The sequence below is a fragment of the Nicotiana tabacum genome, chromosome 9, assembly GCF_000715075.1.
Source record: "Nicotiana tabacum cultivar K326 chromosome 9, ASM71507v2, whole genome shotgun sequence".
NCBI classification, from domain to species: domain Eukaryota; kingdom Viridiplantae; phylum Streptophyta; class Magnoliopsida; order Solanales; family Solanaceae; genus Nicotiana; species Nicotiana tabacum.
Window position 1 is genome coordinate 109,379,414 of NC_134088.1, and position 56,750 is coordinate 109,436,163.

Here is a 56,750-nt window from a genome sequence, read left to right on the forward strand (position 1 = left end):
TTGTATGATGATTTTGGACTTGGGCGTATGTCCGGATCGGGTTTTGGATAACCAGGGAGCATTTCAGTGCCGATTATGGAAGTTGGCATTTTAGAAGAATTCCCTAATGTTCGGACTTAGGTGAGCTGCATCCTATACGACGATCTGCAGCCAACAGAGTCTCCTTCAGAGTACTTACATTTTTCCTGTCCAATTTGTATTCCGGACAACTGGTGTATTTTATTTTATATTCCTAGTTAATGCTCTTGCACTTGTGACACCGGATTTTGGGATGATTATGGGTTGTGTTGTATTGGAATTTTTAAAGATATTATTATTTATTTTGTAAACTTCATCTTTTACGATTCAAATTGAAGGAAAATATGATTTCAAAAGTAACAAAACTAGAACCCAATTAAGTATTTATTGTTAGCTTGCCTGACAGTGGCGTCCGGTGCCATCATGACCTTTATGGATTTTGGGTCGTGACAACATGGTATCAGAGCGCTAGGTTCACTTAGGTCTCACGAGTCATGAGCGAGTCTAGTAGAATCTTGTGGATCGGTACGTAGACGTCTGTACTTATCTTCGAGAGGCTACAGGGCTGTTAGGAGCACTCCCTTCTTGATTCCTCGTCGTGCGATTTGATCCTTGTGAGGCTTATGCCTTCATTTCCTTCCCGTTCAATCTTACGTGGCGTGAGGTGCTTGTTATAAATTGGGAACCGAGGAATTCGAATGGTACTACAGATGTGGTGCGGGATGTTTCTCCCTGCGTATTTGCTTTGGGCTATTGTCGTCACTTTATGGAAGGTCGTTCTGTCGTTTCAGCTCAGTATTAGTATTACCTAAGGTTTTGAGATTTGGCATTGACTGTTACGATGATTCGCGCGTTGCTATCACACAGTGTTGGTGTAATAGTAGGATGCTTGTTTATGCGTCAAAGCAGCGAATGACTTGGAAGGAGGTTTACCCAGTGCACGATTCAGAGATGCAGTGTTTTAGTTCTGGCGAAGGAAAGGAAATCGGGCTATGAATGTTCGGGTTTGGGGTTGATAGAGTAACGAGTCTTGGTATTTCGAGCATGGTCGAATTTTCATCTGTGATGTGGTGTCGTCGCCCTGGATTGAATGTGTTAAGTTTGCCGATGTTATGGTCTTCATCAATTTTCCTTCGGGGCAGGGTAGTGTGAAATATTACCGAGGAAGCGGCTGTCAGAGATCGCAGTGTGCGGTGGTTCAGGACTCAATCGGTGGTCCGGGTGTTGAGGGCTCAAGGAAGATGATCTTTGGAAAGGTTAAAGTTGGTAGCGATCGATTGGTTCAAGTGATACATAGGTAGATTTTTATTTAAGGCAACAACTGTGTAGCGAAGGATGAGGAAGAACATATGGTAAGTGTCTTGTCGCGGTTAAATTTCTAGAAGGCCAAGTGTGAGAAGCAGAGATCGAGTAGTTGCTTAAAGGAGAGGGTTTGACCAATGTGGGAGAGTGGCAGAGTGACATATGGGCTCTGTGGTAGGATGACTACACGCCTTGAGAAAGTTTAGAGTGATTTGGAACTCATGGTGGACAGTGACTAAGTCTACGAACCTAATTTGGAATATTGGCTGCTATACGGAGAAGGGTTGGATACAACATGACCTTGGATTGAAATATATTGTCACACCTTTAGTTGATGTCCATGGGGAGTGAACGGACTTTTACAGCTGGTGAATGAGCACGGGCCCATGGTGGTTTATTGATTTCGTAGTAATTGTACTCGGTGCAGCGCTGTTGGAATATGTCGACATATAATTTCCACATATAGGTTATTTCTGGTGAGCAGGTTAACTATTGCGTGGTGTCGATGAAACTTCTACGAAGAATTTTACTGGCTATCTGGTAAGAGGTCGAATATGTAAATGTGGCTAGTGATTCAAGGCGTTCACGAAATGGTTAACAGGAAGATTTCGAGGAATTTGGCGGGTCGATTGCGCAAGGTCATGTCAGTAAGGAAAAAGGAACCTTGGTAGGTTCTAGAGTTATGAAATGGTACCTTTAAGCTAAGTGGGAGAGCCCCACCGCCTACAATTGGACTGTATGGTTGTCTACTTGTGAGATTTCTGGTTATCGGTATATTGGTGGGTTATTACGACTAAGGAAAGAGAACATCGATGGTAATTTGAGCAAAGGATTGAGGAATATATGCTATATGTGCGGTAATTTGAGCAAAGAATTATGGTCATGTGAATAATGCGGTGCATGGTGTGAATTTAGTGAGAGTATACAATCATGTATTGGTACATCGTATAGTGATTGAAACGGTATTCATATGTTGGAAGCAGACCTAGCAGAGAATTTCGGATGTTGGAATTTGAATCTAAGGCTTATTTGCCTAAATAAAGGGGAGAATCTTCAGATTTGCTCGAGCTAACGTGCTCAATTGAGTTGTGGTAGCAGGGGTAGGTGCACTAGGTATTAATAGTGATTCCAGACAACTCCAGACCAGTTCTTAGCACGTTCGAGGATGAACGTATGTTTAAGTAGGAGAGAATGTAACGACCCGACCGGTCGTTTTGAGCTCCAGCGCATCGTTCGGCGGTTTGAGGCCTTGAGTAGCTTCACTCTAGGTATTATGACTTGTGCGTGTGGTCGGAATTGAATTTCGGGAAGTTCGAAGTTGATTTGGAAAGAAAATTCTAATTTCGGAATCCTTAAATTGGAAAAATTGACTAAGGTTTGATTTTTGAGTAAACGAACTCGAAATCGGGATTGGAAGGTTCCAACAGGTTCGTATGATGATTTTGGACTTGGTCGTATGTCCGTGTCGGGTTTTGGATGACCAGGGAGCGTTTCGGCGCCGATTATGGAAGTTGGCATTTTGGAAGAATTCCTTAAATTTAAGTTGAAGTGCATTTCAATGCTATCGATGTCCGTTTGGGATTCTGAGTCTGGGAATAGCTCCGAATGGTGATTCTGGTATTGGGAGTGCATACGGATGAGGATTTGGAGGCCCGTAGGTCATTTCGGGGTCATTTGGCGAAAGTTGGAAATTTGGTTAATTTTGAGAAGTTTGACCGGGGGTGAACTTTTTGATATCGGGGTCGGAATCTAATTCTGAGAGTTGGAGTAGGTCCATAATGTCGAATGTGACTTGTGTACAAAATTTGAGGTCAATCGGACGTGATTTGATAAGTTTCGGCATCGAATATAGAAGTTTATAGTTTTAAAGTTCATTAAGGTCGAATTGGGGTGTGATTCATGATTTCGATGTTGTTTGGTGTGATTTGAGGTCTCTAGCAAGTTTGTGTTATGTTATAGGACTGGTTTGGGTGATTGGACGAGGTCTCGGGGGCCTCGGGTGTGTTTCGAGGTGGTTTCAGACCAAAACGGAATGATTTGCAGTTGTTGTTGCTGGTATTTGGTTTTCTTCTTCGCGAACGCGAAGGGAGTCCCGCATTCGCGAAGAGGAACTTTGAGGCTGCTGGGATTTGGCCTTCGCGAACGCGAGGCAGTAGCTGGGCAAGCCTTCGCAAACACGAGGCAGTAGCTGGGCAAGCCTTCGCGAACGCGGCCAAGGCGACGCGAACGCGAAGAAGAAAGGGGGAGATGGGACTAAGGCCATTTGGCCTACGCAAACGTGTAGAAGGGAACGCGAACGCGAACGCGAGGGGTCTGGGCAGCTGGCCTTCGTGAACGCGACCAGGGTGACGCAAACACGAAGAGAAAATTTGGAGGCAGTGTTTCTTTAGCCTTCGCGATCGTAATGGTCTTTCCGCGATCGCGAAGAAGGGCGGACCTGGGCACTGAATTTTTAAAGACGGGATTTGGCCATTTTTCGTCCATATTTCATTTGGTTGGGCGATTTTTGGAGCTCTTGCAAGGGATATTTTCGTCATCTATATCAAGGTAAGTGATTCCTACCTATTGCAAGTTAAATACATGATTTGTATAAGGATTTAAGCATGGAAATTAGTAGAAATATTGGGGGTTTTGGTAGAAAACCTAGAAACTATATTTTTGGATTTTGACCCCGAAATTGGACGTGGAACTTGGAATAAATTATATATTTGAGCTTGTGGTGATATGGGTAAGGTTTATCTTCGAAAAGTTTTGGAATCCGGGCACATGGGCCCGAGGGTGATTTTATCGACTTTTCAAGCGGAGTTAGGAATAGTTGTAAATTGAATTATAATGAGTATTAGAGTATATATTTATTGACTAGTTTTGGAGCGTTGGGCATCGGTTTGAGTTGTTGGAAGGGCTTGGGAGCCGGTTATGGAATTTCGGAGCGAGGTAAGTCTCCTTTCTAACCTTGTAAGAGGGAATTAACCCCATAGGTGAAATAATTCAATATGTGCTTCTATTTTTGGGGGCTACGAACATACGAGGTGACGGGAGTCCGTGCGTAGCTACTAATATATTTATGTTCGGGTAGTCTAGGACCCAGATCATGTTATACTTGCGATATTTGCAACCTTATTGTTAATTTAAATTACTTAAAATCATATTGAACTTGGTAAATGAATTTTTAAAAGGTTAAATTTCATTTTCCTTGATAGTTAAATGAGAATACATTTCCTTGGATAATTGCTCCTTAAAGAATTCTTGATTGACTATTGAATGTGTTTATCTTTTGTGGAGTGAGCCGAACGCCTCGGCAGATTAAATAGATGCATCTATGATTCACGTCGTTCGACCCTCGGCAGTGCACAGTTTAAATATTTATGTTGGAGCGGTCTGTACGACCTCAACATAATTTTCGCATGATTGAATTGATTGCTTTGGAATTTACAATAAATGATATTGCCTCTTTGGCCTGAGATAAATTTTTAAATAATGGGAAATAAATTTGGAGATTTCTTAATTATAAAAGAACTGCTTACTTACTTAAAAATATTGAGCTTGCAACCGTTTTATATAATCCATGCTTAAATTATATCATTGATATCCTATTTATAGCCCATAGTAAGTGTCGAAGTCGACCCCTCGTCACTACTTCTTCGAGGTTAGGCGGGATACTTACTGGGTACGTGTTGATTTACGTACTCATGCTGGGTACATATATGTTTAGTGGCCTTGTGGGAACAGAGGCGCGATTATGGCGGGGACTTAGGTGAGTTGCATTATATACGACGATCCGCAGCCAACAGAGTCTCCTTTAGAGTAATTATATTTTTCCTGTCTAATTTGTATTCCGGACAGCTATTGTATTTTATTTTATATTCCTAGTTAATGCTCATGCACTTGTGACACAGAGTTTTAGGATGATTATGGGTTGTGCTGTATTGGAATTTTTAAAGATATTATTATTTATTTTGTAAACTTCATCTTTTACGATTCAAATTGAAGGAAAATACGATTTCAAAAGTAACAAAATGAGAACCCAATTAAGTATTTATTGTTGGCTTGCCTGACAATGGCGTCCGGCGCCACCACGACCTTTATAGATTTTGGGTCGTGACATGAGGCGCCCTAGAAAACTCATCACATCTTTCTTATTCTTTGGAGGCGGAAAGTCCTGGATAGTTGTGATCTTCGACGAGTCTAACTCAATACCCCAACGACTGACAATGAAACCTAACAACTTTCTAGCAGGGACCTTGAAGGCACATTTTGCAGGATTCAACTTCAAATTGTATTTTCGAAGTCGGTCGGAAAATTTCTTCAGGTTTGCTATGTGATCTGAACTCCTTTTAGACTTGATGATAACATCATCCACGTGCACCTCTATTTCTTTGTGTATCATATCATGGAAGATAGTCATCATGGCCCTCATGTAGGTGGCCCCAGCATTCTTCAAACCAAATGGCATCATTTTGTAACAATATATTCCCCATGGTGTGTTAAAGGCGGTCTTTTCGGCGTCCTCTTCATCCATCCAAATCTGATGGTATCCCGCGAAGCAATCCACAAAGTATTGGAGTTCATGCTTGGCACAGTTGTCAATTAGTATGTGTATGTTGGGCAGCGGGAAATCATCCTTAGGACTTGCTATGTTCAAATTTCGGTAATCGACACATACTCTAACTTTCCCATCTTTCTTCGGAATTGGCACAATGTTGGATAACCAGGCCGGGTATTCAACCACTCAGAGAACCTTGGCTTTGATTTGCTTGGTGACCTCCTCTTTTATCTTCAAACTCATATCTGGCTTGAACTTTCTGAGCTTCTGTTTCACCGGTGGACACATGGGATTAGTGGATAGCTTGTGAGCTACCATGGCTGTGCTTAAACCGGTCATGTCGTCGTAGAACCATGTAAAGATGTCCTCATACTCCTTTAGGAATCTTATATACTCTTCTTTCTCGGACGGTGATAGATGAATGCTTACACGTGTTTCCTTCACCGTTTTAGAATCTCCTAAGTTAACGGCCTTGGTTTACTCCAAATTAGACTTCGGTTTGTTTTCAAAGTTCTCTACTTCTCTGATAATTTCCTCAGGTATTATATCATCTTCTAGATCCTCTAAATCACTGTCTTTATGTTGTGTTGTCTTATTACATGTCACAGTCGTGGGTTCATCAGGATATGTAATAATTATGCTGAAAAAGATGTAGAAGGATAATAATAAATATGAAAAGCAGTAATGTATTAATAAAACTTTAAAAATGTCAACAAGTACGACTCGATGGCTCGAGTAATTATTTCAAAACAAAATACTGAAAAATGTCTTAAATGCTCAAAACTATTTGAAAGTAATTCATGCTAATTACCAGGCTACCCATGAACTCGGTGAGCCCGGGATGGTGCAGCGGTTCAGTTCTTGAGAACAACCCCTTCTTCCATGGTTTGAATGGTAAGGTCTTCCCCCTCCTCCTCCTCAACAATTGCACTGCAGTCCATGTCTTCTTTATCTAGAAACAGCTTTCTTATACCAGCCAAAACCTCATCTTCCTCAGATCCCCACATCATGTCAGCCTGATGGAATGTTTGGTGCAGAGGTGGTACGGGTTGTTCCAGTGGATAATAAGGGGCACGCCATGGCAATGTCCAATATTGATATTCTTGCCATATGTATTCATACCCAAGTCCAAAGGTCGTGTCATGATACTGTGGTTGCACGGGTTTGGTGATCCCCTGAAGCTTTTTACCGAGACCCTTGCTTCGTTCATATCCCATCCACAGCAATATGCTTTCTATCCTCTTGCTCCACCATCGGTCCTTTTCAATTGCATTGACTCGCTCAATACGATGATATGTTTCTCCACCCAATTCCTCTTGTTCTCAATGACTGGAACGGTTTGATTGGTGTATATGGGGTTGCTTCCATCTCTATGAATGATCACCTCCTGATAATTCCACTTGAAATTCACAGCCTAGTGCAGAGTTGAAGCCACTGCCCCAGCTACATGTATCAATGGCCATCCTAGCAATAGATTGTAAGTAACAGATATATCTAGCACCTGGAACTTGACATAAAACCAAGTCGGACCCATCTGTAGATTGAGGTTGATTTCTCCAATGGTGGCTCTCTGATATCCATCGAACGCCTTCACATTCATGCTTCCCATTCGTATCTCGTACAGGCCTTTACCCAGTCTCTTTAGAGTGGTCAGTGGATATATGTTAAGACTCGAACCTCCATCTATCAAGACCTTGGAGATGAACTTATCTTTGAATTGCACCGTGATGTGCAACGCCTTGTTGTGACTCAGTCCTTCTGGTGGTAATTCATATTCGTGGAAAATGATTTTGTGGCTCTCCAATATCTGTACGACAATGTTAGCAATCTCTCCACTAGTGATGTCGGTGGGTACATAAGCTTCGCTTAACACCTTTATCAGAGCATTCATGTGAGCGTCTGAATTTTGCAGCAGTGATAAGATGGATATCTGAGCAAGAGTTTTGTTCAAGTGGTCAAAAATAGAGTACTCCCTTGCTTGTATCCTCCTCCAAAGATTGTCAGGGCCAGTCTCGACAACAGGCGGCTTAGGTGCAACTTCCTTGCTCGTTCCACTCAGATTCTCAGGTGTGTAAACTTTGCTGTTTCTCGTCATACCTTACGCGGCACCTGTTTCTTCTACTTTGGCTTTTCCTTTCTTCTTGCTTCCGCAACATAATTCCATAGGATGGAATCAGACTTGTAAGATGGTGTGGGAGAACTATCACATTGAAAGGTGTAGTTACCTCAACTTCAAATGGTTCCTAGGTTTGTACCACAATTGGCGTGAGGCTGATCGGAGATGTTTTATGGGTGTCTCCCTCTCGAATGAGTCCGATGGACCTTTTATGATCCCATTTATCATCAGTTTCTATCACATTCACTCCCTCACCTCTGTGATCCGGGCGAGGGTTGTTGCGAACATTTGGTGTAGCTTTCTTTGCTTGTATAACCTTAGTGTTGATCAACGTCTGAATCTTGTCTTTCAACTTGCGGCATTCCGCAATAGTATAACCCTTCATGCCTGAATGATAAGCACATGTCTTATTGGGGTTGATCCATTGGGAAGGATTTTCCACAACAATGGAAGGAATAGGGGTGACATAACCAGCGGCCTTTAGTCTCTCATACAGTCGGTCTATAGGTTCAGCAATTGGGGTGTATTGTGTAGGAGGTCTGCGGTCAAAATTTGGGCGTGGATTTGGGTAATTTTGGCGGGCGGGTGGAGGTGAATGGTAATATGCAGGTTGAGTGTTTTAGGTAAGGTATACGGTGGCAGGGTATTGGTATTTTGGGGGTGAAGGTTGATATGTGGGTGGAGTTGTTTGGTATGTGAGGGGAGACTTGGGACCCTGGGTTACCATTATGGCACCCACTTCCTTCTTAATTCCTCGAAATTGGTTACCATCCCATTCTTAATTCCTTATTCTATTCTTTCGCCTAGCTTGATGATGTCGGAGAAATTTTGATTTTCAATAACCATCAGCCTTTTGTAATACTGCGGGTCTTGAGCTCTAACAAAGAACTTATTCATTTTTTCATATTCAAGTGCTGGCCTTACCTTTGCAGCCTCTGATCTCCAATAAGTAGCATACTCGTGGAAGGTTTCTATCGGCTTATTCTTGAGGTTTTGAATGCAGAAAACGTCTGGCGTATTTTTCGTGTTGAACCTGAATCTATCCATGAAATCTGATGCCATACTCACCTAACTAACCCACTAATTTGGGTTTTGACTGATATACCAAGACAAAGCGTCTCCTGTAAGGCTTCGCATTAAGAGTTTCATGCGAATTTTTTCATTCTTGCCCACCCCTACAAGCTTGTCACAGTATGTTCTCAGATGCACCTTCGGATCACTGGTACCATCGAACATTTCAAACTTGGGAGGTTTGAAAGCCTCTGATAGTTCCGCATCCGGCTGAATACATAGTTCCTCATAGTTTAGACCTTTAACGCCCTTGCCACCTTCAACACTCTGGACTCTACCTGTAAGCTTCTTGAGCTCCTCTGCCATGTTTCTAATGAGGAGGTCCTTTTCAGTCGATTCGGGTATGTATAGGGTTTGATGCGGGGTATATGGTAAGGTGTCCACATATATCGGGTTTCTTTGATGAGTTCCCGGAACTTGGGTATATGGATGGTCGTTGGTCGAGTTTTGGGGATCAGGAGTGGGTTGCAGTGCATTTTGAGGGGTGTGATAAGTACTGGTTTGCGGGTATTGAGTTGGATAATGGTGGTGTTGAGGGGTCGGCATTGGTGGCGGGTTAAGGTTCTGGGGAGGTATGTGATACTGGTGTGGTGCAAGAGGATTTGGTGGAGGATTTTCGTTTTGTGGGTTTTGTGGGGGTGTTTGGTTCTGGGTAGTCGGGTTTTGTTGGTTCATGTCTGGAACATTGAAAGTGAGGGAGAGGTTTACCAGATTTCAGACCTGCTCAAGCTCGCCTTGTAGTTCCAAGATTTTTTGGTCCAAATGTAAGACCAGCTCGTTCTGCCCCGGAGTACTTCTGCCATCTGAAGTTTCAATATTTTCTGCCATGGTAGCATTGTCTTTCTTTATACTTAAATCATCCATATTCCCGTTTCCCTTGCTTTTTCCTTTCGGGTGCTAGGTGGAGGACCTCTTGATCTAGTGTGGTATGCTGCCGATGCCAGTATGCACGAACCAACCTTTGGGAATGAGAATAATCAAAAGAGAAAAGAAAAGGCAAAAGGTAACCAAGTTAGTAAGGTGAAAATAAAAGAATATTTGCAGTATTTAAACATGTTTCACAAAGGCATGCAATAATTCGCGTCCTAATTTTGGGGAGCTCATTGTGCCTGAGGTAGGCCTAAGAGACACATAGACTTGGAGAAAATTGATGCCAACTTTGCTTTATTTCATTAATGCAAAAATAGGCCAAAACAAACCTTTACTAAATCGAAAATAATAATAAAGTCACTAATGGCATCAAGCCTTATTACATCGAAATCTAAGCTAGAAAGCAGTAAAGAACATTATCTCCTAATCTATTGGGTCCTTGAAGGACCTTCTCCATGCTTGGCTCTTTTGACCCCATCAATCAGATTTCCCAGATCGCGCATATCCAACAGTAAGTAAGCTTTTGCTTGATTTCCTCTTTCATCGTCGTTCATGCCTTGACAGTCCGAGAGTCTCTTTCTCATCTTCCCTTCTATCTCCATCAATCCTTATTCCAAGTACTCCAATCTTTCTGTTGACTTAGCGGCAATCTCCTTCCATACCTTTATCGCCTCCATGTTCACTTTGTGCTGCTCCATATGGTTAGCTTCGGACTCGAACACCCTTTTGCATAGCCTCTTGTACTTAACTTGTGCCTCAGCCACTTCATTTATAATCCTATTCTTCAGATTGACTCTCGTCTTAACGTACCCTGCTACATCGTCTTCCAGCCATGATAGATAGTAGTACATATGACCAGCGTGATACCTGTCTGGCTCGATAGTTTCTCCTTCCACAACGATCTTTTGGTTCCACATATGTTGCGCCTCGAACTTGAATGGAATGATGTTTCCCTTGAAATTTGCTTTGTACTGGACCATGTTGGAAACCCGAGGTATGACTTGTTTTCTTCCAACTTGTCTCATTACCCTTATAGGAGCGTAAGGATAGATGCCTCGCAACCCGATTAGTACCAAATTAGTAGTCCCCTTTGACCTAATGATGAACTCACTACTAGAAAACCATTCAAACATCCAATATACCTGCTCGTCTGTCAGATTGTTGAAGAAACGCACCTAACTTACAGCATTTTCAGGCTGTGCAAACTTGTCCAGAATAAATGTCATTTTATTTGGGTGATGGTTGGCTATGTAGTCATTCAATGGCCTTCGCAGAAGCTCTTGACGATACTCTCCTCTCTGAAAGTGTTCTAGCAGCCAGACTTGTAGCAATAGATTACAACCCTCAAAGTGTCCAAATCCATGTTTGCACCGACCTAGAGCACGGTACATCTCAGCTAAGATCATAGGGATGATGGTATAAGTTTGTCCCTCGATGCCATCCATAAAGGTCCTGGAGACCATGTCTAAGTGAGTATGAATCTTTTCTCCTTTCATTGGAAATATCAACAAACCCAAAAAGCAGACGACGAACACATAAACCCGGTAGTGCACCCAACCCAAGGAAGTAATGGCGAGTTTATCATGTTGATGACGATACGATTTGCTATGTACATAACGCTGGTAAAGAAATTCAAACGGGATGTATGATTTCTTTAGCCAGAGCTGTTCATCATTCTTCTTAAAACCCAACATTTTCAGAAAATCACGGGGAGTGCGATTCTATGGTACCAGTAATCTCGGACTATCCCATGGAAACATGGTGAAGCCTCCTATTTCTTCTAAAATAGGAGTCATTTCTATATTGACAAATTGAAAAACAACTCTTTTCTCATCCCAGAACATAGTAGCGGCCTCAATCAATTCTCTATTTGGTCGAACGTTCATCAAAGATAGCAGGTCACCAAGTATTCTCCTCACATGATTTTTGTCACAAGGTGCATGGTCTTTCCACCAATCAATTAGCAAAAGGTGGTATGTTTTGGACCATACCGAACCTGGGGATTTCGTGCTTCATTTTCTGCAAACAAATAAAGGTTAGCCTTTTCCCCTCCAGATTTGGACTACTTACACAATAATGATCAATATTTTGGCACATTTTCTTCAAGTATGCACATAATATGGTAGTTTCCATTGGGATTGTGGAAATTCCATCGGATTTTGGACAAGGTTCATCTTAGCAGGTTGTTACATTAATAACTCTTCAACCCGTACTAGGTTTAGCATGATGCATGTACATTTCAAATTGGAGTAGGGTTTCTAGAAGGGTCTAGAGTGGTACTCCCAAGTGGACAACTTGAGAGAGAAAGGCACAGGACTGTCGACTGCATCGCTGATCGACTAGTCTACAGAAAATAAGCCTTTCCGATTTAAAAAAGGGTGATTTTAGGAAAGCGCGTACATACATCAAGCATCACTATGTTGATAATGGGCACGAGTGGAGTATGATGTGGAGCATGCTTTATGCAGAAATAATAACACATTGCCAAGTATTTGCACGATAAAAGTATGTAAAAGCACCAAATAAAATAGCAAAGTGAATAGGAAAAGAAGAGAAAAGAAAAGAAAGAAGTCAGTTTAGCCCATGAAAATGTGCGAGAACGTAACGAAACAGGTAGGGAAATAGGTATGAGAGAGTCATAATATAGCAGTCTTAGAGAAGATGAAGGAGATGGACAGAGGTCGTACATGTCATAGCAATTTAAAACAAATAAAGGAGAATGAGGGAAGGGACGTGCACGTCATAGCAGTTTAAAGAAAATAAAACTGAATAAGGGAAGGGATGTGTATGTAATAGCAGTTTAAAGCAAATAAGAGAAAGTAATCCATATAAGTCAAGTTCATCATGGTAAAAGCCTAAGTTTCCCCAACAGAGTCGCCATGTTGTTGCACCCCGTTTTCTCTCGAAATCGGGTTTTGACGTGTGACAACTCTTTTAAAAGGAGGTATTAAAAGAGAAGAGTCGCCACCTAACGATTTTTGAGGTGCTTTAGGGCACCTATATGCAAATAACTCTGTTTGACTTAGTAAATACCACCAAAGATCGGGTAAGGGGTTAAATTACCTCAAAGAGAAGGTGTTAGGCACTCTTCGAGACCCACAACTGTGGGTCCCAATCGAATTTTAGACTATGTAGATGATGTAATCAAGCTAGGTGATCAAACAAATAGAAGGGAAATTCAGAAGTTGCGGAGTCTCATAAAAACACGTGAGAGACAGCATAAATCTTGATATCTACGCTGAACAAGTATGCAAAGAGAGGGGGTATAAGGCCCCGATAAAAATTTCCTAATGATTTAACACTTTAAAGTGCGCCAACGGTATTTGAGGATAAAGTATTCGAGTATTAAAGGAGACCTATGGGATATGACCACATCACTTTGAAATGAAAATATATGTTTAAGGTGTGTTGGAACATAATAAGGAGTTTTGTGAATGGTAAGAATTTATGTGGAACAAGTTGGATACATTAAGTGGAAAGGATGTCTCAATTAGCACAAGACTCGACTTCAAACGAATATAAATCCCTCAATATAAAGACTAGGTGGTTATATACATATCCAATTAAAGCCATATGAGTCTAATTTCTAATGCTTCAAACCATTCGTGATTTGGACATTTCTACAAGAAGTTATGACCAAATTATCAAAGGCTAGCAGAGGAGTGAACTGCGGATGTGAAGCATTCGAGGCCGTATCCGAAAGAAGGGCTAGCAGTGAAGTGCTGCCATAGCATCCGGGGCAGCATCCGAAACCCAGAAATCTGGGCCTATAACTACAATTTCAGGGTTCATTTTTCCCACTTCATTTGGACGAATTTTGGAGCTCTTCTCCACTCACTCAAGACCATCAACTCCCCTCTTCTTCAAGGTAAGCAATCCCCATTATCTTGGTGTGAAATTTCATCATTTCTACACTAGTATTGATGAAATCTACACATAAAATACCTAGTTGTTCAAGAAATTTCTTCAAGAACTCAAAGGAGGGTTTTGCAAGATTTCTTCCAAAGGTTAATCCTACACCCTTAGACTTACATGTATGGATATATTATGGGAATATGAGTATGAATTAAGTACTGGAACTTATGGTATGGTGATTAAAAGTCATAAGTTCCCAATTTAAATACATAACCATTGTACAGATTGAAAGATGACTATTTGATTGAAATTTTTTGATTGGATGTATGGTCATTTAAATACATAACCATTGTACATCCAAGTATGGAATTTTGTTGATTTGATGGAATTTAAATACATAACCATTGTACATGTATGGTCATGTATGTGATGTTGGAAGTTATGAATTGTTTAAGAATGATAGTGGGATAAATAGTTGGTAAATGAAAGTAGTTGGATGAACTAATTCTATGGTTAAGAGGTGTAGAGATTCATGCCTGCTAGGTGTTTGATAAAATGTCTAAATGGCCTAAACTATGGAATTTGTTACTAATATTGGTCCCATTGGATGTTGTTATTGTAGATTGAAGTTGCTTAGTGTAGTGGATCATTGTAGTATCAATAAGGGACGAATTTGAGGTATGTTGGCTAAACTACTCTCTTAGAATTAAATTCCATGATGTTCTCGTGAGTTTCAAGTATGGTTGGCTCAAGTTCCTAATTCCTATGTTCCAAGTTATTCCTTATAAACTTGACTATTCCGAATGAGCCTTTTGTCGAAATATATATGTTCAAAGTATGGGTTGTGTATTAAAATATTATGGCTTTAAGTCGTGTTCCAAATGAAAGCTAGTATGCCAAATTGTGTGCGAAAAACTCGATAGGCTTAAGACTCTAAATTTCTCATATGTGTTGTGTACCTAAAGTCTTGATTTGAAATGCCTTGTTGTTGATAATATATAATGATGCTCGAAAGTGAAAGAAGAGAGTTGGTGATATAATGTGTGGTCATCGTGCCAAGAATGAAAGTTATACTTATGGCCAATAGTGCCAATGAAATGAAATGACGTGAGAAAGGTTAATAAAAGAGTCTTGATTCAACTGTTTCAAATTGACTTCAAAAATAGATTTTTCTAAAGGCTTATGTACTCAAGTCGTGCCCAAATGTGGTTGTTTCAATTAATGCTATGCTTTATAAGTATTTTCAATGTGTTATGAACTCCTATATATTCATGAGTTGAAAAAGTATTTCAAGAATAAACGGTGTATTGCTCGTATATGATTTTAACGTATGTTTCTATTGTTGGACAGTTTGCCCTATTCTTTGGGAAAAACCCTATTGTGTTCAAAGTTTCCATTATTAATGAACCTAAAGTTGTAATTTTCAGAATATTCTATTTGATAATATTTTTTATGATGATCCATGAAAGGAATGAAATGAAAGTGTGGAATATCAAATACGGCCATTGTGTCGTGAATGAAGAATCATATGTATGGCCAAGAGATCCAATGAAATAATGATGTTGTAAGTGGTTAAAAGTACCAATGAGGCTATAAATGGTGAGAAAGGTTATGAGGTAAATGCAATTGTATTTCTGTTTCCATTGTATGAAAATCAAAAATATTTTTAGGAGTATCGATAGTCACTAAGGAAGGGTAGGCCCGAAACTGCACGTACCGATGTAGGAGTGCATTGTAATTATTCCCCTTATTTGGGATGTGATTTATGTGATGAGATTATTCCCCTTATTTGGGATGAGACGATTGCAAGCAGAATATGATGTCCACCCGCATACATTGGGGTGAGACGGTAGGGCCGCTTTGTATAGGGATTGTGATTGTGAATACACCTCCACCAGCATACATTGGGGTGAGGCGGCAGGGCCGCTTTGTGTAGGGATTGTGATTGTGAATACACCTTCACCCGCATACATTGGTGTGAGGCGGTAGGGTCTCTTTGTGTAGGGATTGAGATTGTGAATACACCTCTACTCGCATACATTGGGGTGAGGTGGCACGACCGCTTTGTTTAGGGATTGTGGTATTGAAATTACACCTCCACCCGCACACATTGGGGTGAGGTGGCAGGCCCTCTTTGTGTAGAGAATATGGTATTGAAATTACACCTCCACCCACACACTTTAGGGTGAGGCGGCGGGGCTGCTTTGTGTAGATGTTGTTACAAGGGATCTCCCAACAAAAAAAAAAATATTGTCTTGTATTTTGAAAATTATTATGCTTTAACTTGGAATTTGTATATCATTGATTATTGATTGTTGTTTCCATGGTTTTCCTTTCTTACATTGGCATTCTATTTTGAAAGAGGACAATTAGCTTTACATACTAGTACTATTCCATATATACTAACGTCCCTTTTGCCGCGGGCGCTACATCTTCAATGGATGCAGGTGGTTCATCAGTGGGCAGCTTTGATCCTCGTTAGCAGCTACTTCTTTTTTATCAGGTTTTGGTGAGCCTTACTCTATTCCGAGCCTGATGTCATTTGATGTTGTACATTGTGTTTTGAGATATAGCCGAGGCCTTGTTGCCGCACTTCCATACTACTCTTTTGTTGTACTTAGAGGCTCCGTAGACAGGTTGTGGATGGTGTTTGATGTGGGGAATTGAACTAGAAATGTTGATATTTAGCAAACATGTTTTACATTATATCTATAAACTCGCAATATTTTGCAAATTATGAAGGAAGCTGTTAATGGAAATTAAATGGGAGTTGTTAATGAAATCTTTTCAGTGTTTGATTAATGGAGTGCATCTCCTCTTTATTCATCGATGAGAATAGATAGAAGGCAATCTAACAGGCTTGCTCGGCCGGGTTCACTTGGTTGAGCGCCAGTCGCGCTCCCCGAGTTTGGGGCGTGACAGGAGGTCCTAAGTTTTTTAGCCTAAAGGCTCACCCCATGCAACATAAATAATACTTCGACACTCTCTTAAGGTGGGGGTTGCTCATATTATTCACCGGGCACATACTATCGTCTCTTGCTACCCGATTATTATGTTAAAGTTGTTTACCTAAAGGCGTTCTAATTCAATTCTAGGTCGTACCCTATGCGTGCACTACTCGTCCCATACCTATGGTCCAGGAGGCTTTTGAACTCTATTTGGATGGTTCTAGACGTCACTTAGGATGCTTAAAATGATAAAACTAGCGCACATTCAAAAACATGTAGGACTACATATAAATACAAGTAAAGGCTAGAGTTAACCTCCACACATAAATAACAGATTGTACGCAGGCAAGTTCAATGGTAGGCAGTTTTTAGACGTATTAGAATCATTGAGTCCTATAGACATGATTTCTAGGTGATTCCGATTTCCAATATTATACAGGCATTGAATTATGTGGACTAAGGCTTTATAAATCCTGGAAGCATGATTTCTAAATTGTTGGTGCAAGGAGGCAGTAAAACTATTTGAATTGCCAGTGTTGATGTTATAGACATGCTTCTTAGACAGGTGATAGTATCCTATAGACAGAATTTCTAGTAATTAACAACTGGAATTGATTTTATGTACTTTATCCTTATAGGCATGTCGTCTAAGTGTAGCAATGACAAAGTAATTGATTGATAGATTAAGATCCTATAGTCATGATATCTAAAGGAGCAACATACTAAGAATAATAGAAGCGGTTGGTTGATTGATTACTTAAAAACCTATAGACATGGTATCTATGTGTTTATTAGTACACATGGAAACAAATATAGCAATTACTTGAGCCAACATGTTTTGACAAGTTTAGTGAAGTACATGCATGATTCCTATAGGCATGCTTTCTATTAATATGCAACACGCTAAACTAAATGACATATAAGGAATGCTGTACGGAATAGCAAATAGAACACATAGACCCTATATGCATGTTTTCTACCCTTTTATGCAAGTATTGGAATATACCCGTTTCCCTAATTTTATTAACACCCCAATTATTTGTTACAAATTATTACAGGTCTAGTTAGAATAAATAAACAAATACAAACTTGAAAGGGCTATTACATGCCCAAATACAACAATTACAGGTCCAGCACAAGTACAAAGTAACCCAGCAGTGCCCTTCTGAACCTTCACCAATTGTACTCTTGCATATCTAACATGCCCAATACCTAGGTTCGCAAGCTGGTCTGACCAATGCTCAGATCTAATAACACACACGGCCCAATGAGCCACGGCCCAAACATGAAAACAATTGTCTTGCTCACCCATTAACGAATAATAGGAACATGGGGACACAAAATATGTCATTCAAATAGCTTAGAGCTCAGACAAAGACACATGGATTCCTATTATTACAATCACCAATAGAAAGATCTTCTAAGTGTTACCTTAGGGGTGACGTCTAATAGGTGGGAGGACACACGTGTACAAAGACCTTACAATGAGCACATATGTAAGGCTTTCAAACTAACAAATAAATTCAAAGCATAGATTTCTTAGGATGCACCAGATTAGTTATAGAAGACATGAATCCACAAAGAAAGAAACTAAGCATGAGAGTTAAGGACATGGATTAGTTCTAAAGAGATTAACAAGAGACAATGACATGCTCGAGAGACTCCCCTTTGGGGTAGATACCACAACAACCTTCCCAAGCAGAACATAAGGATTCAAGGAAGGACATAACTAAGGGATGTAGACTAATTCAAGTTGAGTAGAAATACTACTAAGGAAACCTATTACAGAATCTTAGGGTTAACAGTTTCACAAACTCAATACCACAACTTAGTCAATAAATAAGTATTTAATACGAATTGATCACGTATAGCAAGTTTAGTTATGAACATCAAAGACTCCCCAAGCATTAAACTTGAGCAATCCTAGCATTAGCAGGCATGATTCTACAGAACATGATTGTAGTAAAGAAAACAACGATAATGAGGATTGGGGGTTCACAAATGGTAGAGTAGCATGCTTGTCTGAAGAGTTTAGTATTCATACAGTCATGACCAAGTAGCAAGTTATGCCTGAACGGCTTAGCATAGAAAAGTACAGTCGAGCTAATTCTGGGCACGAATAAGTATCCTAAGAGTTTTAACATAATAATTCAAAGAAATGCATGAACATGGGCAAGCAACATACATAGGAAACTCATGTGTGCATAAACGTAGTAGACTGAATAGGTTCAAGATGTTCAAAATATACATAGTGGGCAGACATCCAAGTATATAATTTTGGCAAGTTTCGATGCTAGGGAATATAGAACTATAGGCTAACTTTAAAGCAGATAGGATTGCAAACAAAAGGTAACAGCATATTGTAATCATATAGGTTCAGAAAACTCGAACAAGCATGGTATGAATATCATGACCACAACACGAATAGAATTGCAAGAGTCAAGGTACTCACCAGTTACAAATTAAACGAACAAGGAAATTAAGTTCCAGAAGTAGATCAACAAACAACAGCTCCCAGAATCTCAATGCGTCAGGGTTCCTAAAGGTTTCGAATGAACCTCGGGCAGTGCTCACATTAAGAAAGAAGCAACAATCGAATTTTGGTGGCCTTGGCTTTCAGCCGGCCAAGGTCTCAAATTTCAGAATAGTAGAATGAGTGGGAGTGAGAGAATAACAGTGACTAAGGTCTGTTTAAGGGGATTTGGGGAAGGGGTTTATATAGTAGATAAATCATACGAATAAATAAGGAAAGAAATCAAGCAAACATAAACAAGGAAAAGAAAATATGCATGCAATAACTAAAGCAACTGGTAAAGGAAAGAAATCAAATCCCAATCCCTAGTTGGGGTTTTGACATTTGAAATCGGCCAACTGGTGTGAGGAATCAAGCCACTCTTCATGTATATGGACGAAATACTTTCCAAATCTCCAAGATCAAAGTCGATCTAGCCCGATCTCAGAAAGTCACACTTGCCAAAATCAAGCAAGTACTCAAGTAATTCCACAGATGTGTTCATTATAGAGAGGTATTGCAAGTAAGGTAAGTGAATCATAACATGATTCTATTTCCCTATTGGAATCGGAGAGAGATTGGTGAGGCGGTTATTAGGGATTCACATAAGAGAGAAGAGGAGGATTTGGGGGTGGCTATTTAGGGAAATGTCTCTAGGGTTTTAAGGGTGGAGGATATAAGAAGAATGGAGGATTTATTATGGGTCGTTGATCATTTGAGATCAACGGCAGAGATTAGAGGGTGCTAGGGTCGGGTAAAGCGGGTCGCTGATGGGGCAGACATGTTGGGTCATTTGGTTTTGGGCTTCTGGGGTCAATTGGGGATGGGCATGTTCATTTGGACCTTAATTGGTTCGAAAATTAGCCCTGTATTGGGCTATAATTTAAAATACACGAAATTCATTAAAAATAAATAAAAATAATGATTAGTAAATAATAAAAAATATTATTTATGCAGTAAAATACTTAAAATAATATCTTGATATTATAAAAATATAAGAAATGCTATTTTATTATAATTAATATAATAAATACAATCATGTATAGAATTTAGGTTGTTATCGCAAAATTATGTAGAATATCTTTAAAACACAAAATATAATTATATAAAACAAAGTAAAATATTATGAAGCATATAAATGGATGCAAATAATAAATTTGGACGATTGAGTCATCACAAAATAATTCAAAGGGGTAATTAACAAATATTATCTTTAAAACACAAAAAATATAATTATATAAAATAAAGTAAAATATTATGAAGCATATAAATGGATAAAAATAATAAATTTGGATGATTGAGTCATCACAAAATAATTCAAAGGGGTAATTAGCAAATATTCAAGCAATTTAAATGCGAGAAAATTGATTTTAAAGCTTAAAAAGTTATGAAATTAATAGAAAATACTTGTTTAACTTTTGTAAATTAAGTAATGATGCAAAAATGATATTTTGAAAGTATATATACTATTTGAAAAAATATGAGGGTAAAATTAAGTATCAAGAGATCTTATTGTTGTTGTCTTTATAGTATGCTTTCTATCGCCGTCTCATTAAAAACCTTGCCAGAAAAACCCAATTAGGACAAAAACTGAACGAAGGAAAAAAGAGCGCAACACATACTTTCTGCTTGAATAATGTTCATCAGCAATAATATCTTTTGAGGTGTGCCGCGTTCCAGTTGCTAGGCAACTTGTCTCCATTCTGGTTCTCCAACTCGTATGAACCTTTCCCAATGATAGCTGAAATCCGGTAGGGACCTTCCCACGTTGGACCTAGCTTTTTCGTGTTGAGCTCCCGGGTATTTTGGGTTACTTTCCTCATAACCAAATCTCCTACTTTGAAATAACAGAGGTTGGCTCTTCGATTATAATATCGCTCTATTCTATGCTTTTGAGCTGCCATTCTTACACGCGCCAAGTCCCTGCGTTCCTCGATCAGTTCCAAGTTGTTTAACATTGCTTCGTTATTCAATTCTTCATCTGCCCGAAAATATCTCAAAGTGGGTTCACCCACTTCCACCTGGATTAGGTCTTCAGCACCGTATACAAGGGGAAAAGGAGTTTCTCCTGTGCTCAATTTGGTCGTTGTTCGGTAGGCCCATAGAACTCCGGGAAATTCTTCGGGCCATTTGCCTTTTGTTTCTTCCAACCTTTTCTTGAGGTTTTGAATAATCACTTTGTTTATTGACTCTGCTTGACCGTTTACGCTCTAATGATAAGGAGAAGATGTGATCCTCTTTATCTTCAAAGCTTCGAGGAACTTTGTAACTTTTGCATCGATAAACTGTGGCCCATTGTCGCATGCTATCTCTTTTGGTATTTCGAACCTGTAAATTATATTTTCCTACAGGAAATTGACCACTTCGCGTTCTCCGATTTTCTAATAAGGACCTATTTTTACCCATTTAGAAAAATAGTCAGTCAGAATTAAAAGAAACCTTACCTTTCCGGGAGCCGGTGGCAGCGGTCCGACGATGTCCATCCCCCATTTCATGAATGGCCATAGGGACAGAACCGAATGTAAGGGTTCTGTCAGTTGGTGTACTAGTGGTGCGTAGCGTTGGCACTTATCACATTTTTGTATAAAGTCTTTGGTGTCTTGTTCCATACGAGGCCATTAATATCTTGCCAGTTATACCAATTTCAGCACCAAAGAATCTGCGCCCGAGCGATTACCGCATATCCCTTCATGGACTTCTCTCATGACATAATTAGTTTCGGACGCTCCTAAGCACCGGGCCAGCAGGCCTTGGAAGGATTTTCTATACAATTGGCCTCTCTTGAAGCTATAATGTGCATCTTTGGCGCGTAACGCCCGTGATGCTTTGGGGTCTTCGGGCAACCTTCCGTGCTCGAGATAGTCGATTATTTCATTTCTCCAGTCCCAGACCAGACTAGTCGAATTTACCTCAGAGTAACCATCCATATCCAGGACTGAGTTCATCGGTTGCACTACCGTCCAGGACTCCGATCCCTTTATTTTCGTTGATGATCATAAGTTTGCTAATGCATCCACTTCTGCGTTATCCTCCCTCGGTATATGAGTAATTGACCACTCCCGAAATCGTGCCAAAAGAGCCTAAACCTTTACTACGTATTGTTGCATACGTTCTTCTTTTGTATCAAAGATTCTCGTAGATCTGATTTACCACCAGTTGTGAGTCACATTTGATTTCGATAACCTCGGAATCAAGTCCTCGGGCCAATTCGATCCCTGCAATCAAAGCTTCATATTCTGCTTCATTATTAGTTAAAGGGATCATTCTGATGGCTTGCCTTAAGGTTTCCTCTGAAGGCGTGATTAAGACTATTTCGAGTTCGGGCCCTTTTACAATTGAAGCTCCGTCCTTAAATAAGGTCCAAACCCCCTATGTCGATTCCAACACCATTAGTGCCTCTTTGGTCTCCAAAGGCAGTAGTCCTCGACTGAAATTGGCCACTAAGTCAGCCAAGACTTCCGACTTAATTGCAGTCCTTGGTTTATATTCTATGTCGAACTCACTCATTTCGACGCACCATTTGGCCAATCTGCCCGAGAACTCAGGTTTATGGAGGATGTTCCGCAAAGGAAAAGTAGTCACCACAGCTATCGGGTGGCATTGGAAGTAGGGCCTCAGCTTCCGTGCAGTGACTACAAAAGTTAAGGCTAGTTTTTCCAAATGTGAGTAGCGAGTTTATGCTCCTGTTAAAATTTTGCTAACGTAATAAATGTGAAATTGCGTGCCTTCGTCCTCCCGAACTAAAATCGCACTTATCATAACTTCTGAAACCGCGAGGTATACTAGCAATATTTTGCCTTTTTTGGTTTTGAGAGCAATGGAGGGCTTGATAAGTACTTCTTCAGATCCTTCAGAGCCTGTTGGCACTCCAGTGTCTATTCGAAATTATTTTCCTTTTTGAGCAATGTGAAGAAGTGATGATATTTTTTCGACGACCGGGAAATGAACCTGCTCAAAGTTGCTAATCTTCCTGTGAGCCTTTGGACTTCCTTTACGTTCGACAATTGATTCGGGATATCCTCTATGGCCTTCATTTTGTCGGGGTTTACCTCAATTCCCCTTTGTGAGACTAAAATCCCAGAAACTTACCAGAACTAACTCCGAACGCGCACTTCTCGGGATTAAGTTTCATGTTATGCTTCCTCAGGATGTCGAATGTTTCTTGCAAATGTTTAAGATGGTCACCTACATTCAAAGATTTAACGAGCATATCATCTATATAAACTTTCATAGTCTTTCTTATTTTCCTTTCAAATATCTTATTTACGAGTCGTTGATAAGTGGCTCTGGCGTTTTTCAACCCGAATGGCATCACATTGTAACAATATGTACCGAAATTTGTTATAAATGACGTGTGTCTGGCGTGTATAAAATTTAAACTCGTACTTTGTCAAATTACAGTATAGAAAGATGTCGAACCCACAGAGATTGGTTTATCTATTCTATAGACGTTTCTTATTTTAATTACTATTTGAGAAAAGCAGGTTGAGTTGAGTTGTGAATTAACTAACTAAAAATGCATGAATAGAGCAATAGAAAATATTTTATTTTTCACAAATATAATAAAAAGGTGTTAGGATCATAACTTCACTTAATATTTCTATTATATAATTAGATAAAATTATCCTTCAATTTTTATTTCTCACAAATGTATAAATGCCTCTCACGATTACATTTATATATTATTACTTAAGTTGAAAAATTAATTGCAACCCTCTCGATTATACAAATTAATCGTCAAAATAGTAATATTAAAGTGCCAGAAATATATGCTTAAACTAAAACTTGCTCTTTTTAGTAAGTCCCTTTCGGTTACCCTACTTGTTATAACTAATTACTACAATATTCGCCTTTTTCGATTACAAATAAGTGTAGAATCAATTTTATCATATAAGAGTTACAACAACAATAACAACAACAACCCAATATAATCCCACTAGTGGGGTCTGGGGAGGGTAGTGTGTATGCAGAACTTACCCCTACCATGAGGTAGAGAGACTGTTTCCAATAGACCATCGGCATCTTTTCATCCAAGAACTACCCACCTTGCTCTTGGGGTGACTTGAACTCACAACATCATATAAGAGTTAGATGTCACTAAATAAAAGTTAACATCTATCAATACCAAAATTAACTATATTACTCTTCCGCCTCTTTCGATTACAGAATTAGTAAGAAGTTAATATGTAGTACGAAATAGATGGATGTTAACAAATTAAATAATACCTAACTATAAAGCAGATAAAATTTAAATGGAAAAAAAAACTCCAGCTCAAACATGTGAAATTGAGAGATAATATCTATTATTATATAGAAATATTAAGATCTGTCATTCTTCCAACACAAGAAAAGTTACTCCATAATGGAGTTAGTACTGACAACGGAAATATTCTTGCCCATTAAATAAGAAAATAGAAAGAAATATTTAAGAGAATAATTCCCTTTATTTAATTAAAAATAGGTTCTAGAGTAATTTTCAACATTCTAATTTATTCGGAACTAGAAATGAAGACATTGTAATAGCTAAAAGAAGAAAAGAAAGTAATGAAAGAAGCAAGAAAAAGAAGAAAAGAAAGTAATGAAAGAAGTAAGGAAAAGAAGAAGCTCTCCTCTCAATTTTCTGTGCAATGAGAAGCTCATCGTAGCGCTATTTATAGATGAAAAAGTATATTATGTACATTGATTTCTCACATATATTTTTCCAAGTTGGCAACTTGCATGTGCTTGTAGTTGTAAAATTTGCTAAAATTTAATCCTCCAAATCGGCAAGTAAGTCATTTGCTTGGATTTTTTCATGTGCACAAATACTTTCATCATTTGTAAAGTTGCATACACCACTTTACTTTTAATTTTTCAGCATTATAGTTATTCTTTGCAAATTTGAAAAGTGAACTGTTTCTTCTCATTGTTCCTTTTCTTATTAGTTTAATTATTTCCTGCAAAGAAAGAAAAAATATTAGTACTAAAAATTAGATTCCAGCTCAACTTATGCATGATATTTTTCTCTTATCGATAAACGAAGTCTTTTCCTGATCTTCCGGGTTCATCTTGATTTGGTTGTACCCAGAATAAGCATCGAGTAAACTCATTAACTCGTGCCCGACTGTAGCATCAATCATTTGATCGATACTTGGCAGTGGAAATGAGTCTTTCGGGCACGCCTTATTAAGGTCTTTATAGTCTACACACATGCGAAATTTATTGTTCTTCTTCGGAACTACTACTACATTAGCTAGCCATTCCAGATATCTTACCTCTCGGATCGAACCGATATTAAGCAAGCGGAAAACCTCTTATTTGATGAATTTATTCCTGGCCTCGGCAATAGGGCATTTATTTTGTCTTATCGGAGGTACGTTGGGATCCAAACTCAGGTTGTACATGGCTACTTCCATCGGGATACCTGTCATATCCTCATGCGACCATGCAAAACAATCGGCATTAAATTTAAGGAATTCAATAAAAACATACCTGAGCTCTGGGTGCAGTCTTGTCCCTAAATGAAATTTTCTTTCTAGGAATTCTTCGAACAATGCAACTTGCTCCAGTTCCTCCACCGTGGACTTCACGACTCTGCTCCCAAGCTAACTTCTTCTAAATCGGGAGTAGGTGACGATTCATGTAATTGCTATGTCGTGTTCTCCTTCCCTTTGCTACTGAAAATCGAAATTGCATTCATCTCTCTTATTGTCGGTTGATCACCTCTTATTTTCTTGATTCCTTCGAGCATTGGAAACTTCAGGAATTGGTGATATGTTGAGGGTACAGCTTTCATCTCGTGTAACCATGGCCTTCCCAGGATGATACTGTATCCCATGTCACCATCTACTACTTCGAAAAGAGTTGTTTTCATTACTCTTTCATCGTTCGTGAGCAGCAAAATCTTTCCCTGGGTCATCATGCTCGCAAGGTTGAATACCGTGAGGAGCTTTGTTGTCGGAATAATGCTTCCGGTGAGTTTAGATTTCTCCAATACTCTCCATTGTATGATATTATCCGAACTTCCTAGATCCACTAGAACACGTTTAATCTTAAAATCTAACACGTTTAAAGAAATTACCAGTGCATCATTGTGTGGTAACAACAATCCGTCTGTGTCCTCCTCCGTGAAAGTGATATCGTCTTCCCCGAGTCTTTTACTATGATTTATTGATGCTTTCGTCTTCTTCGCTGCCAAAAAGGTAACCCCATTAATCTCATTCCCTTTGAAGATCATATTGATCATTTGGCGTGTGGGTTCTTCTCCTGCTTTCGAAGGTTCCGCGTTGTCTCTGTTGCAACCATAATTGTTCTTAGCTCGGTCACTCAAGAATTCTCTAAGGTGACCATTCCTTAATTGTGTTGCCATTTCTTCACGGAGGTGCCGGCAGTCCCTTGTTCGGTGGTCGTTCGTCCCATGGTATTCATACCATAAGTTGGGATCCCTCTGGTTGGAATCAGATTTAATAGGTCTCGGGAATAGTTCTCTTTAATGTTTCTCATGGCTGACACCAACTCCACTATACTAACGTTGAAGTTATATTCCAATAACTTGGGGTAAGAAGGATCCCGAGATCCCGACGTCTCTTTATCCTAAAGTGATCTATTGTTTCGACCATGATCGGTCCCTCTGTCAACGGTGAACTTTTTTGTTGCCCGGAAGTTTCTGTCACAGCCTTCGGTCCGCTCATAAGGCAAAAATCGGCCCCTCGAAGCTCGTCTGTCCGCGTCGTAGTCATCCTTTGATTTTTCTATGCTCTTCTCTCGCCCTTTGGCCGATGATGTAGAACTGACCTGGTCATCTTCGATCCTTATCTTTGACTCGTACCAATTATGGACACCTGCCCAAGTTGTTGCCTGAAATTCAAGTAGGCTCTCCTTCAGCTTTCGGGAAGCGTCTGAGCTTTTCGGATTCAATCTTTTGGTGAATACTTCAGCTGCCCATTCATCCGGGACAATCGGGAGCAACATTCTTTCTTTCTGGAATTGGGTACGAACTCTCGTAATAATTCAAATTCTCCCTGTGATATCCTGAATATGTCGGCCTTCCGGGCTTGTACTTTTCTGGCCTCGGCATGAGCCTTGATGAAAGAATCCGCGAGCATCTCGAAGGAATCTATGGAATGCTCGGGTAATAATGAATACCACATCAGAGCTCCCCTCGTGAGAGTTTCTCCAAATTTCTTTAGCAACACAAATTTAATTTTGTGAGGAGCTAAATCATTCCTTTTACCGTCGTTGTGTAGGTGGTAATATGCTCATGTGGGTCTGAAGTCCCGTCATACTTCGGCACTTCAGGCATTTTGAACCGCTTTGAGATTAGTTCTAGTGCCGCACTCGGCTTGTACAACAATTGAGTATACTTCTTCGAGTCCATGCCTTTCAATACTGGTGGTGCACCCGAGATTTGGTCCATGCGGGTGTTTACTTCCCTCATAAACCGTAAAAGTTCATTCTTGAACGGGCCGTTCTCATTGTTGAGACCGGATCCGCTCCCCCCAGCCCCGTCGGAGCCAACTTCACCCATGGGAGTGTTGTTGTCGACTCTCTGCGTTGTTTGGTTTGCGGGAACACCGGGAGGAATTGGATCTCGTTTGTTTGCATTATTCGAAGTCCCCGATAACGCCTGCTTCAGCTCCATCATAACTTTATCCTATCGCGTGAGATGGCCTAAAATGATCGTTTGTTGCTCTTGCAGGACCCTCATCGTATCCACGACATGATCCTCATCAGCATCATCGGGAGTTATCTCCCAAACATGTCGAGGGTACTACCTGTCATGCACCGGCGTGGCGTCATTTCCCTCATTACGGGTGTCACTAATTGAATTCTCGAAATGAGGTTGATCCCCTCGAATTTCAGGGTTGTGCGTGTTGTTAACAGTGTTATCTGCCATTTTTTATAATTTTTTTAAGACAAAATAATCGAATCACATTAGTAAAAAAAATAATGATCAATTTAATTGCACGGCTGTCTAGGCCCCACGGTGAGCGCCAAACTGTTTACCCGTAAAATGATACAGTTGAATTTATACATGATTTCTAGACAAGTGAACTAATTTATCCTGAAATAATGTAATAATTAAAGAAATATACAATACTTAGCCTTAAAATGTAGATGAAACAACAGAGATGACAGTTCCGGGAACAAGGTTTCAGAGCACAACAATGATGAGATCAAAAAGCAGAAAAGTAAGATTGTATTAAGCTTTGTATAGAATGTAGTGTAAGTTTAGCCAGAAAATTCATGTCCTTTACAATGATAACTGGGCTCACTATTTATAGTTGTGGAGGGAAGGAGGTCCTAGAATCGTGACCTCCTTTAATGTCAATTATGAGGGTCATTGATGAAGATGTAACAGTGAACATAAATGCCAAATTCTCTGTAACGGGTCGTCGCTCTTAATTCTGCAGAATATTCCTTATTAAATGCTACCGGGCACAGAGCATTTAATACACTTTTATGAACGTTATCCCTTCCGGTGATAAGCGGAATGGCTGCGTTCGGTCTTCGGCCATCCCCGTCTTGGGTTCTACGTGTCTTTCCCTTAGATGACCACGTGTCATATCATATTTCACCCTATACACACTCACAAGTTTTTTTTCAAGTGAAGTTCATGTCACACACAACATTCTCACAAATTGTTTGTCAACTTCAAATACAAGTTTTTTATTCATCATTTTGTTCCTCCAAAATATGGCATTCTATTGTCAAAATAACACGGGCTAGCCAGTTTTCGGACTGGTAATTGAAAAATAGCCAGTATTTGCAAAGTCATTGAAAAATAGCCATTACTTTGCTGCAACACAGAAAATTCCAACATAATATACTGGAGATTGGAGCACCTGTGCATGAACTTCCAGCATATTATGTTGGAACTCCAGCACACGGAAAGTTTCAGCATAATAACCTGGTAATTGGAGCACCTGTGTATGAACTTCCAGCATATTATGTTGGAACTCCAGTACATTATAGAATTCCAGTATATACTGGAGATTGGAGCACATGTGTATGGACTTCCAGCATATTATGTTGGAACTCAAGCACATTATGGAATTCCAGCATATTATGCTAGAATATTTCCGGATTTTGAACAGTGTTTTTGTTCAGGTTTATCTTTTACATGAAAAGTGGCTAAATTTCGATTACTTTTGAAACTGTGACTATTTTTCAATTACCACTTGTAAATCTGGCTATTTTTTAAATTTCTCCCCATTTTATTGGTAAGGTGTAAACTGTCTATTATGATTTGAAGATTCGGTTATGCAGAAGAATTTTAAACCTGAGTAACTAGCAAGTATGTTATTATAGTCGAGGTATACACAAACTGACCTGAACACTATAATAATAAAAGAAATAATTGGGACAATCACCATAACCACTAAAGCTGTGTTCTTGGGGAATTTGGAAAAATTTGGAATTCTAACCAAAAATCTTGATTTTTGATGTCAAGAATCAAATTACTAGGCTTGGAATGACTAAGATCCGCTGTGGCTTTCTTATCTAGTGAATTGTTGTATTCACCTTTTTTACATCTTCCAATAATTCATTTGTCAAGTCTCAGCATCGTGTGTCACTAGTTATACTTAATTATGTTTTTTGAGTACATCTTATCCAAGAACAGCTTCTATTGATTACAACAATATCATTGATAGAGGGACAGAAAACTTTAAACTAAAATAAGAAATAAAAGGAAGAAAAGAAAAATGTTCCGTGGTTATCTATCTAGCCCGTTTATCTAGTCCTACTACAAGAAGCTAGGAGAATAACCAAGAAAAAGTAACAGACCTATGTAATTTTCATAGTTCGTCTTTTCCATGGCTAGAATCGACGTTGGCACCTTCTTTGGCTTCGGAACTCTCCGATGTAGTTGAAGAAGCTGGTTTTGGAAGCTTGAAAGGAATAGATGCATGTTTCTTGATAAACTTGTACAACGCCACCACAGTTCGGTCAGCATCAACTGGAATCTGTAGAATCATAAAACATACATTAAGACTAGCTAATTTGCTTATTTTAGAGAAGACAAAATAACCATCACTTACAGGATTGATGCTCTTATTCCCTGCTGGGAAAAAGAGGAGCGTGGGAAATCCTTCAGCCTGCAAAGGAGTGGATATGATCTTCCATTCAACAATTGCATCCAACAAATGACTTGAAAGAAACTCAGGCAGCAAATATAAATGAACAACGAAAACCGTTAAATTACTGTAGCAAATGCAAGTAGGAAAAGCAGCAGTTCATGACCAAACTATACAATCTTGTTCTGATCAACACTAAAAACAATCGAACTACCTTTGCCTGAGGGTGCTCATTTGTGGTACCATCCATTTTGGCTATAACAAGAGACTCAATGTCACGTAAGTGCTTTGCGAGCTTGTTATATGTTGGTTCTAGAGCTTGGCAATGACCACACCATGGTGCATATACCTAAACAAAAACAGAAAAGTAAAAAATGAATACTACAAATAAAATTCTGAGTAATGAAAAGGAAACCGGAAAAAGATAATTCATTGTACAGCCTTTAGTAGCTTGTCTAATACCTCCAGAAGAACATCTTTTGACTCATCTAGAACAATGTCATCAAAATTGTTCCCCACTACTATTTTCACATCCCCCTCATTCTGTAATAATCAAGAGATGAAACAGAGAGCTGAATCAGCACAACTACGTCGCAAATCAAAGGCCGGGAAGTGAAATCACACCTTACATTCTCAGGAATAGGGTCTGATTTATAGAAAGCTCTAAGCTTGCCTCCTAGAAAGTCCTCTCCAAACGCCTGATAGATAAAAAGATGAGAAAAATGCAGTTCCACAGTTCCTGACTGAAATAGTTAATAAGAATGTCACGAACAAACAAAAGGAGGCATTCTACCTTAAGCTTCTCAACAGTGACCTCCCCATTAAAAATATATTTCCTGGGATCCTCATTGCCAGTATATCCAATAACCTACAGGAAATAAACAAAATAGATGACAAACATTGCAACATTGGTTCCAAAAAGTCCCCACTTGCCCATTACAATCTGTTGATTGTTACCTTTGGAGAATCTCCAGTGGCTCCAAAATAATCAGATACTGGTTTTCCAACTTCTTCATCATCCATATTGACAAAAACAAAGATAAGCTGCAATTATCCAGGAAAAGAATACACGGTTTTAGTCAATTGATAGTTTCTTCATCATCATGCAGATCAGCAGCACAACTACATTTCCATCTCAGACAGCAAGCTTTACAGCCAAGGGGGTCAAAGTTTTGAATTTTCGCTGCAAACTTTGTGGAAGATATGTAGTAATCTGCATAATCACTGTTCCCAATACTTTATTTACTTTATGATTATTGCATTACTTTATTACTATTGCATGCAATGAATGGAGAAAATAGCTGAAAATTTTAACAGCATTTTGGAACTTTACAACTTCAGCTTTGAAGGGAAACTTATCTCCTACCGAACTTTTCAGCTAATGTGGAACTACAAACATTCAAATTACATTCTTCTTTTTAGAAAAGGTAAGTATTATTATACACTTCAGCACTAAGATGGTATTGACAATGCTGTACAGAGGGAAGCAAAAAACCAGAAGTATATCCCTCTTATATTCATGGAGGGATTTTATGAGATCTAAAAAACTACACCAAAAATATGCAGTTGTTCAACTTACATTCTTCTTCTCTTACACTACCATTTTTTTCTCTGTGTGTGTGTGTGTGTTCCGGGTGAATCATGACTTCCCATCCGACCACAGAAAGGCACTCAGCTCAATCTTGTCATGATCATTATGGCACCACCACTCATCACATCTCACTCCTCTAACCCACATAAACACTGTCAACTTCAGACCCACAATTTGCATTAACCCCGATGAGATAACTTGAATAGCACACAAAAAAATTAAGTATACAAGAGTATATGCGTGTATCTGATGCGTATTTTAGTTGAAGTTGGTATTATCGATGTCTAAGTTATTAGAGAGATGCGTGAAGGACATTGACAGATGGAAATTTCCTCCGAAACATAAAAAACCTTCTTTCTGGCAAAGAAGTTATAAATTCTAAATTTTGCTTAATGTTTTACTCAACAAGATCATAAAAAAATTTCCTATGAATATCTCTCATGGTTGTCAAAGTGCTGTGTGTATATCGATTTCACTCCTCTTCATCCTCTTAATGTCCACAACTAAGGTGCAAGCAGGGTGATTTAATGTAAGAAACAATCTTCTACTAACATAAAGCAATTCTAAGTGATGATTCAACACAATTAGCCTTCTGTAAGAAACCAAACACCTGTATAGTTGACATCAAATGCTAAATGAAGCTTAATTACCTTTCCCTTGAAAAGTTTTGCAGCTTCTTGAAATGTTGGGAATATTCTATCCGTATCATTTGTTGTGGCAAAAAGCAAAACCTGAGTAAAAGCATTAACCACAAATTTTTAAAAGAGAAAGATACACTTCCCCAGTTCCATTACACAAAAGTCACAGCTATTATGCAACATCACATCTAAATTACCTGCTTCTTAATTGGACTCTCGAAAATTGAAGGCCCACTTTCTCTAGTAAAAGTTGTCACCAGAGGAAGCTTGTTAGCAGATACGAACTCAGCTATTGCAGACTTGGTGAATTGACCATCTGAAGCCAAAATTAAAGAGAAAAAGAATGAGGCATATCTTCTTTGTCGTACTTTTATTTCTTCTCAAACTTCAAAAGATGATCTAGTAAGAAAGAAAGCAGCTAGGTTGGATACTAGAAATTAGTCCCACTTAAAACATCCTCCATGACCGTGAAACTAACCCACAAAATATCATTTCGTTTAGCTTAAATCTGACCCATTTGAGACCAAAAACAATGGCATTGAAAAATGATTTGGAGGGTAAAAATATCTATAAGCAGAAAAATCTTATGTTAGCTACCCGAGATTCACTAAAAAAACTTGGATATTGGCAAAGTACTGCGTTCCATTTAAATTTGTTGATTTGATGTGGGCATAAAATTCCATTCTGCACATAAAGCATGTAGGTTTCCAATCTCAATATTAACCTGAAACCTCCAAATTAGGTTTCCAATCTCAATATTAACCTGAAACCTCCAAATTTGGTACCATGCGATATATATGCATTGCACTAAAATGAAAACTAGATGTACTTAAAATGCTTGCAACAATCAAGTTGCCCATATACATAAGAGCAGAAATCAAATCGAGTAAGTGGGGTTTCTCTTTCTTCAGATACGTTGTCCAAAAGAGAAGCTACAATTTCAGTACAAAAAAGTAGTAAAAGGATAAAGTGACCAACTAACCAAAATGCACCACTTTCTCCGCTTCTTTCTTAAGAAAGACCAAAGCAGGGCGTTTAGCAATGTCTTCAATGTCGAATAGCTTAGCCACGTTAGGATTTGTCGTCTGGTAAAAGTTAACGCCATCCTCAAGTTTTGAAGCAGCTGCAAGCTGCTCAGTTTCAGGACCCTGTAATTGTTTGGACAATCACAACATGAGGAATCAAATGATAAGAGCCCATTGACAGGTTAAAAGGTTTAGTCGCAGACAGTGCATATGATGCTATCAAGAACTCAAAAAGAAAAAGATATAGGTTCAAAGTTAAAATCCATAACAATGTAATTAAAGCAACCAGTTGGGTTGGAAAAAACACCCAAAGGAATAGAAGGGAACATTACGTTCCCAAGAAATGAAGCTCATAGCATAGAGTAATGGACAAATAGTAAGTCATTTAGGTGCCACAAAAATGTCCACAATGATTTTCAAATAAAAATTTGTGAGCCGTTGAAAATTCACCACCCAAAAAATGAAGAGAAAAAGTTATGCCCATAACCAGGAGAAACCTCACCAAGCTGAAGCGAGCAGTATATCAATAAGAACTGAAATATGCAATAACAAACTATGTTGCTCGGATCCTTCAAAAATGTCGACAGTGTGTGTTGGATCCTCCAAAAGTTATTCATTTTTTGGAGGATACAATACAGGTGCAACGATATTTTTGGCAGACTCAAGCAACACAGGTAACAACCCAGTAGAAGTAACCATTAAGAATGTGTAAAAGTAGCATGCTAGAATAAGCAACACATACCACCAAGGACTCAAGGAACCCCAAAACAACTTTGTTCTCAGAGGTTAGTATACGCTCTGCATCCTCTGTTGTTGTTATGTTGTAAATGCCAGGTCCTATCTTCTTCTTGATCCAAGTCACAATTGCATCTCTATAAGTAAAACATTCTAATCAACTTAAGACTAGTGCAAATGTATTAGATAATCCAAAAGCCGGAAAGAAAGAAAGGAGAAGGGGAATATATCTTTTCTTTTATACAAGTAAAAGTTTATTGTATAAAACTCATACAGAGACCAAATAAGCAGCCTACTACACTTTCCTTCCTAACAAATCCAAAAAATCCATGTACTGAAAGGGGAATATATCAGCTTCAAACAATCACCTTTCAATCATAATTCACAACAAAAACTATTTAAAGGAGCGAGCCGAGGTCCTCAACTTAGGCCCTTCTATGGCTGTTTAACTTGAGTATGCTAATCTATGAGAAGGATTTGCAAAGGAAGCAAGGAAATTGCCACTGTTATGATTTGTAAAACTTTTCCACTTGACATTACGAAACTAAAGATCCCCTTTTTGCAAACTGGCTGCTGCTTATTTTGACCCTTATATGAAAACAAATGTCACAAGACACTTATCGAACTTAAACCTAAGGACTCAATAATTTTCTAGGACATGAAGGAAGATTGCCAACACCACCAGTGCTGCCGTAACATCTTAAATATGTATGCAATTACAAGCTGGCGCAATTTATTACAAATCATTGTAGAAGGCGAGAAACATAATAGGAAACTAGAAGCTCATTATTGAATCGCCTTCATCGAAATATTATACTCTGTAAATAGAGGAAAAGAAATGAATCTTTTTTGTTTATTATATATGAACTGTTGAATCCCTTTAAAAATTGCTTTCGATCGCAGGTTGAAATACTAGGTATGACATTGTAGTTTTATTTTTTTGAATCACCTTGTATAAATTTATGGCCCCGCCCTCATAATTAAATTAGCTAAAGCCTCAAACCTATATGCAAAAATCGAAGATTTTTCATCATTTAATCTTTTTCCATTTATGAAACACCATAATCGCCAAAATAAACTCTTGAAGTACTAATTTTTTGGCTTATACTCCCTCCGTTTCAAAATGAGTCACATATATTTTGTGTGGCTATAAATTATTGCATAAAAGGTAAATTATTTTCAAATAGGTAAAGTGGTCCGACTAAAAGGTAAACAGATTCACATAAATTGGAAGTAGGGGTATTAAAGAAAGGAGACTCACTTGGTTCTTTGGCCATTATAAGGTTTGTGTTCACCATCAACAAAAAAATAAATACTAGGAAATCCTTGAACTTCATAATTCTCTGCCAGCTCATTTTCCAGCGTGGCGTCGACTTTGGCCAACAGCACATTCTCCGACTTCAGCTCCGTCGCCGCCGCGGCGTACTCCGGAGCGAGTTCCTTGCAGTGCCCACACCACGGCGCGTAGAACTCCACCATCACATACTTATTGTCCTCCACGAAGTCAGTAAAGTTTCTATCCGCCAAAACGGCGACGTCTTTATCGTCGAACTTAGGACCTTCATCTTCTTCCTCCGCCTCGTTATCGAACGCCGACGGGACTTCAAAATCGTCATAATTCTCGAAGTCGTCGTCGTCGAAGTCTTCGCTGTTGGAGAAGGTCTCGGTTGGGAAAGAGTTGTGCGTCGGTGCGGCGGCGTCGGTTTCGTCTTCGGCTTCGAGGAAGCTGAGATCTTCGTCGTCGTCGTCGGCGGCGGCGGCGGCGGCGGTAGGAGGTTTGGCGAGTGAGGGGGTGAGTAAGAGAGAGAAGAAAAGAAGGGAAGAGAGAAAAAGGAGGCGGATGAGTCGACTCGGCATTTTGAGTCAGTAGCGAGTTGACTCAGATCGATGTGAGAATGTAATATCGACTGTGAGATCCGACAGAGACTAGCTTAGACTTCAGAGCGAGAAGAGGTGGAGTTCAGTGTGCAACTGTTCAACTTTTAAAAAATGTGCAATTGACCCATACATTTTCCTTAAATTACATTAGCTCCTCTGGACTCTTGAAGAATGTAAACTTTCGCACTCCGTATTCATTTTCTTGAATATTTCATCACTATTTTATAAGGCATTAGGATTCCTTGAAGTAAATATTTCAGTTTGAGAAACGTACATCTCTTGTTTTGCTAAAGTCACAACTCACAAAGATGAGGGCACACATCACCAGAGTGAACACTTTTGATTTCGTCAAATATTTATGTATACGGGTAAAAATCGAGCTCATAATACACTTCGGTCTCCAATAAGGTAAAACGAGCTCGAGATATGATTGCGAAGGATCGGAATTAAAGCAAAGGTCTCATCAACTCAGAATCCGGGGGTGAGAATATCGGGGTCATGATTCGAGATCGATCCAAATCCTGAAAGACTCGGAGAACATTGTCGGGCAATCAAGCACGACCAACAGAAGGTCGCAATATCCGCCACCGACCGGATATCACGGCGTGGATCTCGGCACATATCGATGAAGAATCGGCAATCAGTTAAACAGAAGACTTTTACCTTTTATGGAGTTGTACTTAGAGTAGGATTCCCCTACTATATAAAGGGGGCCTAATAATTCATTAGACATATTGTAACACGCATTCCAAAGCAATATACTACTATTTTCACTGCTATTGTAAGCTTTTTTTCTCGTTCATTAATATTGTCCACTGTGAGCCCGGATCGAGGGTGAATGTTTCAATAAGGCTGGAATCCTCCTACTCGCGTGGTTTGAATTTATTGTATCTTTACTTGTCCATTCTAACTCAATTTATTATTTTGTTTCAAATTAATCTGCATATCCTTAAAACCACTTACAAATTTAATTGTTATCCGATTTTGAGGTTAAACAGTTTGGCGCCCACCGTGGGGCTAAGGATAATAGTGACAATTTGATACAAATTTTCATAACACACTGTACTTCACACTTGTTCTTTGAAGTGTCTTTGATTTCATGTCAAAGTCTAAAATGTCGAACTCTCAATCTGCCCCTCTAAACAGAAGGCCGCGGACCCGATCGACGCCGACTCACATATGGCCATTAACACGAATTTGCCTACCGATCCTGAGAACAGCGTCCGCGGGGGTGACGGTGAAGGAGATGGGATTAACTTACGGGTGATCTTCGAAATGTTGCTGCCAACGATAGCTCAACTGCAGAACCAAAGTTGTGCTCCCAGTAGAGTTGAGCCCGAATCATCCCGGAAAAACACTCGCATAAATGAACCAGTCACAGATAGACCAAATGAAGCTGAACCTGGGACCAACCCTGAGATAATAAAGATGCTCGAGGAATTGACAAAACGGATAGAAATGGGAGAAAAGAAAATCGAAGCCAACGACAAGAAGGTAGAGACTTACAACTCCAGGGTCGACCAAAGCCCCGGAGCACCACCAATACTGAAAGGCCTAGACTTCAAAAAGTTTGTTCAAAAACCTTTTCCTCCGAGCGCAGCTCCGAGCCGATCCCAAAGAAGTTCAGTATGCCAGAAATTCCTAAGTACAACGAATAACTGATCCAAATGAACATGTGACCTCGTACACGTGCGCCATCAAGGGGAACGACTTGGACGATGATGAGATTGAATATGTCCTGCTGAAAAAGTTCGGAGAAACCTTGTCAAAAGGAGTTATGATATGGTATCACAACTTACCCCTCAATTCTATTGACTCATTTGCTATGCTTGCAGATGCTTTTGTTAAAGTGCACGACGGAGCCATAAAGATCGAAACCAGGAAGTTGAACCTTTTCAAGGTAAAGCAAAGAGATAACGAGATGCTCAGGGAGTTTGTGTCAAGGTTTCAAATAGAACGGATGGACCTGCCGCTTGTGGAAGACGATTGGGCAGGGCCGTTCATTCCATCACCCAAGGACTCAATACTCGAATCCCATTGGTTTCGCAGTAGTTGAAACAAAATCCGGTAGAGTATCCGGCTGTGACTTGGGCTAACGTACATAATCGATATAAAAAATTAGGGTCGAAGATGATCAGTTTGGGGCCCTTTCCGGGTCTGTTTATCCCGTCCGAGCTAGCGACAGATCCAAAAGAGACATTGATCGTGAACCAAGGTCAAGTATATATCGGTATCAACCGTACAACGGTGATCGTAAGGGTAACAGTTTTGGAAGAAACCTGTGAGAAATGAAAGGAGAAGCGATCGAGGTCAAAATAACCGGGGACTCATGAGCAAAAATAGTTTTGACAAGCCTATCGGGCCTAAAGAAGCGCTGAGGTTATCGTAGTACAACTTCAACGTCGATGTTGCTGCTATCGTATCTGCCATCAGATGCATCAAAGACACCAAGTGGCATCGACCTCTACAGTCTGATCCAGCCCAAAGGGATCCCAACTTAATATGTAAATATCATGGCACTCACGGCCACAGAACAGAAGATTGCCGGCAATTGAGAGAGGGAGTAGCCCGGTTATTCAACAACGGACATCTTCAGGAGTTCCTGAGCGATCGAGCCAAAAACCATTTCAGGAATAGAGATTCTAGTAAGCAGATCGAGCAGGAGGCCGATGTTAAAGCGCACCAAAGTATCCATCATGAGGGAAAACCGGACTCGAGATTATGTACCAGAAAAAACCTTGTCTTTCAACGACGTCTGAAGGCATCGTGCAGCCCCACAATGATGCACCGGTAATATTTGTACTCATAAATAAATCTTGATTTAAGCGTGTGTTAATTAATCTAGGTAGCTCGGCCAATATCATTAGATCGAGGGGCATGGAACAACTAGGTCTACACGACCGAATTGTGCCTACAGTCAGGGTCCTAAACGAATTCAACATGGCAAGTGAGACTACTAAAGGGGAAATAACATTACTGATGAACACCACCGGAACCATTCAGGAAATAAGTTTTGCCTGATCGGAGGAGACATGAGGTACAATTATCTGTTCGGGAGACCATAGATTCACAACATGAGGGCAGTACCCTCGACGCTGCACCAGGTGCTGAAATTCCCGATGTCAGGTGGGATTAAAACAGTTTAAGGAGAACAACCAACCGCAAAGGAGATATTCGCGGTCGACGAGGTGATCCCGGTATCCGCGCTTTCGACATCGAAGGGTCTAAGTCCGATGGCAAAAAACAAAACCAAATAGCAATTATCGATACCTGCCTCGATCGAACCGGAGAATCAGGGGACGGATGAGGACGACGACTACGGAGTTCCCAGGTCTTTTATAGTCCCCGATGATTCTGACGCCACCAAATCAACAGTTAAAGAACTAGAGCAAGTCATATTGATCGACCACCTGCCTGATCGTAAGGTACACCTGGGCACGAGGTTAAGTTCGGAGCTCATGAAAAAACTCATTCAATTCCTTATAGCTAACATAAATTATTTCGCTTGGTCCCACCTCGATATGACAGGAATTCCGCCGGAGATAACTCCTCACAAGTTAAGCCTGGATCCGAAGTTTCATCCAGTCAAGCAGAAAATGAGGCCTCGGTCTGAAGTCAAGCATGCATTCATCAAGGACGAGGTATCTAAACTCCTTAAAATAGGGTCCATCCGGGAGGTTAAGTACCCAGTTTGGTTAGAAAACATAGTAGTAGTCCCTAAAAAGGGAACTAAATTAAGAATGTGTGTAGACTATAAAGACTTAAACAAGGCCTGCCCCAAGGACTCTTTCCCTCTACCAAACATCAATCGCATGATCGATACAACGGCCAGCCACGAGATCCTCAGTTTTCTCGACGCCTACTCCGGGTACAACCAAATTGGGATGGACCCGGACGACCAGGAAAAAAACATCCTTCATCACTAAATACGGTACCTACTGCTATAATGTAATGCCATTCAAACTAAAATACACCAGTGCCACTTACTAGCGCTTAGTGAATCGGATGTTCGAAGAGCAAATAGGAAAATCAATGGAGGTTTACATTGATGATATGTTGGTTAAGTCCCTGGGAGAAGAGGACCATTTGAAACATTTGCAGGAAACCTTCAATATATTGAAGAAATATAATATGAAGCCGAACCCGAAGAAATGCGCATTCGGAGTTAGGTCCGAGAAATTCCTCAGATTCATGGTGTCTAACTGGGGAATCAAGATTAATCCCGATAAAATCAAGGTCATCAAGGACATCACCGTTGTGGATAATGTCAAGGCCATAGGTTCTTCTCACTGTTGAAAAAGAAGAATAACTTCTCATGGACCTCGGAGTGCCAACAAGCCTTGGAGGAACTCAAACGGTATCTCTCAAGCCCACATTTGCTTCATACTCCGAAGGCAGACGAACAATTGTACATGTACTTAGAGGTATCCGAGTTAGCGTAAGTGGAGTCATGGTTCGGGAAGAGAAAGGTACGCAATTTCCTATCTATTATGTTAGTAGAACTCTAGGCGAGGCCGAAACTAGGTATCCTCACCTAGAAAAATTGGTGCTCGCTTTGCTGAGCGCCTCTAGGAAGCTAAAACCGTATTTTCAATGCCATCCCATATGTGTTGTGACTACTTACCCATTAAGAAACATAATGCATAAGCCCGATCTCTCGGGACAATTGGCCAAATGGACCGTGGAGATCAGCGAGTACGATATCGAATATAGAGCCCGAATAGACATCAAATCTCAAATTTTGGCGGACTTCATGGCCAACTTCACGCCGGCCCTAATTCTTGAGGTTGAGAAGGAGTTGTTATTGAACTCGGGGACCTCTTTCGGAATCTGGACCATCTTTACGGACGGTGCCTCGAATGCAAAGAGGTCCGGGCTTGGCATCGTATTAAAGCCACCGACGGGTAATGTCGTTAGGCAATCTATTAGAACTGTAAAATTGACTAACAACGAGGCCGAGTATGAGGCCATGATTGCAGGTCTTGAGCTGGTTAAAAGCCCGGGGGCCGAGGTGGTCGAAGCTAAGTGCGATTCCCTCCTCGTTGTGAACCAAATCAATGGAACGTTCGAAGTTAAAGAGGAACGAATGCGAAGATACCTGGATAAGCTACAGGTAATGTTACATCGGTTCAGGGAATGGACTTTACAACATGTACCTAGGGATCAAAACAGCGAAGCCGATGCTCTTGCTAACTTGGGATCGTCAGTCGACGACGATGAATTCAACTCGGGAACGATCGTACAACTCATGAAATTGGTAGTGGAGGAAGGCCATGCCGAGATAAACTCGACAAGCTTAACCTGGGACTAGAGAAATAGATACATAGATTACCTAAAGAGCGGAAAAATTCCCTCGGATCCTAATGAATCAAGAGCTATGCGTACGAAGGCGGTCCGGTTCAACTTGTTCGAAGACGGTACCCTATTCAGAAGAACATTCGATGGACCACTCACCATATGTCTAGGACCGGGAGACACCGAGTATGTTTTGAGGGAAGTCCACGAGAGCACCTGCGGGAACCATTCGGGCGTAGAGTCGTTGGTTCGGAAGATAATCAGAGTCGGTTACTACTGGATCGACATGGAAAAAGACGCAAGGGATTTTGTGCGAAAATGCAACGAATGTCAGAGGCATGCTCCGATGATCCATCAGCCCAGGGAACCGTTGCATTTGGTCTTGTCATCCAGGCCGTTCATAAAATGGGGAATGGACATCGTTGTTCCCCTGCCCTGGGCGCCCGGTAAGGCTCAGTTTATCTTATTTATGACTAATTATTTTTCTAAGTGGGTGGAAGCCTAGGCATTTGAGAAAGCTAGGGAGAAGGAGGTTATTGATTCATATGGGACCACATAATATGCCAATTCGGAATGTCGGCTGAGATCGTATGCGACAATGGGAAGCAGTTCACCGGCAGCAAAATGAGCAAGTTTTTTGAGGATCATAAGATCAAAAAGATCCTATCGACGCCCTATCACCCTAGTAGAAATGGGCAAGTAGAGTCTACGAACAAAACCATACTCCAAAACCTCAAAAAGAGGTTGACCGATGCCAAAGGAAAATGGAAGAAAATCTTGCCCGAAGTCCTATGGGCATATCATATGAACTCAAAATCCAGTACAGGGGTCACCACGTTCTCGTTGGCCTACGGTGCCGAAGCTTTTATACCGGTCAAAGTAGGAGAACTGAGTCTCAGATTCCGATTTGCGACCGAAGAGTCAAACGACGAGGTCATGAGTATGAACCTGGAACTGTTAGACGAAAGGCACGGGGCCGCCCTCGTCCGGTTAGCCGCCCAAAAGCAACATATCGAAAGATATTACAATCGGAGAGCCAACCTTCGACACTTCAATATCAGGGACTTGGTGTTAAGAAAGGTGACACTGAGCACCCGGAACTGAACGAAGGGAAGCTGGGACTGAATTGGGAAGGTCCATATCGAATTATTGAGATCACCGGCAAATGATCATACAAACTCGAAACGGTGAACGGTGAGCGGCTACCGAACAACTGGAACATAACCCACTTAAAACGATATTATTGCTAAGGTATGACCCCATTCATTAATTTTCTTTAAATATATTACGGATTGGACTAACGCTTGCCAATAACTGCCAAGAAATGCAGCTATTAGGCCTGAAAGCATGAGTTGCACTCTTTTTTCCTTGAACCGGTTTTGTCCCAAATGGGTTTCCGACAAGGTTTTTAACGAGGCAACAGTGGATCGTGCTAACTTAGAATTGAAGACTGACTATGAACCAACCTCTCCTCGAATACTGGAGGCCATCACCCTTGGGTAATGATTTTAGCAAGGAAGGAAATTTCATGCTCGAACAAGTTTGGAATTGGTGGATATGATTTGTTGTAAGGGCCAAATGGTCAAATGAATCGTGCCCACATAGACCACTTAATCCATAACATGAAGCTTGTTCACATGTGCAATCTTGTATGTTGCACAGAAATAAAATAAAGTTTCTACCATGCAGATACATATATTTCTCTTTAAAACTACTGTATTTTGTTCCTTAAGGATACCAGGCCCAAGGGCCACCTCTGTCTGAATCCAAGAGATCACCCCCGCTTGGGGACTATCGTCATGGGCAAGCCCGGACAGCTCGGTCTACGAAGCTCGAGGGCACAAAACCTATTAGGTAGTGCCCGAACTTCAAAGGCTACGACCATCCCTATTCGGGGACTATTGTCCCGGGCAAGCCCGGATAGCTCGGGGTAATAAGCCCATTGGGAAACACCAGAACTTAAAAGGCTACGGCCGTCCTAGAACAGCTCGGAGACGCCTGAGATCTATAACCAAAACATAAGACCTTCAAAATTTTCTAAACTGGTTCAAATGCTACCCTCGACAAAATTATAACTTAAAATAAAATTCTATGTAAACACTTCGGGGAAAGCTTCCGATCATACCAATCCCCTACGAGTCTTAAGCAAAATAATATCGAGAATGAGCATTGTTCGAACCTCCGAACAAGACCTAATTATTACGTGCTAAGGCATTCGAAATCTTTGCAATCGTAAAGAAAAAAAGCAAAAAGAAACAAGATTGAAATTTGTCGAAGGGAAAAAGCCTTTTGTATATACATAAATATTTTACAAAGGCCAAACGGCCTCAACAAAATGCAAAAGTACAAAAGCGAAGAAAAATCTACAAGGCACTTAAGAAGCCAGATCTTCGCCGGAGCCCGCCTCTTCACCAGGGCCATCGGGGTCTTCCCCATCTTCGAATCTGCCCGAACCCTCGAAATCTTCCTCATCCTCGAGGTACGCCAACTTCTTGGCCTCGGCCTCGAGCCTCTTAACATTTTCAAGCTCGGCCGATAAATCGAACCCCCGAGCATGAATTTCCTCAAGAGACTCCCTTCGGGACTGCCACCTTGCATATTTGACAATAGTCTCCAGGCGTTCCTGAGTTGCCTCACCATCAGCTTTGTACTGGGCCACCATCTCTTCAGTGTCGGCCCTAGTTATTTCTGCCGCTGACTTGGCTGCTTCAAGCTCTTTGGCAAGGGTATCCCGTGCGGCAACGGCCGAGCCTAGTTAAGACTGGAGGTCTTCAATTTTTTGGGGCCGTGTCTCAACTTTCTCCTTCACCGATCGAAGTTGGGCCTCCGTTTAAACCATCTGCTCCCGGGCAGCCTCCTTTTTTGAAGCCAATCGGTCCATCTTTCCCTTCCACTCTTTGGCCATGGCCTTGACTTCGTCCATCTCAGCCCGGAGCTGATCGACCCGATCAACCTTCTGCTGGACTTGTGGATTCTGACCGTTAGACACTGTGTCTAGTTCGTCATCACTAACTTCAAAGATTTTTACATGTTCCAACAGGTCGGCGTGTTCTTTCTGAGCCACGTCCAACTCGGCTAAGAGGCTCTTAACTTCTCCTTCACACTGCTCGCTGAGAAGCTTATACATGCCTCTCTTCTCAACAAGCTCTTTGACTTCAGCATCGAGTTAGCTCGGCTCATCCCGGCACTGGAGGAAGGTTTCATGGTGGATCACCAAGGCCTGCAAATACGAGAAGAGATATTAGAATTATCAAGAATTACCCGGTTCAATGCCTGTTGTGCTTCGTTGAACAGACATGGAGCATCTACCTCGTTCACTTTTACATTGTCTTCTTCAGTTACTAGACACCGGAGGTAACTAGCTATCCATACGGGGGCGGAAAGAATCCGAGCATCCTCCAAAACGGTGATAACGACAGTCCGCTTCCGACCAAGATTGGTCAATCTCGGGCTCAAGCTCGACCCACCAACCTCTGAGGGTGGATTTTCCTTTTCACCTCTAAGTCACCCAATCTGGTGAAATTCTCCGGGGTGGATGAGTCTACACCGTCAAAAAAGCCTCGGAGGGGATCATCCGCTCCATGGACCCCTTCATGGGATCGCTTTTTCATCGTTCAGGCTTCATCACATTGATTCTGTGAACGAAGGCGACCCCAAAATATCTATAACGTCGGGCGGGGCAGAGATGGCGTCCGTGAGTTCTCGGCCCTCACTTCGGCATCAGCCTCACGAACTTGAGGGGGATTAGCTTTCATCGTTCCCCCCTCGGCTGCCACCCATTCCTCGGGGACAGACGACTCATCGGCCACAAAGATTTCATCCTCCTCGGGCTCATCTCAGAGTCGGAGAAGTGATTATGAGTCAAGCACTCGGGAGCTGGAGGTTTCCTTTGGCTTCCGAACCAACCTCCTTCTCATTTTCTTTTTCTCTAAGCTCGGGGAAATTAGGGGCCTTTTCCTTTTCTTCTCCCCTGATGTGGCTCCGGGATGTCCCGAAGTGGATGAATCGGCAGGTAAGTCCTCGTCCCCTACCGGGGCCCTAAGCTCGACGGTCTCAGGCAAACCTGCAAAATAGAAATAAGGAAACAAATAATAAGAACATGATACTAGAAGAAGAAGCCTTGCACAACCTATTTGGGAAAGAGATCTTACCATGGGAACGGGCCTCCCAACAACCCTTCGAAAGTTTGCGCCACGAGCTCTCGAAATAGGGCATCTGTGAGACAATGCCTTTGATCCATTCCTTTAAGCGAGGAACGACATTCGAGACTCGAGCAACAGTTGTGCCACCACAAACACCAATGAGGAAAAAGGGAGATGAGCATGAAATCAAAATTCAAAGAGAAGTTGTACTTACGTGACATATTTCACTTATCGGGGAATGGCCTAGATTCAGCCAAAATCAAGTCTGAGGTCCTCACCCGGGCAAAACGTCCTTGCCAACCTCGGTTCCGATCTTCATCGATGCTTGAGAATGGGGCCTTACTAGCCCGGCGCACGAGCTATATCAGTCCCCCTCAGAAGATTCGGGGACTGTACAAATGGAGCAGATGGTATACAGTGAACTGATAGGAGTCGATCTTGTTCACGAAAAATTGAAGGAGGATTACGATACTCCATAACGATGGGTGGATCTGGCCGAAACATACCTCGTACCTTTTACAGAAGTCTTTGATCACCGGATCCACCGGGCCCAGCGTAAAGGGATAAGTGTAGACACTTAGGTATCCCTCAATATGTATAGTAATGGCCTCCTCAGAGTCGGGGACCACTATGTCCTTTTCGTCCCAATTGCATTCCTTTCAGACTAAGGGGGGGATCATATTTGGTGATCGAGCAAATATATCTGGATGCCTCCTCACACCGACCCTGCACCGAAGATGGCTTCTCGACCTTGAAGTCGTCAGCGACCGAACAACCCCCTAGAATGAACATCTTCAAGGGAGATTCAAGAGTCGGTTCATCCGTAACCACGTTAGCAGCGGATCTCCCGAGGTCGACCACATCGGAAGTGGTTTCGTTGGTTCCGGCAGTCGTTTGGGAAGTAGAAGCAACCTTTTAGGGAGTAGATTTTGAGGTTTTTGCCATTGTTATGGGGGAAAGCTTGAAGGAGATAGAGAAAGGTTTAAAGAAGGAAGCTTAGATGTGTTGGCTTGAGTAGATGATGAGTAAAAATTTTGCAAAGGAATCTCGAGTTACGGAGGTAAAAAAAACTAGATTGTGAAAAAGAGAAATGAAATTCTGAGGGTACGAGGGTAGACGGTTTGATGTAAAATAAAAAATGAACAAAAGAGGGGTTATTTATAGGGGTTCCGCGATGTTTCGCCTCTAGGGACAGCCAACCGGCGGCTTACGTGCATTTAAGGCCATTATGACATGACTGACGAGACGTTTTCGGGCTTTTTGTCATTTATGTCACGGCGTATTGAAGAAGGAATCGGGGTGCTCATATCGTTTCTCGTCAGCTTGATCTCCGAGAAACGAGAGGACTATCTGTATACGGATAAAAACTGAGCTCATGATATACTCTGGTCTCTAATAGGGTAAAACAAGCTCGAGATATGATTGCGAAGGATCAGAATCGAAACAAAGGTCTCATCGAGTCAGAATCTGGGGGCACGTTGCCTGCCCTCGAGAATATCGGGGTCATGATTCGAGATCAATCCAAATCCTAAAAGACTTCGGAGAACATTGTCGGGCAATCAAGCACAACCAACAAAAGACAGTAATATCCGCCACCGGCCGGATATCACGGTGTGGATCTCGACACGTATCGATGAATAACCGACAATCAGTTAAACATATGACTTTTTACCTTTTATAGAGTTGTACTTAGAGTAGGATTCCCCTACTATTTAAGGGGGTCTGATAATTCATTAGACACATTGTAACACGCATTCCAAAGTAATATACTATTATTTTCACTGCTATTGTAAACTTTTTCTCTCGTTCATCAATATTGTCCACTGTGAGCCCGGATCGAGGGTGAATGTTTCAATAAGGCTGGAATCCTCCTCCTCGCGTGGTTTGAATTTATTGTATCTTTACTTGTCTATTCTAACTCAATTTATCATTTTGTATCAAATTAATCCGCATATCCTTAAAACACTTATAAATTTAATTGTTATATATATATATATATATATATATATATATATATATATATATATATATATATATATTCTTTACCGCCGTTATTTGAATAGTTATGGTAAATTACTTTTCTTATTTACATGCTATCGATTAATTCTTATTGTTAATAATTACTTGTAATTAATTTACAAAGTGATTTAACATTATCTATGCATATAAGCTAAATTCCAAGAAATTCAAAATAAACCGACTATATAAGTTAATTTAAAAAAAAAATCAAAATAAAATGAGGACAAATAAAGTGGATATGAGTCTCTCTCTATGTTGAACTTGTATTGCTATTTGAAATCTAAATCATGGGCCTCCAAATGTTTCTGATTTGACCAACGTGTAATATGTTATGTTGCCCATGCTGCATTTCCTTCGCGGAGAAGTACATAAATAGTCATTCGTAGGACGCTTATTTAAGGACGACTAGTATTTATGAACGTGCATTGCAGTTAATAATGATACGTGATGATTTAAATATTAATTTATATGAATGAACAATAAAATTTAATTAATAAGAGAAATTTTATGTATAATAATACAACAATCATCTAAATGCCGAAAAATATTATTACATTAGCATAATACATGAATTTAAAATAAAAAGGACATCATCAAAACTTACACAAATGATCAATTTTGTCATGTTAGTTAGATAATGATGTATTATAGTTTAAAAGTATTTAATGTGATGGTATCTTAACTAACACTTCTTTGTGGGCAATATTGTTTTGTGTATGTTTGATCCTAATGCTTTGCTGCTTTGCCTTAACCAGAACTCTTGTTGTCGATCTTGATATCCCTCTTGAAAGTGCAACATACAGTTGTTCGTGCAAGAAAACATATTGCGGTAAATATATCCAATATTTAGGATGTTTGTCCTTGTGCTCTATTTATTATATTTGCAAAACATAAACATACTAAAAAATATTTTCACATAAATTTAAAAGTATATTCCTTAATTTCGGAAGACAAAAGTTGAATTCAGGGATAAGAATATACTTAGAAGCATATTGACCGGTGTCATAATTTTTGCATGTATGACATTATTGTCAAAACTTCTATATATCATATGTGTGATATTACATAAACTATTCGGCATATTTAAGTTTTTCAGTAGCATGACGGGCATATTTTTCTTCAAAATCAACCCATATACAATGGAAGATCAACTTAGTCTATTATATATATGGTGACACTAACATACGTAGGAAATAATAAACTTGACAACAAACATATATGGTAGAAGGCCGTTTGGTATTAAAGTATTTAAATATTCTTCCTTGTAGTAATTATTGGTATCATTTTCTGCTGAGTCAAAAACAGAAAAAATTTTGGTCTTACTATAAAATTTTGCAATCAACCTTTTATTTTGTTGATCAACATATTCATTTCTGCTAGCTAAGATATTTTTTTAATTTTATCATGCGATTTGCACAAATTGCGTTTTAATCTAATGATAAAAATATTTCTCTTATTAAATGCACTACTATTACCATTGGGATTGATAACAAAGTGTTCAGGAAGAACTAAATCATCTTTTATTGGATGTTCTTATTCGTTTCCGACACAAAGCAAGAAGACACTGAATACTGGATCTGTTCTTACTTTATATTTCTTGTCAGTTGAGTCTTTTTCATTTGAGGTCAAAAGTATAACTTTGACAAGCTACCTTTTACAGTCTCTGCTTTTTCGATTTTGGAACTACTGGTAGTATTTGACATAAATTACCTCCCAAACCATTAATTTTTTACCAAACGGTTCATTAATATCCAATATATCTCTAGAACTCTGTTTGACACTTAGCCATAAGTGCTTCATCCCCATATTATCAATTTTTCTTTCTTTATAAATTTAGCACCATTGCTCTGCTTTGATATATTTATAATGATTATTTAAGTTGTTTGAAGAGGTATATCAAATCTAAAGTGGGTGGCCTCACAATAAAATTGTTGTTGGTACACCACTTGCTATTATTGTTAACAATGTCATGCCTCTTGATATGATATTAACAAGTAATGCATGACATAGAAATATTATTTTGATTCTGCCGGAGGCATCTACAAAGAATAATTCTGTTATAGTAGAGTCGACTTTTTATAATATAGTCTTAAAAGCTTGTTCTTGTTTAATATTTAGCTTTGATTGTGCTTCCTCAAATACTTGTATAGCATTTTGATTCTTAATAATATATTAACCTTTTTACTTTGTGTTATGGAATAAATTTATGTACCCTAAGATTTTTTTTACTTGAATAAGAATTTTACTCATGTGATGAATTTTAAAAAAATAATTGAATTGGATTCTCTTGCTAAATAATTAATTAAAAGATTTAATTATTTGATTTTAACATAAAAAAATAATTTATTCTATGTCCATTTAATATTACTGTTTTTTTTGTTGGTGTTGGACATTATGGAGTGATAACGTATTGCCAATACAAAGGATTTTGATGAAATTGACTTTATTAAACCTTCCTACATATTTTTAATAAGAATTTAATAGACAAATTTTATTAGTTTTAATATATTAAATATTAAAAATTAGAATAGAAGGTATTGTAGTCCAAAAAATAAGTTATTGCAGCTATGCCCTTTCCCTATGAGTTCTCCCGTTTAACATTTTTGGGCTATTCTGGTATATTAATATTGTATTTATATTTTTATAATAATATAGGCTCTCATTTTTCTAAATGAATTTGGACAATATAATACATTCTCAAATTAAATTAGTAATAAGACATTATAATACGTTTTTAAATTAAATTATTAATAGTAATTTTTAAGAAGTATATCCTAAAAGTAATAGGATTACATGACTAAATATATTTACTTGTTCAATTTTATATGAATTAGACAATCGGAAAGTAATTATACTAATAGAATTCCTAAAGATAATCATGTAAGATTCTAATGTGCTGTATGTCCTAAAACTAATAGGATTATAAGGCTAATATCTAGAATTTCGGTTATGTCCTTTTATTATGAGTTATTATGCTTAATATTATAAGGCTATTTTTGTAAACCGATATTATATTTATGCTTTTATAATAATATAGATTAGTATTTATTTTATTTAAAAATTTAAATCAAAAAACTTAATTTTAGGATAATTCAAGATATTTTTGTCCTAAAAAATTAGACAAGAAAACTGAAATTCAAGACTCTATAGCTAATTCCTAAATACTAAGTGGCTACCTGGTGTCATTTTTACTCCTTCAGGCCCATTAAGCCCATATTTCAGGGACGGGTCGGTTCTTTTCGGTAAGAGAACAAAGCCAATCTTTCAACAAATCGGAGAGAGGCGTCTCAAAATTCAAAGCTTGGTCTGCGCGGAAATTCAATTGCAAGGATGATCAGCATCCTTACTCAGGTCAGTTATAGATTATTGCCTTTCTACTTTACATTTTGATTGTTCAGTATCAAATGAAATCGTTTGATTCTTCAACGCGTATGTTTGTAAATGAACGTCTGGAATTTTGATTATGCAAACTTGCAGGAGCGTCTTCTCGGCGCTGCTTTAGGTAGCATGTTGACAGGTGTTGTGGTTTTGGAACAACGTAAAAGAATTTATAAGAGCATCTCCGAGAATCAATCCCGATTTTCCCCTCAATCTCAGGTAGGTTTCAATCGCTTTGACCTCTCCTCCCTGTCTCAACTCTCAATTCTGATTGAAGAGATTTTTCCTTTGCCCAAGCGCTTTATTCGCCCCTTGAATTTTGTGATTTTCACTTTGTTCTATCATCTATGAGTTTTTTCCGATAGCTAGGCCTGATGTTGATTTCCGAATTAGATGTTACCAGCTCATATTAAATTTCTATGTGTGTGTGTATTGAAATATATTAACATATGTGTGTGCATGTGCTTGTGCGTTTATGTTTAGTAATAGGATTTAAGTTATATACTTGGACATTGTTTAATTTTTGTACACCATTAATAAATTTTAACTTGTGATAACATGTTAATTACTCTTTATATCAGATATTCAACTTACTAATAATACTTATCAAGAGAGACCTGATTGTGTAAATATTTTTTACATAGTGAGTGCATATAATTACACTCTTTTAGTAATATAGAACGAGTAAATTGTCCTTTAGTTGGCACTCAACGGACTGCCTAATGATCACATTTAAGACATTTCCATAGCACCAAGAAGCATGTTATTAACTTCTTCACATGACCTTTATTTTGTTGGGAAAGAATTAGCTACTAACTGCATATACTTTATATAGGGTTGAGAAAATGGTACGAAAATTTGAGAGCAGTTATTCAAATTTGACCCTATCATTTTCTGAAATTTTGAAATTTGTTATGTATTCTTTGGCCAAGTGTGTATGTTTGTGCAAGCAGTCTATGGTTCAAAGATATACCAGCAGTATGAGCTACAAAGTATAAGATATGCATATATTACCCATGCATGACAAACCATACTTAAGCAATAACTCTCCTTTAAGGGATCCAAATTAACAAATTGTTCGAACGTCACGCTCAAGTGCACCCATATACCTACATGTATGTAAAATCCTTACATCAAAAGTTGCTTTTTGTGCTACAAATTTATCGTTTCCATTTGTTCTCCATCTTATATTTATAGATGAGTAAGTAGTTCTCGACATATGCATTGATGCAGCTGTGGAAAAACAATGGCAGTTATTTTTGGGTTCATGCGTGATGTTGATTTCACATGAATCAATCACATTGTGACTACGGATGAAAAAACCACATTATGATTAAATGCTTATTTGTGTAGCGAGTATGAATCCCTATAACTAGTATAATACATAGAATACTATTCCATATAAAGAATGTTAAGCCCTTCCAAACAGTAAGTACAGATTTTGGGATTGCTCCAGACTTATCTGCTAGTAAACATTATAGGCCTGAAATTTCATAATTGTAAGGATTTTCAATGGCAATCGCTTGGCTATGTTAGAAGCTTTTGCCTGTGGTGTTCAATTGTCCATACCCTTTTTGTGAAGAAGAAAGATATTAATGCTCATGAAGATGGTTGTTATTGTGTTTTGCTAGTTCTTCTTAGAACCGTGGCGCCAAAGGTACCTAATAGAAAAACAAAGTGATTAGTCACGGTCACATGTACAATCATCGGCCGGTTCGGGCTGGGGCTAAGGGAAGTATAACTTACTGCAAGTATGTCTAAAAGTCTCGTGTATTGACGTATAATTAGGTCATAGAATCGAGAGAAAGAACTTGCTTTGCTTTGTGACCTTTATTGAGTATAAAATTACTAGTGGAGTAAATTACGAAAATTGTGTGTCGGTATTTGTGAAGAACCATAAAGTGGAACTAAAAGACCTTCTTAGGGAAGTCATAAAGCAGCTTTAAGTTGATTTCAACTAAATATGCCTATTTTATCAATAATAAAAAAATGAAATATTCTGTCAAGCAACGTGGGCTTATCTAGCCAATTATTGCTGGGAGTTTCTGCGTAGTTTAACCAATTTGCTGAAAATATTCCCTGCTGGTGGTTTGATGTTCATTGGTACGTAGATAAGTGAATTTCTGATCGTGAATCTACATAAATAATTAATAGAACAGTCTCAATAAATGCCTCCAGACTAGCCACTCAAAGAAAAAGCAAACCCTGAAATATTCTATATTTTTCTTATCTTCTTATTCAAGTCATAAGTTTGACCATGTATTGTGTTTCAATGTGATGGTCATTTTCACCACCTGTCAGTACTCTTGATATTTTTCTTTATTTTCACAGTGCCATTTATTAGATGTAAAGCTGGTGACGGACAAGATGTTATTGTTCGCAGTGTATGTTTTGCTTAATGAGAATATGCTATTTATATAATATTTTTAAATAGCCTTGTCCTTTGATTATCATGACCGCAACTGTGATATACATGTACAATACATATGAAATTTCAAAGCAAGATTTGAGGTTTTCATTTAATGATAAACAAAATCAACTCATCATTCTGTCTCTTTCTAACCATATTTTTAATCTATTTGAATATTTTCAGACAATAGAGCACATCCCGAAACAGAAGTCTGGTATAGAGTTTGCACACCTATGGAACAAAGCTGTGGATCAGGCATTAGGACCTGTCATCAAGTCTCTCGGCTCACGTGGGTGGTAAAATGTGTGTGATTTCAGCAGATCTTGAAATTGTATCTTTTTTATTTGTAAGATTCGTAGAAGCACACATGCCGGTGCATCTTCCATTGTATCTTTTTGCTTTGACTCGTTGAAAAGGGGAGTTGGTACCAATTGCAGTTCTTGCACTTACATACTATCATGTTGCTGATGTTTCTTTCCTGATTTTGGTCTGTGATGAATACTGTGTTGTAAAAACTTAGGTGTTCCGCAGTTGCTAACTTTATCCATGCTTTTAATTTGACTGCTATTGTTCCAGAATATATGGATCGAAGGTCACAAAAGAATGTACATTCTGTTTCTGTGATGTTGGTTGATCCAGAATTGGTGGAACAAACTTTATCGACAGTTTACCCTGGTCGATGTTGTAAGATGGTATCATACAATAAGGTTCAGCATCATGTTATCACACTTCCCGAACTCCCCATCCTTGACCCTGTTTTTTTCTCCTCATTTTCCATCTACCAACTTTTAACTGAGAAAGTTTGAGGGGCAGGAAGTACCTATTTTAAGTCAGAAGTTGAATTATATCCTTGTTTCAATTTCATCAAATCAGGTCATAAGACTACAGGGCCTGCTGCTTTTATTAAACAGTTGAAGGGAGGAATGCCATACTCATCCATGATAATACTGATGATGGGAGGAAAAGCATGACACATTTGGTCGATTTCTTCTGTGAGATTGACCATTACATTATTTAGACAGGTGCTATATTTCCTTTAGGACACATAAAGCAGTATGCCCTGTGGCAAGGGCAATTAATTAGGTTGGATTTTGTTGTAAGCAAGGCAAGGGACTTAACTGTATACAATTAGCTATAATTGGAGATTCTTCTAGTGGTTCAACTAATTATGAACGTGTTGTTAAATAGTAGATTCACTGGTTTAGGTGAGTGCTTTAAACTTGTAAAGGGCTAGTTAGAGTCTGGACGATTTTTTGTTTTTAGTAAAAATAAATGCGATAGACAAGCAGGAGTCACGACTATTCCGAAATGCTTCTTGGTTTGAATGAGATAGAAAAAGCTACTATTAAATTGGTGTTCCAGTAAAGTTGGGGTTCAAGCACCTGGTAGAAACTAGTCGGGATAATCACAAAATTTCAACAGGTGCAGTAGTGTGTAAGGAAACCTCAAGTTAGACAACCTTAATGTTGCCTATGTAACAAAAACATACGAAACGCCTGAGTATTGGTAGTACAATATACGAATAATGAAATACCTTACAACAAGATTTTACTTGCTAAACATCAAGGGTTTGTAATGAGATGAATATGATTCCTCTACCCTTAATCAAAATTTCTGGTTCGAGCCTTGAAAATGAAAAAAATCCTTATAGGGGGAGCACTCCCCCTTTAATTTAATGGGCCGCATGAATTTGGATCGGATTGGTCCAGGTCCTAAAGCAGTGTTGGACATCGGGTGGAAAAAAAAAAGGATTTTACTTGCTCAAAATGTGTCTCACTGCCCAATGATAGAATCCACATAAACTACAGATGGCTTTGGTTTTTTTAAGTATCCCTCTGTTGGTAATCATTCACACATATGTAGGAAACATTTTTTATTTATTTGATTGACTCTGGACCTAAATAGTATGTGGTTTTGTTTTCTCGTGTGTTGGTCAATAAAATATCCATAATTTCTTCTGTGTCTGTAACTGTTTCTTCTTCTTATTACCAGGAATCCTAAAATATCAGTGTTGGAATCACTAAATGTTTTCTCTCTGCTGTTGCTGTGATAATAGCAACCCTTTATAAATGAGAATGGTAACCCTTCATAAATGTGATACATTAGTTACATTCATATATGAAAAATCGAGACATGGTATAATATAACACAAGGGCTTCCTAATCACTAAATAATTGTACGATTATATCACTAACTACTCATTCAGCAATAGTTACATCTCACATCCCAAATCATATAAATAGGAAAGATAACAAAAACCAAAAATGTAAAATGAGATGCAACAGTAGGAGATGGATGAGTATATCAGACATTAATTAGCTGAACAGGATTAGCTTTGCTCGAGTTGCTTTTTCGTGTAATCACAACATAATAAACCCCAAATGCTAAAACAATAGTAGCAAACACAAAGCCAAGAAGGATTCCAACAATCCCACCAGCTCCTATTCGCCTTTCGCCATCCTCGGGTGGTGATAAACTTTGATGTGCTAAATTAGACTGCACACTTGATGCTGTAGGTAATTCTGAACAACCTGATTCTGATGTATTATTATCACATAAACTTTCAGTAGTACTGTTTTTCTTTTGTTGAGTTTCAGGGTGGAAAAATGAGTATGCATCTGGTGACAATGCTATAGGACTTTCATAAACAAGGCCATGTGGAGCTCTTTCTTGACCTTTAACAATAAATGGTAGGCATAAAACAGCCAAAAAGAAGAGATAGGAAGCCATTGGTAATGTTATATATTTGTTTGCTTTGTTTCTTGGTTTTATATGTAGAAATCTTGATATGGTAATGGAGCAGTTTTTGGTTTGAGTGAGGGAATGTTTGCACTTGGTAGGGGATTTTATAAGTAGAAATAAATGAATGAAGTGGAGGTTGCTTAGAATTGAATATATTGTAGAAAAGAGGGAACCAAATGATAGGAATACTATCAATGGCTACAACTCCATTAAAGTAATTGCCATCACTCCCATGGGATTATTAGTCATCAAATACATCTTATGCATATTAATTAGTTCATAGATAAAGAAGATGATTATAAGTATGTACAAAGGCACTTCTGCAATAAAGTAAAGGTCTTGCTTAAGCACTTGGTTACACGAACTTCAAATTCACCTCTTCTTAATTAGCTAGTAATAATAATCTTTCGAATAGTTATTCAAAGTGTTTTACTCCATTTGTCTATTGGTTGATTCTTCTTATTTTTTAATCAACGTAATTAGTGTTATAAGTTGTATGCTGCGTTCGGGAAGGATGAATCGCTCCCGAAAAGGAATCTATTGATTCTCTCCCAATTGGTTGGACCGTAGGTGCGATGATTTACTTCACGGGCGAGGTCTCTGGT

At 39.3% G+C, this 56,750-nt stretch overlaps 3 protein-coding genes across 3 annotated transcripts; 1 reads left to right on the plus strand and 2 right to left on the minus strand.

The window, feature by feature from the left end:
* Positions 1 to 29,827: 29,827 nt before the first annotated feature.
* Positions 29,828 to 36,267, minus strand: LOC107796387 (protein disulfide isomerase-like 1-4). Its single transcript, XM_016619142.2, has 12 exons — positions 35,543 to 36,267; positions 34,289 to 34,418; positions 33,504 to 33,669; positions 32,719 to 32,837; positions 32,534 to 32,614; positions 31,250 to 31,336; positions 31,086 to 31,160; positions 30,922 to 30,990; positions 30,755 to 30,835; positions 30,507 to 30,641; positions 30,257 to 30,313; positions 29,828 to 30,181 (listed from the first exon to the last, which is right to left on the minus strand). Exons 1-12 carry the CDS (start codon positions 36,136 to 36,138, stop codon positions 30,014 to 30,016), a joined length of 1,764 nt encoding a protein of 587 aa, XP_016474628.2. The 5' UTR covers positions 36,139 to 36,267; the 3' UTR covers positions 29,828 to 30,013.
* A 14,526-nt stretch (positions 36,268 to 50,793) lies between these two features.
* LOC107796390 (uncharacterized) lies at positions 50,794 to 53,918 on the plus strand. Its single transcript, XM_016619145.2, has 3 exons — positions 50,794 to 50,966; positions 51,093 to 51,212; positions 53,587 to 53,918. The coding sequence occupies exons 1-3, from the start codon at positions 50,946 to 50,948 to the stop codon at positions 53,701 to 53,703; spliced, it is 258 nt and encodes an 85-aa protein (XP_016474631.1). The 5' UTR covers positions 50,794 to 50,945; the 3' UTR covers positions 53,704 to 53,918.
* Positions 53,919 to 55,707: 1,789 nt separating this feature from the next.
* LOC107796386 (uncharacterized) lies at positions 55,708 to 56,133 on the minus strand. Its single transcript, XM_016619141.2, has one exon. It carries the CDS (start codon positions 56,131 to 56,133, stop codon positions 55,708 to 55,710), a length of 426 nt encoding a protein of 141 aa, XP_016474627.2.
* Positions 56,134 to 56,750: the final 617 nt, after the last annotated feature.

What these genes read in the sequence shown, in the direction of transcription:
- LOC107796386 (XM_016619141.2), bottom strand. Translation starts at nt 56,133, where the DNA reads ATGGCTTCCTATCTCTTCTTTTTGGCTGTTTTATGCCTACCATTTATT.
- LOC107796390 (XM_016619145.2), top strand. Translation starts at nt 50,946, where the DNA reads ATGATCAGCATCCTTACTCAG. An exon ending in TGATCAGCATCCTTACTCAG is followed by an intron (nt 50,967 to 51,092) that starts GTCAGTTATAGA and finishes GCAAACTTGCAG; the next exon opens with GAGCGTCTTCTCGGCGCTGC. An exon ending in GATTTTCCCCTCAATCTCAG is followed by an intron (nt 51,213 to 53,586) that starts GTAGGTTTCAAT and finishes GAATATTTTCAG; the next exon opens with ACAATAGAGCACATCCCGAA.
- LOC107796387 (XM_016619142.2), bottom strand. Translation starts at nt 36,138, where the DNA reads ATGCCGAGTCGACTCATCCGCCTCCTTTTTCTCTCTTCCCTTCTTTTC. An exon ending in ATGAGCACCCTCAGGCAAAG is followed by an intron (nt 30,314 to 30,506) that starts GTAGTTCGATTG and finishes ACTCCTTTGCAG; the next exon opens with GCTGAAGGATTTCCCACGCT. An exon ending in GGAATAAGAGCATCAATCCT is followed by an intron (nt 30,182 to 30,256) that starts GTAAGTGATGGT and finishes ATGATTCTACAG; the next exon opens with ATTCCAGTTGATGCTGACCG.